The 72,089-nt window shown below is 43.7% G+C and overlaps 1 protein-coding gene and 1 pseudogene across 2 annotated transcripts; both read left to right on the top strand.

Moving 5' to 3' along the window:
* Positions 1–14,795: 14,795 nt before the first annotated feature.
* TECRL (trans-2,3-enoyl-CoA reductase like) lies at positions 14,796–49,592 on the top strand. Of its 2 annotated transcripts, XM_077917591.1 has the most exons (12): positions 14,797–15,138; positions 16,653–16,704; positions 22,087–22,131; positions 23,856–23,959; positions 30,213–30,328; positions 32,663–32,768; positions 38,844–38,916; positions 41,472–41,515; positions 42,781–42,838; positions 44,835–44,920; positions 46,715–46,760; positions 48,175–49,592. In XM_077917591.1, the coding sequence occupies exons 1-12, from the start codon at positions 14,911–14,913 to the stop codon at positions 48,300–48,302; spliced, it is 1,086 nt and encodes a 361-aa protein (XP_077773717.1). In that variant the 5' UTR covers positions 14,797–14,910; the 3' UTR covers positions 48,303–49,592. The 2 variants fall into 2 exon arrangements, with proteins under 2 accessions (XP_077773718.1, XP_077773717.1); XM_077917592.1 differs by lacking the exons at positions 46,715–46,760; positions 48,175–49,592 and adding an exon at positions 45,076–45,169 and having other exon boundaries at positions 14,796–15,138.
* A 6,380-nt stretch (positions 49,593–55,972) lies between these two features.
* Positions 55,973–56,758, top strand: LOC144324886 (proteasome maturation protein pseudogene; annotated as a pseudogene).
* The last annotated feature ends 15,331 nt before the right edge of the window (positions 56,759–72,089 follow it).

The raw sequence follows: 72,089 nt of genomic DNA, 5'->3' as shown, positions 1-72,089 counted from the left end.
TGTCTTATTGCGTTTAGGAGAACTTCTAATACCAATATAAACAGCAGTGGAGACAATGGGCATCCCTGTCTTGTTCCCTTCTCTATCCTTATTTCCTCTGATACCACCTTGTTTATAATCAATTTCGCCTTTTGTTCCGAGTATATTGCCTTAATTCCATTATAAAATTTAGCGCCGACCTCCATATGTTCTAGTTGTTTTAAAAGAAAGTCCCAGATTACATTGTCGAACGCCTTTTCTGCGTCTACAAACATCAGTATGGCTTGCTTATCATTCCTGGCAGATAGGTATTCTATAATATTTATTATATTTCGTATATTATCCTTCATTTGCCTGCCAGGTAGAAAGCCCACTTGGTCTTTATGAATGCTTTCTAGCAGTATGTTTTTCATTCTTTTTGCCAGAATTCCTGCAAAGATTTTATAGTCAATGTTTAGCAAGGAAATTGGCCTATAATTTTTAACTTGCAGCAAATCTGAGTCCTGCTTGGGGATCAATGTAATTAGTGCATCCTTCCAAGTTTCTGGTATTTCTTTCTCTTTGAGAATATCATTCATTACCGTATTTTTCCCTCTATAACACGCAGATTTTTTCTCCTAAAAAGGAAGGGGAAATGTCTGTGCGTGTTATGGAGCGAATGTGTGGTCCCTGGAGCCAAAAAATCAAGCAAAAGTCAAATCGCTCTTCACGGAGAAAGGAAACCTGAAAAGAGGAAGTGGCAGCTTTCCTGTATTCTGCCTCAGGGTCTTACTGCCCACCCTCCTCTGTTTCGTTGCTGTGATTGCTGAAACGGAACAAAGAGCAGGGAAAGCCCCTCCCCTCCAGGCAAGCAGAGGGGAAAGTGTCGTCTCTGTGCTCCGGTACTGCTGGGGGAGAGGGAGAGAGAGTGGGGGAGGGAGGGGGGAGGGAGAGGGAGAGAGAGAGGGAGAGGGAGAGGGAGAGGGAGAGGGAGAGGGAGAGGGAGAGAGAGAGAGAGAGAGAGAGAGAGAGAGAGAGAGAGATGGCTGGCTTGGGGGGGAACTTTTGCCTCCCACCCGTTAAATCCCTCTCCAGCATTCTTAGCCAGCTGCTTCTCTGCACACCCCTCTCATGTCCCTTCTTTGTTTTTCCTTCGCTCCCCACTTAAAATGTGGTTACAAAGCATAGATCAACATGGATCCTCAGGATCTTTGCATTGGGTCACCCCAAATTCACCATCAGATCACATAGCATGTCCATGGCTACAGCCTGCACCAAAAAAATCACGCACCCACTGTTGCCTGGGGCTGCAATGGTGCAAAAACGTGGTTAAAAAGCATGGATCCACATGGATCCTCAGGATCTTTGCATTGGGTCACCCCAAATTCACCATCAGATCACATAGCATGTCCATGGCTACAGCCTGCACCAAAAAAAGCACGCACCCACTGTTGCCTGGGGCTGCAATGGTGCAAAAACGTAGTTACAAAGCATGGATCCACAGGGATTCTCAGGATCTTTGCATTGGGTCACCCCAAATTCACCATCAGATCACATAGCATGTCCATGGCTACAGCCTGCACCCAAAAAATCACGCACCCACTGTTGCCTGGGGCTGCAATGGTGCAAAAATGTGGTTACAAAGCATGGATCCACAGGAATTATCAGGATTTTTGCATTGGGTCACCCCAAATTCACCATCAGATCACATGTCTGTGGCCACAGCATGAAGCACAAAAATGATACATCCACTGTTTCATTCAGAATGTTTTTTCCCTTGTTTTCCTCCTCTAAAAACGATGTGCGTGTTATGGTCAGGTGCGTGTTATAGAGCGAAAAATACGGTACTTCCTGTAGTGGCATCAGCAGAACGGGTGCCATTTCTTTATAGTAGTCCGATGTGAATCCATCTGGACCTGGAGCTTTCCCTCTTTTTAGTTCTTTTATTGCCTCTTTTATTTCTTCTATCTCGATTGGGGTGTTCATTTTCTCTTTTTTTTCTATCGGTTTTTTTTTTACATTTTTCCCTTTTAAGAATCTTTCTATTTTCCTCAGATTGTTTCTCTCACTATTTTTATACAGTCCTCTATAAAAATCCACAAAGGCTTTCCTTATTTCCTTGGGGTTGGAGGTCTCTTTTCCATCTACCACAATTTTATTTATTGTATTTTGTTCTTTCCTTTTCTTTATCTGCCATGCTAATAACTTACCTGATTTATTGGCAAATTCAAAGCTTCTTTGTCTTAGTTTCTTAATCTTCCATTCCACCTCTCTGTTTATTAGGGCTGCAAACTGAGCTTGTAAAACCTTGATATTTTCTTTTATTCTCTTATTATTGGGATTTTTAACTAATTTTTGTTCGTTATCCATTATCTGCTGTAGAATATCCTTCTTCCCCTTTTCTCTTCTTTTGTTCTTAATTACATTCTGCTGAATAAAGAAACCCCTCATCACCGCCTTGCCTGCGTCCCATACCACTTTTATTTTGGTATCTTTATTCAGATTGTCCTCAAAGTACTCCGTTAACCTTTTCTGGGCTTTATCTACGACTTCTTGGTCATCTAGCAAATAATCTTTCAATCTCCATCTGAACGATCTTTCTTCCAATCCCTTCAATTCCATTTTTATTGGATTATGGTCTGATATCGTTTTAGCTTGAATCTCAACACCTAGAATTCTTGGTATTAGTTCGTTCGAGATCCAGATCTGATCTATTCTTGAGAATGACTGATTTGGTTCTGAGTGGTAGGTGAACTGTTTGTCCAAGGGATGTTTAAGTCTCCAGCTATCTACTAAATTGCAGTTTTTAACCAAAGAAAAAAAGGTTTTGGGTAGCTTCCCTTCTTTACCACTTCCATCCCTTAGCCTATCCATATCTAGTGAGACCACGCCATTCATATCTCCCAGAAGTATTATTTTCTGGTCTGCGTATTCCAATAGTTTTTCCTCTAGAGTTCTGTAAAAATCTGATTTATTATCATTCGGGGCGTATACCCCCACTATTATTAAGTTTTCTCCCTTCCACTTAATTTGGACTGCCATTATCCTCCCTTCTTCATCCTTAAAAATTTGTTGTGTCTCGATTTGTTTTTTGATGTATAAAACTACTCCTCTTTTTTTACTTTTATCCGAGGATATGAATTCATTTCCCAGTCTTTTATTAATCAAAATTCTTTTGTGTTTCCTTGCGATATGAGTCTCTTGTAAACAGATAATGTCTAGACCTTCTCTTTTTAAGATTTGTTCAACTTTATTCCTTTTTTCCCTCTCATTCATCCCATTAATATTCCAATTCCAGATTTTTAACGCCATAGTAGTTTAGGTTTGTACAGATATTTCTCTCTCTTTTATAATCTATCTGCTTCTTCCTCTTCCTGTTCCTCCTCTTCTCCCCCTGTCCTCTCTGCCTCTTCTCCTGATTCTTTCCCTCCTCCTGCCTCTTCACTTTTGTCTTCTTCTTTTTGCCCTCTCAATTCTTTGTACTTTCTCAAAACTTTTCCGGTTTCCTCCGGATTTATCAATCTCTGCCTCTTGCTTCTATAGGTAAATGAGATACCTTCCGGATATTCCCACTTAAACTCTATATTATTTTTCTTCAGTGTCTGCACCAGTTCTTTATATGGGTCTCTACGTTTCAATAATCTGATAGGAATGTCTTTAAAAATTATTATGTAACTTCCATCGATATTCCATCTTTTCTCTCTGTTTTTTTGCAGGATCCTGTTTCTCATATCTCTTTCTTTAAATGTAATCAAACAGTCACCTGCAAATTTTTTACTTCTAGATGTTTTTGCTTTCAGTCTGAATGCAGATTGTACCTCCCTGGTCATTTCTTCTATCGGTATTTCCATCCATAGAGCTAGTTCCGCTATTAATTTCTCTTTAATATTTTCGCCTTGTGATTCTGGCACTGCTCTAAGTCTTAAATTAACTTCCCTCTGCCTTAATTCATTCATGGCTATTGTATCCTTCATCTCCTCTTGCGCTTTACTCAACTCTAACAACTCAGTTTTTATCCTATCTTCCTCACGTCTCACATCTTTCATTTCTAATCTCGTCTTTTTCAAACCTTCCTCCACCACTTGTGTCCTCCTAAATACTTCTTTTAGTTGACCTTTCAGTTCGTTGACTGTTTCGTCCATTTTTTTGTCCATTTTCCCAATCTTATTATCCACTTGTTCTAATTTTACTTCTAAATTTTTTTCACTTTGTTTTATCTCTGCAAACATTCTCAATATATCTGCTTTAAAATCTGTTTCTTGTTTGGATCCCTTTCTTTCTGATGGTGTCCCTCCTTCTACCCTTTTTCCAGTGTTCGACATTGTGTCTTATGTATTGAAAACCTCTTACTGCTCCTTGATATATAATAATTCAATAAATAATGGGTCTCAATCCAAAGTTTCTTTTAGTCCCTTAACCCAACAGTTGGTTATTGGTTACAATTGCGAGGTTTTCACCCAAGGCCCAAGTGGTCTCTTAGCCTCCACAGGAATCCCTTATAACCCCAGAGTGACTCAGCACTTACGCAGGTCAGCAAATGCTGCTTGCTGGTCTCAATATTATTCAATCCTTTTTCTCTCCTTCTAACATAAACTAACACATTAACCTTTGGGAAAATAAAAGATTCAGCATTGAGTCAACATTAAGTCCAACCTTAAGTCACTTTCATAGTCCAGTAGCAGTCCTATAGCTATCTTCAACAGTAGGTTGCAAACGCTCTCAGAGAAAAGGAGATAATTAGGATTATCAGGGTCCACAAAAGGTAGGAAGGCGGGAGTATAGTAGCTCCAGTCTATTTACTTCTCTCTTAGTTCCTTTAAATTTTTTGAGTTCCACTATAAAGCTTACATATCTTTACAATTCTGAAGGATGTCCTAAGATTAAATGGGGAGAGGTATGAAATAAGTTGTAGGCGACAGAGGGGAAAGCCAAATCGTAATGTTAAACTCCGTCCACAAGGTGTCCTCGTTCCTCCATTGCTATTATCCACCTCGTCGAACAAGAGGAGCAAGAGGAAAATATATCTATATGTCTGTAGAGGGGAAAGTCTTAATTCCAGCGATTAAATGTCCATTTGATATTACTGTAGCCCTTCAAAAATATCACATATCAGGTTGCCTTAATAGTTAGATTCTAGTCCAAATTAATCCATTCTCCCGTGGTACATCAAACTTTTTAATTTGCGGATCTTAGGCTGTAGTTTCCTTAATGGCGTCGGAGCTTCTCTTCCGTCTTAGCTTTTAGTATTCCCAGCTAAAACTGAGCGCTGCTCCTTCTCTTTTTCCCCCTCAGTTCATTGAGTGCTTCCAGTTTTCAAAACAGTACTTTCTGTTCCCTGTTTTAAACTTGTCTTGGGCTTGATATTAAGTATCCAAGACACTTTGTAACAACTGCCTTTCAGGGAAACAAACAAAGCCGCTAGGGTAACTTACTTTCTTTTCCGTGTTCTGAGGTTTCCCCTGCGTCTCTCTGATTCCTGGTGAGAGTTGAACTCTGTAAACAGATTATTTCTCCCTCCGGGTTTCTTTGTCTCTCGAGTTAATCTCCTCTCGCAGTAAATTTGGTTTGTCCCCCTTCGGGTTCTTTAGTTAGAGAGCAGAGCGCTCTTCCCTTGGCGGTCTCAGGGCTTATGCTACCTGGGAGAGTAGATATGGCTTCCCTCGACCAGCTGCTTAACTCCGCCGTTCTCTTCACTTCTTTTGGAAGCTACCTGACGGCGGGGTGAGCCGCTTGTGGTCCTGCCGGGTTCCCGCTCCTCTGAACACTCTCCAGAGGTCTTTTGGGGTGGCTCTTGCCCTTCTGCACCCCCTTTTTCTCCCTTAGTAGGTCGGGGTTTGAGCTCACGCTCAAATCCCTCTCCCGCTCGAGGACGCGCTCCACCGGAAGTCCGGGCAAGATGTAAAATTTAGTCTGCCCCCACCCTCCTATATTTAGGGTTGTTCACTTTGCCCTTGCTATGCCTGTCATGGGGTCATCTGCTCTTGGGCAGTGGCGTAGCGTGGGTTGTCAGCACGGCAAGTAATTTGCACCCCCTAACCCGTGGATTTGCGCCCCCTAACCCGTGGATTTGCGCCCCCTAACCCTAACCCCCAGATGTTGCGCCCGGTGCAGCCGGCCCCCCCTGCACCCCCACGCTACGCCACTGCTCTTGGGGCAGGGGCCCGGTAGGAATTTTGTCCATCTGGCTGATTGGCTGGGGCCATTTGGTTTTTGCCTACTGTGTAGCAAATCATCACAACTTGTAAGGTTGCGCTTAGGCATTGGTTTATGGTTTGGTTGGTTGAGGGGCATGGATTGGCTGTGCCTGCCCCTCTAATGCTGCTGCTGCAAGGGATTCTGTTAAAGGAATACAGGGGCTCACTTTTGCTTTTGTCCGAACCCCGTCAAGGGGCTAGGGCCACACAAGAGCCCCTGGTTGCATTTGGGGAAGGCTGAGGGCAGGTTCCCTGCTCCGCCGCTACCCCCAAGTGTATTCCCCTTTTCTGACTTTCGCAGGCGTGCGGAATGTCAGTCTGTCCCCCACAGCGGGGGCAGATAGTCGCAACCAATGCCTAAGCAACCACTCACATTTTTTGCATTTTAATAAAGTTGTGGCCAAAATTATGCCAAAAACCTTAAACAAAAATTCTCTGTGTTGTGTGAGTTACCGGTATTTGGGGTGGCCCTGGGGACCTCAACACGCAACTATGATCCCCACTGGCCAACTGCAGACTTTTGGCCTTTGCTGAATCTCTTTGCAGATTCAAAAGACATCATAAACAAATTCTTCCATGTTCAGTGGAGGGTTACTGCTGCCTTACTCTTGGCAGTGTATTTACGAAGAAACAGACAGCTCTGTGCTCCTAGTTTATCGATTCTGCTTGCATAAAATAGCAGCTTTTCTCGCAAAAGCCATCTTCTTTCAGAAATGCAAAGTTACTGGGTGGGTTTGAGCTCTATGAGAGCATAATCACACAGCCTTCCTTTTTCGAGCCCTATTTATTTGGGGAAATGGAACCAACCATCCAGCATTTGTGTTGCTTTGAGGCTGCTGAGATCATTCGTGCAAAGAAAAGAAGAAGAACCATCGGACTTCCAAAATAGTTCAATATTCAAACTGTCAGCACTGTACAGTAATTTTCTGCACGTGATAAAACACAAGTTAATGTGCACCATAAAATATTTTGATTCAACAATTATCACAAAAATGTTATAAAATGATGGGAGCAGGACATCCCTGTCATTTGAATGAAAAAACCAATGAATTCCCCCCCCCCCCATGGCAGTGCTATATTGCTGTGCATGGCTGTTCTATTGGCTTTGCTTGTTTAGTGGTTTTATTTTACGATTTTGATACATATTTTAATGCAAATTGTACTTGTTCAAATTGTGACATTCTTGTAACACATTTGGTGAAGGGTGGGCTAGAAGCACAAATAATAAAGGAAACAAATAAGTCGTGCTTAAAAGGTAAAGGTAAAGGTACCCCTGACTGTTAGGTCCAGTTGCGGACGACTCTGGGGTTGCGACGCTCATCTTGCTTTACTGGGTACAGCTTCCGGGTCATGTGGCCAGCATGACTAAGCCGCTTCTGGCGAACCAGAGCAGTGCACAGAAACGCCGTTTACCTTCCCGACGGAGCAGTACCTATTTATCTACTTGCACTTGATGTGCTTTCGAACTGCTAGATGGGCAAGAGCTGGGACCGAACAACGGGAGCTCACCCCGTCGTGGGGATTTGAACCGCCGACCTTCCGATTAGCAAGCCCTAGGCTCTGTGGTTTAACCCACAGTGCCACCCGCGTCCCAAGCCATGCAATGGAGCTGCCAGCCCTTGTAATCTAAAATCTGTTTTGCTTTCTCTCTTTCTTTTCTAGGGTTGTCATGCAGCGAGTTTGCGCAAATCACGTGGCCGTCTCAAATCCCTTTGAAAGTCATGTGCGTTGTGGGGAGTTATTCAGTTTCAGTTTTGAGCTCTGGAGGTGGTGAGTGAGTGATAGTCAGCCACCCAAATGTTTAGAGTGATGAGTAGTCTCTATTGGCAGCGTGAGATTGCATCCATTTCCTGCCAAGTTTTCAGTCTCTCCTGCAGCTGTGGTTTGCCTTGCCACGTGCTCACCCGAATCAACTAAGAGAGGCACGTCCAACTCCCAAGAGATTGCAATCTACTCCCAATATAAAAAATACTGGCAGTGATCTACCCATTGTCACTGGAGAGAGGAGGAGCATGCGTAGGTTGGGTGGATTGTCCAGAGTTGTTGAGCCCAGAGTTGTTGAGTTTTGGGGGGGTAGGATTGCCCAGAGTTCTTCAGCTTTTATTTGTTAACTTTCAATAAACTTTATTTAATCCCATGATCGATAAGGGTCCCGTGATATACCAGGATCAGCCAGGGATCTACCAGTAGATTGCAATCTACTGATTGGACATGCCTGAACGAGGAGACCCCCTTTTCCTTTATGTGAATGGCCTTCTTCTTTGCTAGATGCTTCCTCACTCTTTTTATAACACAAATTGTTTCCAGATCAAAGTTTTGTCTTATAATTGTTCTGCATCCTGTAAACTGATCAAGGAAGTGGGTGGTTGGCAGACAGACAGACATTTATAAAGGCCACATTTTATATTGTGCTGCCCTGGTTGTAGTTTAATTTCTATATCTTTTCAAACTGCAGTATACAGTGGTACCTTGGTTTTCGAACGTCTCAAAAGTTGAATGTTTCGGTTTTCGAGCGACAAAAACCTGGAAATTACTGCTTCAGTTTGCGAATGCTTTCCGGAAGTCGAACATGCCATACGGTTTCCATATTGAGTTTTCTGGAAGTAAATGCTTTGGTTTTCAAATGTTTCGGAAATCAAACGGTCTTCCAGAACAGATTATTTTTAAAAAACCGAGGTACCACTGTATAGAGCTTATGCTTAAATAGATATAACAGCAGTTTGACTAACTGAATAAAAGTTGTTGCTCAGGGACATATTTGCTACATATCTTCACCTATCTCTCTATATAATGTGGGTGAAATGATTACAAAGTCACCTGCTTGGGTTTTTGAAAGGTGAGCATGCCACTTCACAGCGATATTGCAACATTTGGCCTCAATTGCCCTCTCCTAGCCAAGCTGGATAGCTCAGTCTGTAAAGCACGAGACTGTTAGGGTCATGGCTTCAAGCCCCACATTGGGTAAAAGATCCCTGCATTGCCTAGATAACCCTTGCGATCCCTTCCAACTCTAGAATTCTATGATCCTGTGATTCGACACATGCTTCTCACAATGTTGTACTGAAGAAGTGATGCAAAGTGACACAACATCTCTCAATTAAGAAGGATTGAAGAGTGCAACACAAACTCTGTGCAACTTGTGTGACCCGCCAGACCAAAGGCAGCCCTACAGTCATAAAGAGGCTGTGGTCGCTGTTTGTAAGGAAAACTGCAAAAACAGGAATGTTGTCAAGGTATTGGCAACCCACACTACAACAGCTAATGGGATGCAGCAAAGTTGGTGGATCAAAAGGTTTCAGGCCTGGTGTAATATTATCATCAAATGTAACATAGACATTGCTGGAGGCTGACACTAACTTTTTGAATGTTCAGGAATAACTTAATGGCTTTCCCCTTCCCACATGTTTCTCAGTCATAAGATTACAGTGAGGGGGGAGGGGCATTCAAATTTCTGACTCTTTTGAAATTATGCAATTACATTGACCTGGATTATTCCCAAACATAGCCACAGAAAGTCTTGCCTCCAAACTCTGGGGGCAAAGGTTGCATCCCTACGCACACTTTCTTAGGCAATGAAATTTAACTTCAGAGTAGGGGTGCAAGAGAAATTCATTTAAGTTTGCATTTAAAAGCAAATCACCTAATTCATGCTTTCTGAAACAGAAAACCAAAGCACAGCCATCTTTTGAAATTCGTGCTTTTCCAATTTTTCCAATGCATCTAAGTCACGTGTAAGGGACTCGGGTGGCACTGTGGTCTAAACCACTGAGCCTAGGGTTTGCCGATTGGAAGGTCGGTGGTTCGAATCCCCATGACGGATGAGCTCCTGTACCACTTTGAATTGCAGGTGGGACCTCATGCAACTAAGTGCTCCATACAATAAATAAATATAAATATAAATATCTGCGCACAGAAAGTTTGATTTCATGGAGAAGGTTAGACTAGAACTCTTCTTCCATATACACTACTTTTCTGTCTCCAGGGAATTTTTCTTATATGGTAAAGGTAAAGGGACCCCTGACCATTATGTCACAGATGACTCTGGGGTTGTGGTGCTCATCTCGCTTTACTGGCTGAGGGAGCCAGCGTACAGCTTCCAGGTCATGTGGCCAGCATGACTAAGCTGCTTCTGGTGAACCAGAGCAGCGCACGGAAACACTGCTTACCTTCCCGCCGGAGTGGTACCTATTTATCTACTTGCACTTTGACGTGCTTTTGAACTGCTAGCTTGGCAAGGAGCAGGGAACGAGCAACGGGAGCTCACCCCGTCGCGGGGATTCGAACCACCGACTTTCTGATCGGCAAGCCCTAGGCTCTGTGGTTTAGACCACAGCCCCACCCGCATCCCATTTTTTTTCTTATATGGAGGAGCATTCAAATATGTTTGTTTGTTCCTGCAAGCAGAAGTGGTTGCAGCCCGGGCACAAGTTTATCACTTCAGCAAGAACTGGAGCTTCCAATCGACATCATCATGTCTTGTGATTAAGACATGCCAGAATTTATTGCTCTTAATAATCAATCAAGACATTCACTTTTAGCAATATCAGCACATTATTTAAGCTCAGTGGAAATGCTTCAGTAAGCTTACTCCTACTCATGCCAAAAAACAGATCTGAGGACAAGTGCATGACCCAGCTATTAAGTGCAAGAAGTAAATTAATTTCTCAAAATTATTAAACATTAGAGCTACCCTTGGGGGCTTGGGCATGCCTTGTGTGAATTTTGACTTTCCCCCTTCTAGTGAAAATCTTCCCGATGCTATACATATACTATGGAGAGCTATTGTTTGAGAAAAAAGCACAAATCCCCCTTGGGGCACATGGAACCAGTTGTGTTGTTCACTGAATCCTTCTCATGTCTTTCTTTTTCCATAGGCACAATTTGTATAGCAAACGATTCGTCCCAAATGCATGATCAACAGCAGCTGCTTGGACTCATCACCTCTGAAACTGGACATCTACTCAGGTGCCTAAATATGTCGCAAAAGTGTTTAACTGTGGACTGATCCACACTTAAACCCTGGATCAGTCATAATAGATTTCCCAGCATGAGAAGGCAGCATTCATTCAGTGATTTCCCCTATCAGAGCTTCTGCACAGTAGGAAGCAATCTGTTTCCCAGAAGGAGCTTGGAATGTGTGGGGTACATAGTGATGGGTGATGTGCCATTGACAGGAGCAGTGAATGACAAGGCATGTCCAAAGTGCCACGGATCAAAAGCAGAACACACATTTCTCCTAAAAAAGGAAAGAGAGAAAGGAATTTACGCTATGCTACGCTACACAGCAGTAGGCAAAAAGAGACAGTGCTGATTGCTATCCACCCTGAGATTGCTATACAAAGAGGTGTTCGGAACTCATTTTCACATGGCACTAAACTTTTTAATGTATTTTCTAGGGTGGAGTGAAAATGGCCTCTCAAAACTATCCATCTCTATTCCTGGTTAGCAAAATGGGAAGTGATGGAGTGGAGGGATTTTGCTGACTATTCTTGAGTGGGGGGTGTGGAAAAAAATTCTTAAGGGAAGGGGAGAAAAATTGCCATAAAATCAACATAACTCAGGTGGTCAGAAAGGCCCAACAGAGACTCCATTTCCTCAGGGTCTTGCGGCAAAATAATGTTAAACAACAACTGATGAACTCATTTTACTGGTCCAGAATAGAAATTGTCCTTTCATATTGTATCACAATGTGGTATGCTGGCCTGACATCCACGGACAGGAAGTCTTTACAGAGGGTGGTGGTATCATGGGCTGTCCCTTGAGTCTGCTAGATGACTCGCCTTAGGAGAGCGAGAAAAATTCTCAGGGATGACTCACACCCCAGCCATCACCTCTTTAATTTTCGACCCTCGGGCAGGAGATATAGAAGTATAATCAGCCGTACCAACAGGCCAAAAAATAGCTTCTATGCATGGGCTGTTAGGCTGTTGAACGAAAAATATCATAGCGAAAAATTGACTTGCGAGGTGGTGTGTTGTTTGATAAGAGATTGAGTGTTGGGGGGGGGGAGGCTCATTTAATTTCATTGCACACAGGTTGTACAATGACAATAAAGGTATCATCATCATCATCATTATCATTATTATCATTATGTACCAAGAACGTGGTACGTGGGTGGCGCTGTGGGTTAAACCACAGAGCCTAGGACTTGCTGATCAGAAGGTCGGCGGTTCGAATCCCCACGACGGGGTGAGCTCCCGTTGCTCGGTCCCTGCTCCTGCCAACCTAGCAGAGGTTCTGGTTTGCCAGAAGCGGCTTAGTCATGCTGGCCACATGACCCGGAAGCTGTACGCTGGCTCCCTCGGCCAGTAAAGCGAGATGAGCGCCGCAACTCCAGAGCTGGTCATGACTGGACCTAATGGTCAGGGGTCCCTTTACCTTTTTACCAAGAAAATTTGGGGTCAGTTAATAGTGAAATAAACTAATTCATTCCTATTTGCTGCAACTGCATTGATGTCAGAGTTGGAATCGGGCGTAGGTCAGCAACGAGACAATACATCACCCAAGGCAAGTGAAGTTAACTCTTTATTCAAGGAAACAATCCACAGCTTAGGCCTAGTGGTCTCAACAAATCTTTTTAGGAGGTCTTGACCCAATGAAGTGGTTGTGAGGACAGAAGGCTCCAGCCTTCCTGTGCTCATTAGGACTCCTCATCTCCAGGGTCTTTCCCACGCAGCCCCACGTATGTGTCTGTGTATAACCACGCTCTGCACTGCCTGTTCATGTCTCGTTGTGTTCTAGGAGACTGGAGGGAGGGGAGCTGGTCACAGGAGGAGGGGGAGACTCCCTGGATTCTTCAGCAGCCAGCCTCTCTGCCTCCTGGCTACACTCCTCTCCAGCCCCTTTTGCATGTTCAGACCCAGAGACCTCCCCCCTAAATAAAGATGCATTTGACTCAAATTTTAGTTTTGAATTTTGGAAGAATTTAGGCAACAACTTTAATGATTACAGAAAAGTGAGTGGTTGCATAGGTTCTGGTTTGACTAGCTCCCTACACCCTTGCAGGTAGGTCAGCCAAGGGTGAACACCTGAGGAAGATGAAAAGCCTGGGAGCAGACTCTGTTCACTCCCCAGATGTTCCCCATGGACTCAGGCACGGGCACAACCTCCTTTCGGGGGTTGACCAAACCAAGTTGAGTCCCTGGATTTTTTAATGGAATATCCTTCACATACGGATGGCGAGAGCGTTCTCCCATCCCTATCACCTGAACCAGAGCCTATCCGCAACCTTACAAGTTGTGATGAATTGCTACGCGGCAAGCGAAACCCAAATGGCAACAGCCAATCAGCCATGTGGGGAAAATTCCTGCCGTGCCCCTGTCCCAACGACAGACGACACACAACGGCAAGGTCAAGCGCAAAATGCCCTAAAATTAGGGAGAGGTGGGCAGGTGGGCACGAGCTGAAAGAGGAAACTCTGGGACACGTGCATAGGTATATATAGGTCGCTTGATCCATTTAGCCTGCGTCCCATTGGCCTGATTGAACGCAGCAACAAGGGACCTACCAATTGGGTGTTGTGGCTATTCAATAGACCCACCCACAACCAGGAGGTCAGTCTCCAGGTCTCACTGCAACATGCGCCCTCTTTTAGGGAGGACACGATTTCTGCCTCAGCGTCTGAACTGTGCTCTGCCGCAACCTCTTCCTGTTCACGAAACCCCTTTACCTCTTTGGCTTCCAATACCTCCTCCTTTCACTCTGCTCCTTCTTCTCCCTCTGACCACTCATTGTTGTCCCACCACCAATCCCCTGGCCCTGAGTCTTCTTCCGGGGTGGGGGTGGGGGAGGATTCCCTAGGGAATTCCCTGGCTGGTGTCTGGGAACCAGCCAGTCCAGCAACGGAGCTTTCATTTATTTGAATGTGTTCTTAATACTACTAAGGTGCTCAGGTTTGTACTGTGCTTTGGCTCGGGGAACTCTACTCTGAACCATGTGTCAGTTCAGGGCACTGATGCCAACAGCAAGAAGCAATAGCGCCACATTCTCTGGGTCACGACCAGGTCATTACCCAAGGCCAGGAATGTGACAGCCTCTAGCTTGATGTCTGAACTGGGGTGCTTAATCCTAGGTGAAATGTGTGAGAGCATGCAGGAGTCTGTGTGCATGTCTGTATCTCGATTCCTGCAAGGCTGGGAATCAGGAAGCCTTCGCTCCTTCGCTTTTGCTATCGGATGACAGCACGGTGCAATTAAAAATGGAAAGCCACCACCTACACAATCCCTCATGGAACGTTTGGCAGTCATTCGACAATATTTGACTGGTTAATTGATCGGCATGCCAAGCTTAGTATAGACGTGCTCTGCATTAAGAAACATCTCCCACGCGGATGACATTTGACTTGCATTTTCATAAATGGACCTGTTTACACACCCGGCTTCTATAGATAATGATGACATTCCATTGCATATCACTTCTGGTTCCTTTATAGCTCTGGCTTTTTTTTTTAAACGGACTGGCTTGTAATTATTAGCAAATGAAGATAAGGAACGGAGCAGGACATGTTGTTTCAAACATTGTATTTAAAATAAAAAAAAGGTAACACAGCACATTACAATAGCCCGCTAAATATAGTCACGGATTAGAGAGCCATTGTTTCCAATCCTGCTATATAAAACTAAGACTCTCCAAATGGAATGTCACTTGACCTTTCGTGTTCCACTGGCCTGTGCTTGTATTTAACTGATGCCGGGACAACAGATTTCTCCTCAGAGGTGTCCAGCGTTGACATGACAGGCCTTAGTGTTTTGTCCCCGCCATGTTCAGGAGACATAAGCCCAGCTCTTCGGAGCACAAGAGAGACCTTGCCATCCATGGACCTGCAGTGCCCCATAATGACATGAGAAGTTTCTTCAGCTTGTCTCAGCTTGTCCTCTCGGCCGGCCACCTGAAACCGCCTCCAGTCTTAAGGCACTCCAAAACAACTTACTTTGAAGTGGAGATCCTTGACGCCCACAGCAAAAAACAGATTTGTGTAGTGGACAAGGTGAGTCGATGTGGTTTGTATGTTTTTTATCACACACTACCTACTCCAGCACGCTGTGGGATGTGTGATCTTAAATGCATGACTTGCCCTGCAAGCCAAACTCCACTGACTTGGGAGTAAGCCCCACTGAATTCAATAGGACTTACTTCTGAGTAGACATGATTAGGAGTATTCTGAGTCTTGCTTTCCTGCCTATATATATGGCTACATGCAATAATTTTCAACCTCCTTTCTGGCCAAATTGTAAATGCATCTAACTCATTCTACAGCTTGATAGGAAGAATCAAATTGTGTTATTTTTCTGTGATGTTCATATTGCAGCTTATATTTAACTTTCCATAGGAAAGGACAGATTTGCCTTTTGTTTTTTTACCCTGTGGCACTGATGAAACCCTGTAACTTTCAAACAGGGCAGTGAATCAAACAGACCTAAGTGCAGAACTAGGCTTTGGAAGATGGGATGCATTTATCTGTAAATCTCAAATTCTGCTTTTCTGCCTATTCCTCCCACCCTCCACTATAAATGTTTTAATATTCTAGGCTAGATTTTTTCACAGTATTTGACTCCTATTTAGCAACGGCTATAGATTCTTCTGCAGGAAGACAGAACAAGTTTGCACTCGTAATGTCCTTTACTGCAGATTTCAACATTAAAATAATGCTGAATATTCAGAGTCTTGCTGTTCAGTGCCAGTGTTTGATATCTGATGATATTTAACATTGGATATTATGGTAGCAGATTATATTTGACATGTGATGGTATTTTAATGTTTGATTTTCAGGATGTGCAATCCTATGCATATTTACTCAGAAAGTAAATCAGTAGGACTTAGTCCCAGATAAGCCTGCATACATCTATATCTATCTATATTTGTTATATATCATCTAGATTTACTACTTTAATTTGATAGGAGGTATTCAGTTCCCATAATAGCCTGTGTTTTACATTCTCTTTTGAAACCAGTGTTTCTTGGGTGCACTCAGGCCATTTTTGTGGTAGAAGGGTAATAATAACATATTTGCATTGTACTTTAGAAGGTGCAAAAGTCCTTCACCAGTAATCCTTAGAACAACCCCATATTGTAGCTCGGTATGTTATAAAGGATTGACAGAATTGCTGGCCTAAAGGAATCTTGTCCCTGCATAATAGAGGTGAAATTTGAACTTACTGACTCATAGCTCAGTCATTCAGCCGCTCTGACACCAGCTCATGGGATCACAGGAACTGAACATCTATCTACATGCATGCCTTAATGTGCATGATGTTACATCATTTACATTAGCCTGCATTTGTGAGATGTAAAATGAGAACAATGGAACTTAAAGTGCTTGACTTTGGTTCAGTTGTGCCCAGGGAGTATGGCACAGTTCTGACTGAGAGGGAAATGTTTTAATCTTCTTAAATACTTCTTTGGGGTCTGTTAGAAGTGCAAAAGCAAAACAGAGTAAAAAAAACAAACAAACAGACAAGACAAAGCCAAATACAACATATTTTCTTCCCCTCCTATTTTCAGATACCACCATCATCAACGCTTCTCGATGTAAAACATAAGTTTCACAAAGTATGTAAGTACCTGGCGGGGCCTTTTGCATAGGGAAAAAGCTGTCATCTATCACCAAGAACTCAGAATAAACTGTATGTGTGTGTGAGAGAGAGACAGGCCCAGATCGAAGGGGTAGGGAAAAGGGGGCTTGACCAAGAGGCAGCAAACAACATACCATATTTTTCCGTGTATAAGACTAGGTTTGTTTCCCCCGAAAATAATGTCAAAAATTAGGGGCATCTTATACACGGGGTCATCTCCCCCCATTTTCTTAAATCTGAGTCCCCCCAAAAAGGGGGCGTCTTATACATGGGGGCGTCTTATAGACGGAAAATACGGTAATTTTTCATACTTGCCACAGCCTGAAGCAATGCAGGAGCAAGCCCTTTTCGACTGGGCTTCTTTACAGGGTTTGTTCTCCACTGGTGGGGATAGAAACAGCCATTTGGGAAATGAAGGCATGGGAGAAGAGATGGGTAGTGAGGGTGAAAATGGTAGGGGAGAACAGCGAAAGGAAGAGCAATCACCAGCAAGGTAACTGGGTTGGAACTGGTTGGAAAAGCCTGCCATTGTAAGCAGTAAAATGCTGCTCAGAAGTAAAATGTAAAGGTAAAGGGACCCCTGACCATTAGGTCCAGTCATGACTGACTCTGGGGTTGCGGCGCTCATCTCGCTTGGCACAGGGAGCCGGCGTACAGCTTCCGGGTCATGTGGCCAGCAGGACTGAGCCACTTCTGGCGAACCAGAGCAGCGCACGGAAACGCCGTTTACCTTCCCGCCGGAGCGCTACCTATTTATCTAATTGAACTTTGACGTGCTTTCGAACTGCTAGGTTGGCAGGAGCAGGGACCGAGCAACGGGAGCTCACCCCGCCGTGGGGATTTGAACCGCCGACCTTCTGATCGGAAAGCCCTAGGCTCTGTGATTTAACCCACAGCGCCACCCACGTCCCTTACTCAGAAGTACTCCCTATTAAACTCAATGGAGCTTACTGCTAGGTGGATGGAGTTAGTAACGGAGGCATTTGGTCTCCTCTTTTTGTGTGGGGGTGGGGAATGGTCTGTAATATGGTGCATAGTCTTGCTTTGCCGCATTGAGCGCAATCTCAACGCAAGTTATATGAACTGTTGAAATTTGCTGCAATTTATTATATGTATGTGTCAAGAAGGCACATACCTGTAGGAGATAAATGCTGCCTGATGAGCAACAAGTTTTCTACGAGCCATAGATATTTAGAGACAGCTGAGTGTCTTCTAGTGCTGGTGTTCATTCTATCTAGAGCTCATCCACATGGGAATTCAGAGACAAAAAAGCCCTCATGTGACTTATGAAGATGCAGAACTGCCCTGCAGTTTCTCTTTCATCCCACTGCAGGGCAATCAGTCACAAATACTGGCAAGTTTTTAGAGAAATCCCAGTTGTAAAAGTATTGCATTTAGGGACTTAGTGCTTAATGCAATTGCCTTAAAAATATCTCTTTTTTAATTTAAGTGTTTATAGCTGTCAGTTCTGAAACTGAAAGGAACAATTTTTAAAAGTTTTACATCCAGGGCCAAATGAGAAGTGGAACTGGAGATCTTACGTTTGCTTTTTTTAAAAAAAAGTTAATACAGTGGTACCTTCAGGTTACATACGCTTCAGGTTACAGACTCTGCTAACCCAGAAATAGTACCTTGGGTTAAGAACTTTGCTTCAAGATGAGAACAGAAATCGTGCTCCGGCGGCACAGCGGCAGCGGGAGGCCCCATTAGCTGGTGCTTCAGGTTAAGTGGTGCTTCAAGTTAAGAATAGTTTCAGGTTAAGAACGGACCTCCGGAATTAATTAAGTACTTAACCCGAGGTACCACTGTATCGTCAGCAGCAGACCTGAATCAGGTCAGGAGACCCACCCCACTTTCTGCTCCCTTAAATTAAAAAAAAAAAAGCCAAGCACATAAAACTGAATGTTAAATTCTTGTAAATTGCAGGTCTACTGTAGTTGCTAAACCTTAGCCAGCCTTTCTGCAAAGGAAGCTTGGGCTAGGTTTCCCTGCAAGCCTCTCGTCTATGTATTTGATGCAGACTTGTTTAATTTGATTAAAAGGGTGTAGGAAAATCCACCCTGATCATGGCTGTTCTTTAAAACTTGTTAAAGTGAATCCAAGCAATGAGTACTGTAAAAGCTTTCTGTAGGAATCTTTCCTTTGTTTACTTTAAGACTGCCAGCTTTCTGCTTAAAGTTCACCACTGGGGACAGGGGAGTAGCAGCAGTGCAGACTCCCTGCGATAGCAGCGCGGGAGAAACACGTTGGCATATTGCGTGAGCACTTTAGGCAGAATGTGCAAATATTGAAACATAAGGACATGTTGGTCCATTCTCCCCATCAGCGGTGATATACTTGCATCAGCATAATCCAGTGTCACACGTTTTATTAATCAGAGAAAATGTGGCTTAATCAGCTATATGCAATGTTGAAACAGAAATGTGTGCAGCTGCTATCCCAATATTATGGAGGCGGTGCAGATAAAATAGCTTTAATCACCACTCTTTCATACATAAAGCTCAGCCTTGATTGATTCCTGATTTGGTTGATAACTAAGAGGGAGCTAAAAATAAGCCACCACAATGCTGTGAAAAGGGGTCCTCTTCAATGTTACAGCCAACCTGCCAAGCCACCTTTCAGGAAGCGCCATTCCCCTGCCCAGGGGTGTAGGAAGGGGGGGTGCAGGGGGTGCAGTCCACCCCGGGTGTCATCCTGGAGGGGGGTGACAAAATGTCACACCACAGGGGGGCGGCACTTACCGTGGCGCCTGGCCTGCAGCGCACCCGAGCCACGCATCTCTCCTGGGAGTGACACGGAGACTCGGGACCCCATGCTGTCCGAAACGGCTGTGTGGGGCTTGCGTCCACCAGGCAGACTCTGTGCTCAGATCACCGCTGCGCCCCCGTGGGCAGATTGACACGGCACCCCCCTGAGCGGATCGCTGCCCTGCCCCTGCCTCTCTGGGTGCCGGAGCAGCTAGCTACGACCCTACCCTCCTGGTTTTCATTCTCCCATCCCCATAACAGACACCCACCATTATTCTGCACATACTGAGCATGCTTAGTCTGCATTAGTCTGGGGTGTGTGGTTTCGGGTTGCTTTTTTTGTTGTTCGCTTAGAAAATTTATTCCTTTACAGCATTACCTCTAGTTACGAACTAAATTCGTTCTGGAGGTCCATTCTTAACCTGAAACTGTTCTTAACTAGAGGCGTGCTTTTGCTAACGGGGCCTCTTGCTGCCGCTGTGCCTCTGGCACACGATTTCCATTCTCATCCTAGGGCAAAGTTCTCAACTCGAGGCAACTCTTCCAGGTTAGCGGAGTTTGTACCCTGAAGCGTTTGTAACCTGAGGCGTTTGTAACTTGAGGTACCACTGTATATATATTTATTAGAGAGAGAAAGAGAGAGAGAGAATTGAAATACTTTATTGTCACTTGTACAACTTGTATACAGTGATATTACACAAGCACTCCCGCTCAGCTCTCTTAGTCTTAATTCCCCTAGTTTAGTGACGCACACCCACCAAACCCAAAAGTCAGTTGCCCTCTTGTTATCTTCTCATTCAGCAGCCTAACAGCCCACGGATAGAAGCTGTTCTTTACCCTGTTGGTGCGACTAATCATGCTTCTATATCTTCTGCCCGAGGGCAGGAGATCAAGAAAGTGCCGGCCAGGGTGTGAATCATCCCTGAGAATTTTACTCACTCTCCTGAGGCAACGTTCTTCCGCTATTTCATCCAGCGGATTCATGGAATAGCCCATAATATCTTCTGCTGTATTCACCAGCCTCTGTAGGCACTTCCTATCAGTTGATGTCAAACCAGCGTACCACACCGTGATGCAGTATGAAAGGACACTTTCTATTGTGTAGAAGGAGATCATCAAATGTTGATTGACATCGTTCTTTCGCAATACTCTGAGGAGATGGAGTATATATTTGTACTTCTTTAAACATATGGGTTTCCTCAAGCCTGTTGACATCTCGTCTTGTGTTTTGGCTATGTAAGGATTAACACTCAGAGAACCGAAGCCACAATTAGGATTATACATGGGGCCTGCAACAAAATGTTACAGTAAGGAGCTTCTTCTGTTCAGGGATTCAGCTAGTCACTATATCCATCCACACAGCCCTATCCCAGATTCCCTGCCTGAATTCCTTCTTAAATGAGCATGCTTAGTTGGAAGGGGGACTTCCCCTTGGAGAGGTGTTTATTATTATTATTGCTAAAGCGCTAAAGCGCTAAAGCTCTCTCTCTCTCTCTCTCTCTCTCTCTCTCTCTCTGTATTTCTGCAAACCTGAGATTTTCCTCCAGCCTGCTGAGAACACAATGTCAGTTAGATCTTCTCTGTTTATATACTTGTTGACATTCTCAAAGAACTCTAAATCTTATGGGAGACAGTACTTACCCTTGCAGAAGCTATGCTGGTTCTGCTTCAGCAAGACTTGTTTTTCTATATGCTTGGTAATTACATATTTGACAAAGCTTTCCACCAGGTTCCATGGGACAGATGTTAAGCTAACCAGCCTGTAATTTTCAGCATCCTCCCACATAGCCAAACCAAAGTAGCCTCAGTATATAAATAGGTGTGTATTTCATCCTTACCCCGTCAGTTAAAATTGGTTGAGGTCAATCAACTAAATTTTTAGTTGGTTAATCTACCAATTTATAAGCTAGAACTCCTAGCTATTAAAATACTAAATGAATTTGTTGTATTCCTTTGCAGCGGGGCTGGATAATTTCTGGGGAGAAAACAAGTATGTTTTCCTTTTGCATTCACATCTAAACTCCCTGGTGTCTTGTTCATATTTTTTTCATATTTTATAAACTTTTAACAGTGACAGTACTTCAGTTCCTCTACCACAAGCAGCACAAATTTTAACAGCGCTGTCCAGCCAAAGTGAAGCAAGCTCCCAATATATATATTTATTTTCAGACAGAAGGTCTTCTAGGTGGTATAGCTCCTTTCCAGGAGCATTTTCCAGTCTGGGGGAGAATGAAACACAGGGTTGTCAAAATGATACTGTTATCTCTCTGCAGTTACACCGAAGTGTTCTTGAGAATTCTCAGACACTTGATTCCCATTCACCTTAAATGACATTTATGATGACCTTTGCTATTTAAGGCATGGGCAGCCTAGACACCAAAATTGATGCATTTCACGTTCACAGAAAATATGTGCCCTGGTTGATATGAAAGACACATAAAGTAGGGGATTTAAATATATTTCTATTAGGTTAGCTGAGGTCTTTAAATCTCTACTCTGTTTTTGCACTGTGCTCTCATTTGTTGCCAGACTGTTCTTTCTAAGAGCAACCTTCTTATTCTTTTTTTAAAAAATGTTTCGGAGTGAAAGGTACATTTTTCACTTATTCGAATGCAGGTCCCCAGTGGTCGCCATCTCGCATAGGCCTGCGACTTGAACGCAGTAAGTACTCGTTTTTCTGCCAAGGTACTCCCCAGGTGGGTTTTCCAAACTTGGGTCTCCAGCTGCTTTTGGACTACAACTCCCATCATCCATAGCTAGCAGGACCAGTGGTCATGGATGATGGGGACTGTAGTCCTCAAACAGCTATAGGCCCAAGTTTGAGAAGACCTGCTGTAGAGCTTGTTTTCTGAATGAATTTCCACGTGAGAATGAGCTTCCCAATGCTTATAATATGGATAGACAAACCAAGAAATAAATGTTTTGCTATACTGACTGTGCCAGTTTAGATTCCCCCCAATATTTTCACAGATTTGCAAATGTGAAGATTGTCTTATATTTTATGTATGCATTGCCATCTTCAGTTGCTAGTCTTGCCAGAAGATCCTTGGGAAGTGAAGAAAGGGTGGTAGCCCCAAAGGTCAACTTCCTCTCTGACCAGCATGAACATGGTGTGTGTTGCTAACACTGATCCATCTTTGTTGTTCTGTTCCTTTCATGCTGGCAAGAAAGGAGATTGCTTGCCTGTCCTCCTTACCGGCTAGAACAGGGGTCCCCAAACTAAGGCCCGCCGCCTGGATAAGGACTGAGGGACTCGTTTATCTGGCCCGCGGTGACACCCGCTGCCGACGCCCACTCTTACTGGTGCTGCGCTGTGCGGCTGCCACTTACAGGTCGGAAGAGACCAGAAATAGCTTGTGTGTATGTGCAAGCATTATCTGCGCATGTGCAAGCATTATTTCCAGTGCACATCCAGGTCGGAGGAGGCCCGTACACATGCGCACAAGCTATTTCCGGTGCTCCTCTAACCCAGAAGCATGCCGGAAATAACATGTGCGCACACGTATGGGCACGCGCTCACCCACCCTCTGGCCCGCCATGTGATCGGTGCTGGAGACACCGGCCCGAGATGTGGTAAGTTTGCTGACTCCTGGGCTAGAAGCGTGAATTTGAGCCATGAGGAACTCACCCTTTGCAAGTCCACCATTTGAGCACCATGAGCAAATAAATAAGACCTGGGACAATGTTCTCATGCTGCATTCTTAAATCAATGTCAAGTGATTTCTCTGCGAAGGTATGGCATCAAATGCTGACCACGTAATGTTTGGTCACTGTGGTATATACAGTGGTACCTCGCAAGACGAATGCCTCGCAAGACGGAAAACTCGCAAGACGAAAGGGTTTTTGGTTTTTTGAGTTGCTTCGCAAGACGACTTTCCCTATGGGCTTGCTTCGCAAGACGGAAACGTCTTGCAAGTTTGTTTCCTTTTTCTTAAAACCGTTAATACAGTTGCGACTTGACTTCGAGGAGCAACTCATAGCACGTGGTGTGGTAGCCTTTTTTGAGGTTTTTGAAGACTTTGGTGATTTTTGAAGCTTTTCCAAAACTTTTCCGAAACCGTGCTTCGCAAGACGAAAAAACCGCAAGACGAAAAAACTCGCGGAACGAATTAATTTCGTCTTGCGAGGCACCACTGTACTCCAGTGACTTGTCCTGTAGCTGTTGCAGACTTGGTGTAATATTGCGCTCCCATTCAAAAGTGATTTGTGGACTGGCAGGAAGCAAATGTGGTATGAGGCCATTTGAACGCTACCTAAACAGATTTGCCATTTCAGTGGCTATCTGTTAGTCGGACATCTCATGGAATTGGGCCAAGCAGGTAACACATAAGCAGTGTTTGAGTTCAGACCGCATGCCACCTCCTTCTGTTTCTTTGTTATCATAGATGGGTCTTACTTGAGAGACTCTGTCAACATAAAGGCCCTTGCAGCTTCTTCTATCATTACGCTGTATTTCACGGACATGGGTCAGCAAGTCACCTGGACAACAGTAAGTTTAACTTTTGGTAAAGTTCACACGGCAAAGTTGTGCATTAGCTTGAGAGGTGCTTCTTGCTTTGTTGGTTTTTATCATTTTCTTTTTTAATATAATTTTTATTTATTTTCCATTTAATGCTGTACATTCACATCATCATTGTCCACTATACGACCCTGGTTCTTTGGCGCCTATTGACTTCCTTCCCTCCCACCTCATGGCTTTCGAAATTAATCTTTATATCATTGCAATTTATGTGTTTTCCAATTGTAATTAGACTTATTACAGAATGTCTCAGACTTTAAATAAATATAGAAAGATAGAAAATTTATCATTACAAGTCATCGTACAACCCTGCCAGTGATGTTAATTGCCTATAACAGTCTTTCAAGTATGGTATAAATTTACTCCAATCCTTTTGGAGTACTTGATCATGCTGGTTTTGGATTTTTCCTGTTAGCTTCACCAGTTCTGCAAAGTCTATTATCTTCATCTGCCACTCTTCTTTCGTTGGTACTTCTTGCTGTTTCCATTTTTTGGGCTAAAAGAATTCTTGTAGAGGTTGTTACATACATAAACAGTCTTTTAACTTCCCTTGGTATCTCGTCACCCACTATACCCAGTAAAAAGGCTTCTGGTTTTTTAATAAAAGTATTTTTAAACATTTTCTTTAACTCATTATATATCATTTCCCAGAAATCCTTTACCTCTTTACATCTCCACTACATGTGGTAAAAGATACCTTCCCTTTCTTTACATTTCCAGCACTGATTAGTTCTTGTCTTGTACATTTTAGCCAATTTAGCTGGTGTTAAATACCATTTGTACATCATTTTCATAACATTTTCTTTAGGTGCACTGCATGCAGTAAAATTAATACCTTCCTTCCACAACCTGTCTTTATCATTTTCTAATGAAACTTCCACAAGTGCTTCCACCATGCTAGGCCATATTGTACATCCCTGGAGCTCATTTGGACAGAGCTTTTGGTAGATTGGAACTGGCTTATCAAAAGAACCCATAATAGCTAAAAGCCTGGCTACAAGTCAAGAAGCACCTGTTTCAAATTTCAACTCTGCAATGACCTTACTAGGCAACTCACTTTCCCTCCGCAATATGGGGAGAATTCTACTGCTCTTCCTTATAAGGTTGTGAGGATTACAGCAATACTCTCTTTCATGCTGCCTTTTGAATATACAAAAGTACAATATAAATACAACTTGTTCCACCTCATATTCAGTGCATGCAGCACAGTCCCTGGTCTGCTGCAGCTCAGCCGCTGCAAAAAGCTACATGATTCATTTCTGTCCACCATGGTGAAACATTATATAATTAATTGCATTATTCCACACCATTTCAGTGCAGAGGAAACATAATGCAAATTGGAAAAAGAACATCTTCAGTTATGTATCATTGCGCATCATTCTCAGACTGAAAGCAACAGCAAATGCCAATCGTATTTGCTGGATTAATTCCCATTCCAAACATGGGCATAGCTGTCAACTTTTCCCTTTTCTTGCGAGGAATCCTATTCAGAATAAGGGGATTTCCCTTTAAAAAAGGGAAATGTTGACAGCTATGAACATGGGACAAATAAGTGACCACCAGCAATTTTCTGCTGCCATTTTCATTGGAATTCTCTGACATCCTTGATGTGAGAAATGCAAATTTGGTCAGTTCATGGAAAAATACAGTACACCCTACAACTTATCTAGCTACCACCCAGGATGTAAAAATTGGTATATGACACACATGGTAAGAAGCTTTCAAACAGTACTCCTACCATGTTGAGCTGTACCATGCTGAAAAGGTATTTGTTGGTTTGAATGCAGAGCTTTCATGCTTAAACTGACAAATGGAAGAAGCCACATTAGCCTTGCTAATGTGCATAGATATTACTAGTCTGTGAAAAAAATTACTGGCCCATTTGTTTCGTGTATCTATGTGGCTCAATAGCCTGGAAGGAAATGGAAAAAAAATAACTGTTTACAAATGCTTCCTAGCCAGGTCACCCAGACCAGTTGATCAATTTTTTTATCACCAACAGTATCACCAAGTAGCATGTGCATCACCAAGTAGCAAGAGGAGAGATTCTATAAGAAAGGTGAAGAAAGAGCTATTCTCGATTAGTTAACCAGAACACAGGATGTGCCTTTAATATATGGTGGTGACTCAGAAATGCTGTGTCACCACCATCACTGTAAGGTGAGTTTCTCAAATTAATGATCTAGGAAGATGATGGTCTGAATTGAAAATTCTCTCTGGCATTCATGGAATCAGGCATTAACGGAAACATCCACCCCTTCTCTTCTTCTGCCACATATAAATAGATGGCACACAGAAGCATACTAAGCATTCAGTACATTTTGTATCAGTTGGTCTGGACTCTTTTGTGAATACGCATCCTGCTCCAATTTCAGCAGGCAAGAAACTAAAGCCAGCGCTTTAGATAATCTATAGTGCAGCTGCTTTTATCATTGTTGCTACTAATTTCTCCCCTCAATGTACTCTCCTCCCCCCCAAAGTCAATAAGCAACTTTAATAGTTTTCTGTTTTTGACATCACAGTGCCTCAACTGTGCCAGCTGACTGATGACAAAGATGCCCAGTGACACTGCCAAGTTCGACTAATTCATGCTTTCTTAGAAAAAGCTAAGGAATAAACCCCACACAAGTCCCTAAGAAGGTTGGATGGCATCTTGTATGTCTCCTTCTGGCAACTCCTGAGGCCAACCTGGTGCCAAATGTATGGCTCTGCTTTCCTTTGGACCACACCAGCAAGGCTGAGAAGAGGGTCTTGTTGTCTGGGTAGCCCAGGACCTCCACACACACTGTCCAGGCTTGTGCCCCAGAAAGGTCACTTTGGTACTTCTAATGCAGCAAAAACAACACAGGAGGCAGAAATTACAAGAGTTCGACTTCACCCCCCAAAGATGTACTCTTCCATTGTATTCCAAGATAGACAGATGCCAACTGCAACAGTATGTTCTTATTGAGTATAATAGAGGGAGAAATACCCAAGAAAGCACTCAGTGTCTTTCTCTACACAACGGCACTGGCCAGAATAATTTACACTAAAAGGTGGAAGGACCAGGGCCGTCTTTACCTGGGGTGCGAGGGGTGCGAGGCACCCGGACGCCGAATTCTGGGGGGCGCCCACCGCTGAAGCAACCTAAGCTCTTAACTATCTACCTGTTATGAAATAATAAATCATTTTGATCAAGCTAGAAAAACAAAATACATATATACCTAGGTATTACCTAAATGTATACCTACTGTTTCACTAAACAACTTTCAACTTTGTGTGCTCATTTACCTAAGACTTGTCATTCACAACGGCGGCGCTTGTCATTCTCAATGGCACCGTGCACGCAAAATTAACTCTTACATCAAAATATTATGTTACGTATTGTATTGAGGTGCTATGCGGCAGCTGGGTCAGCGGCACCTTTCACACAACTGATGTTTCTCTTAAGTAGGTGCCTAAACAATACTTAGAAGTTTAAGTGTGGTGGTGTTGTATACTTAAGTATACCATATTTTTCGCCCTATAGGATGCACTTTTTCCCCTCCAAAAATGAAGGGGAAATGTGTGTGCGTCCTATGGGGCGAATGCAGGCTTCCGCTGAAGCCTGGAGAGCAAGAGGGGTCGGTGCGCACCGACCCCTCTCGCTCTCCAGGCTCCAGGAAGCTCTCCGCAAGCCTTGGGAGCCCATGGGAGATCCCATCAGGCTCCCTAGACTTGCGGATAGCAGCCTGCATCTTGAAGCCAGGGGTGTGCACAGCACGCCCCTGGCTTCGGTTCCCCGACCTGGTTTGGAGGCTGGCAACGGGGAGAAGCGCTCGGGACAAGCTCGGGGGACAGTGGGGAGGCGGAACGCTGCCATCCCACTGTCCCCTGACCTGGTTTGGAGGCTGGTGGTGGGGAGAAGCGTGCTTCTCCCCACTGCCAGCCCCACAAGCTCAGGGGACAGCAGGGAGGCGGAGCGCCGCCATCCCGCTGTTCCCCGACCTGGTTTGGGCTTCAGGCAGATATCCGCAAGGCGTGGGAGCCTGACGGGAAGTCGCACCAGTCTCCCAAGGTTTGCGGAGAGCTGCCTGTTCTGGGGTCGGGGGAAGCTCATGCTTCCCCCGACCCAGCCCCGCACCTGGGGGGGGGGGAATAATTTTTTTTCTTTATCCCCCCCCCCAAAAAAAACCCTAGGTGTGTCCTACGGGCCGGTGCGCCCTATGGGGCGAAAAATACGGTAAGTGTAAATAAATGAGCAAAAAAAGAAAAATGTTTCTTTTCCCTCCCTTCTTTTGTAAACAAGAGATGAGGCATAAGCGTGGTGTCTGACATAAGCATAATAAAAGTTAATTTGGGGGCTAAACTAAATTTGGGGGTGCTGGGCAGATCTTTGCACCCCAGCGGCGCATATGCTAAAGACTGCTCTGAAAAGGACAAAAATAGCCCTATGAAAGTAGACTGGCAGAATAAGCTAATAGAATATGTGGAATGAACCATGTTGACTGCATAAATAAAGAAATCAGGATGAATCTGCTATAGAAGAGGAGTGGGAATACTTTGGAGACTACTTAAAGAAATAACCATATAAATTTCCTAGTAGGGCCAGATACGTGAGCAGTAGTGAAAATCAGCAAAGGGGGGAGTAATCAAGGAGATGCAGCTCAACAAAGATTAAATAAGATTCCATGGAGGGGTGTGTGGGGAAGCCAAAGAGTGTAGGATAAAGGATGATAACTGTATAATGGATGTATTGTTATGTAAACTGCATCAATAAACAAACATGTTCTTACTACAGTATTTATTTTTATTTATATATTTGACAAAATTCAATTACGACTTAATCAGCAAGACCCTGTAAGCGATTTATATATAACACTACTTTTAATATTAATTAAAATAGGGATAAAATAAACTGTTTCAAACTAATTGACATGAAAATAGAAATAAATGCAGTTTTAAAACAGATATACGTCAATCCGTGGGATAGCTCAGTCAGTAGAGCATGAGACTCTCAGGGTTGAGGGTTTGAGTCCCACATTAGGCAAAAAATTCCGGCATTGTAAGGGGTTGGACGAGATGACGCTCATTGTCCCTTCCAACTTTACACTCTTGTGATTCTATATAATTCTATGTTAAAATTCCATGTTAAGACTATGTATCTGGGTAGGCTTGGCTAAACAAAAAAGGTTGTTAGCAGGCCCTGGAAACTGGAGAATTTCAAAGAGTGAAAGCAGAGGGCTGACTCCTTGTAAATATGGAATGGAAGGGACACTATTCATTCTGAATAATGTCAACACAAACTGAAGAGATTGATTGGGTACATAAGGAGTAAGGCAATGAGTAAGGAGTAAGGCCCGCTCACAGCTGCTTATACTATCAGTGGAAACAGTTGGTAACCGCCTTTAATTTTAACCTGAAGACTGCCACTTGTCCAGTTTTAATTTTAATTCGTTTGAATTAATTGTCGGATGTATCTTAATTTATTACTTGTTTTTATGCATTGTCTTACTTGTATGATGTTTGTCGCTCTGAGCTCGGCTTTGGCCGGGGAGGCCAGGATATAAATAAATTATTATTATTATTATTATTATTATTATTATTATTATTATTAACTGGTTCAAGGGCTTTATCTACTAAGAGCAACATCTTGAATTTACCCAGCTACAGTGCTGCCCCGCAAGACGAATGCCTCGCAAGACGAAAAACCCGCTAGACGAAAGGGTTTTCCGTTTTTTAGTTGCTTCGCAAGACGATTTTCCCTATGGGCTTGCTTCGCAAGACGAAAACGTCTTGCGAGTCTTGCGATTTTTTCCGCTCCCCCCCCTTTTCTAAGCTGCTAAGCTGCTAATAGCCTTTTAGCCGCTAAGCCGCTAAGCCGCTAAGCCGCTAATAGCGCTAATCCGCTAAGCCGCTAATAGGGTTGCTTCGCAAGACGAAAAAAACCGCTAGACGAAGAGACTCGCGGAACGGATTATTTTCGTCTTGCGAGGCACCACTGTATTCCCTATGAAAACTAAAGGTGAACTTAAACAGGCTTGTTGACTTTGCATGCATGCATACCTTCCAATGAAAATAGGGAGATCCCATTTAATAATAATAATAATAATAATAATAATAATAATAATAATAATAATAATAATGTTATTATTTATACCCTAGCCATTTGGCATTTGCCAGATGATATTAAGGCTGCACAGGAAAATATCACTCTATGATCCCATTAGCTTCAGGTGCCCTTTTTTCTTTCTTCTTCTTCCAGGTTTTCCTAACCGAATATACTGGGCCTCTTCTAATCTATCTGCTCTTTTACCTTCGCCTCTCAAGTATTTACGATGCAAAGGAGAGCGCAAGAAGTCTACGCCATCCTGTAGTTCAGTGAGTAAGATTGGTCTGTGCTCAAGGATGATATGATGTGATGATGCCCTCTTAGAGCAAAGACAGACAAAAATGTGAGTGAATTAAGTTTAGTGGAGGAGGTCTACCATGGTTGCATCAATCTGATTCATTCAGTGCTTTTTTTCCTGGGGGTACGCAGGGGTACGCATACCCCTCAACATTTTGTGAATCTAATGGGTAAAGGTAAAGGGACCCCTGACCATTAGGTCCAGTCGTGATCGACTCTGGGGTTGTGGCGTTCATCTCGCTTTATTGGCCGAGGGAGCCGCCGTACAGCTTCCGGGTCATGTGGCCAGCATGACTAAGCCACTTCTGGCGAACCAGAGCAGCGCACGGAAAGGCCGTTTACCTTCCCGCTGGAGCGGTACCTATTTATCTACTTGCACTTTGACGTGCTTTTGAACTTCTAGGTTGGCAGGAGCAGGGACCAAGCAACGGGAGCTCACCCCGTCGCGGGGATTCGAACCGCCGACCTTCTGATCGGCAAGTCCTAGGCTCTGTGGCTTAACCCACAGTGCCACCTGCGCCCAGAATCTAACGGGAGAAGAAACTAAAAAAAATAAAATTTTAATTTCTTCTCTAGCACGGTGAATCATCAGTTGTGTTGAAGAGCACGGGGATTTGTCAGTTCCGTTGCTGCAACCCCCGATGGCAGCCTCATTTCCTGTCAGGTGTTTCCTGAGTCTCAGACGGAATGAGAGTACCCCTAAACATTTTTTTAAAGAAGAAAAAAAGCACTGGATTCATGAATGGGTTAGCCATGTCATTCACAAACACACACACCCTACAAATCTGAATTTATTTATGAATTTTATGCTGGGTAATGTTTGTAAAGGGAACACCTGAGCTCTTAGCTTATGCAGGCTTTTTAGACACCCCCCCCCCCCACTTTTTAAACATAGGCATATAATTACAAGCAAACATCAAGCTGAAAGTAATCACAAAAGCAGTCATAAAAGCAAGAAGAATAAATTTTACAAGATAATGAAAATATATTCCATGGTGGAAAACAAGGTTCACATTTATACCAAACGTATCAAATAATGTTGAATGTTGGCAAATGAACGCATATTTAGTGGGAATGTGCCAACCATGAGATTGTTGGGTCATATAAATCATAAATGTCCCCCAAGCAGAAGCAAAGTCTGAGGGGTCCCCATCACCCATGGCAACATGTATGAATCAGTTTTTTGGAAATGGCAATGAACATGGCTTTCTATGGATCTACAGAATAACATGATGCAGCCTTCTACCCTGGAAGGATCACATAAGCCAATATGTTCCTTGTACATGCCTTACAACCCTAACACCGTAAGGGCGAACCAGACTTTACGATATGAGGTTTCTAGTGCATACTCTTTCCCTTTTAGAAAGATTCAAGGAGGGTGAGGTCTTGATTAGTGGGCTTTTTAGATCTTGAGGAATATTTAACCTATACAGTGGTACCTCTGGTTGTGAACGGGATCCGTTCCAGAGGCCCGTTTGCAACCTGAAAGGAACACAACCCGTGTCTGCGCGTCTGCGCATGTGTGGGTCACGATTCGCTGCTTCTGCGCATGCACGTGATGTCATTTTGCATGTCTGCACATGCACGGGTGGGACGCAACCTGAAAAAACGTATCATGAAGCAAACGTAACAAGAGGTATGACTGTACCAGGCATGTCCAACAGGTCGATCACCAGATACCGGTCGATCGTGGGGTGTCAGTGGTAGAAGAAGAAGAGTTTGGATTTGATATCCCACTTTATCACTCCCCTAAGGAGTCTCAAAGTGGCTAACATTCTCCTTTCCCTTCCTCCCCCACAACAAACACTCTGTGAGGTGAGTGGGGCTGAGAGACTTCAGAGAAGTGTGAATGGCCCAAGGTCACCCAGCAGCTGCATGTGGAGGAGCGGGGAAGCGAACCTGGTTCACCAGATTATGAGTCCACCACTCTTAACCACTACACCACACTGGCACACTGGTAGATTATGGTCGATCGTGAGACCGTTTGCAAAAGTCCCGCCACCCTTGTTTTGCCTCCCCTTAAAAAAAAGCTCAACAACGTTTGCTGGCAATGACAATTGGTAGATCGCCGCCAGTATTTTAATACTTTGAGTAGATTGCTGTCTCTTGGGAGTTGGACGTGCCTGACCTATACAATGCAGATTGTGGATGGCTTCCCTAAGATAACCTATTGAGTTAATGGGAGAAGCAAGCCTCTTAACCAGTTCCGGGTAGCAGGTGAGATTTAAAGATTGCTACATCAAACATTGCAATGAATTTTTTGGTTGGATTCTTTTAACCTTTACTTCCTTTTCTAATTTCTACAGCCTGGCCTGCTTCTGTCATTGTTTACACTATACCAGACATCTACTGGAGACACTCTTTGTGCATAAGATTTCGGAAGGGCACACTCCCCTGAAAAATATGATCAAGGTAATTTCCATCTGTAAACATATTGTACCGTAGAACTGATTGAAAAAAGCCACTCTGAGAACTTTGTTGCAGAGCAGCCTATACAGTAAATATTGCAGACGAATGAATGAATAAGTGAATATGTGGTACGACGAATGTCAGTCACCTGGTGGTCAGGGCAGGGTAGGAATTTTTCCGCTTGGGAAATTGGCACCAGCCATTTGGTTTTCGACAACCTAGCAGCAATCGTCACAACTTTGTAAGATTAGGCATTGGGTAAGCCTTGTCATGGGTGGCGCTGTGGGTAAAATGTGCCGCCGCGGGGATTCGAACCACCGACCATGCGATCGGCAAGTCCTAGGCGCTGAGGTTTTACCCACAGCGCCACCTGCGTCCCATAACCGATAAAGTTGTGGCCTAATTTATCCCATTAACCCAACATAGTCGTGTCTGTGCGTTTGTTTCTGGGGAAACTGTGGGGCCCGGGGCCTTGCCACACAACTCACCTGCCTGGTGTTGATGCCCTCAGGCCTCTCTCTTCTTTCCCAGTCAGTCTGCTGCCACTCCACTGCTTTAGGAACATTATCTTGGTGATGGTTACAAGAACCCCAAAAGTCAGGCCACTACTCCTATTCCCATATTACGGTTGGGAGAGATGTGTCTGAAAAAGTTGCATTTCCTTCACCAGTAACTGCAACCAGTCTCCAGACACTTATAAGAGCAGGGATTCCAGGTTGGGAGATGTTTTTCCTTTTTGGGGGGTGGGGGATGAGAATCACTAGCTTTTTCCCTTTTTTTGGTAAATTCAATATCTTTTGTGCTGGGCTCCTTTAATTTAAAAAAAAAATAGTTTTTCAGGTTTTAAAATTTTACAATCAATTATCCAACAACCAACATAAAAACATGCTTCCAGAGAATCTCCTGAATTTCCCTCCTCCCCTTTGTGGGTCCTTATATTAACCCTTTACTCCTGCATCTTTTATATCAATCCAGATCTTCTACATCTCCATTATATCCAAAATTCAACATTAATCTACAAGTGTTATTCCAATCCTACCAATGATTTTAGTTATTTACAATGGTTTTTAAGGTAAATTATGTATTTTCCCCATTCCTTATTAAAATTTTGAACTTCCAGGTTTCTGATTCTTCCAGTCATTTTTGCCATTTTGGCATAATCCATCAACTCAATCTGCCATTCTTCTTTGGTAGGGACTTTATCTTCTTCCCATCTCTGGGCCAATAATATCCATGCAGCTGTGGTCGCATACATAAATAGTCTTTTCTGCTCCCTTGGGATTTCAGCACCTAGAATTCCAAAAAGAAAAGCTTTGGGCTTTTTTTAAAAAAAAAGGGGGGGGGGAGAAAAGGTTATTTTAAACATTTTTTTCAGTTCATTGTATATCATTTCCCAATTTTTTTTACTACCTTACATGTCCACCACATATGATAAAAGGTGCCTTCCTTTTCCTTACATTTCTAGCATGTATTTGACCCTGTTTTGTACATTTTTGCTAATTTACTAGAAATACCAACAATACAATATTTTTATATAAATTTCTTTCAACATACAGCATGCTGTAAATTTCAAATCTCGATCCCATAGCTTCTCCCTTGCTGTGAATTGTATATTATAGCCAAAATCTCTCGTTCATTGTATCATTACTGATTTAACCAGTTCCTCTTTTTTATGCCAATCTAATATTAATTTGTACATTTTTGAAAACAATTTTGTTTTGTTCTCTAACAGCTCTTTTTCAAATTTAGAGGTTTCATACAAAACAATTATTTTTGTCCATCTTAAATATATCATTTAAATGATGGTATTGTAACCAGTCCATTAATAATTCTCTTATATCCTTATACCTCTTCAATTTCACTTGGTGTTCTACTTCCATTAACAATTCTTTATACATTCCCCAGTCATTTCTCATATTGTGGGTTTTTTTTAAAGATATCAGTTCCAGTGGGGAGAGCCACCATGGTGTTTTTTGTTCTAATAGACTTTTATATTTTCCCCATACTTCATAAACCAATTTTCTTAGTACATGTTTTTAAAAAGCTCTATGTACTTTAACTTTCCCATACCACAAATATGCATGCTAACTACATCTATTATCATGACCTTCAAGGTCTAAAAAAAATCAGTATTTTTTAATAATATCCATTCCCTTAGCCAGCATAGATAGGATGCCTCATAATATAATCTTAAATCCGGTAGGGAGAATCTGGCTCTGTCTTTAGAGTCTATCAGCAATTTATATTTTATTTTTGGCTTCTTCCCCTGCCAGATAAATCTGGTAATATCTTTTTGCCATTCTCTGAAGTGACCTGCATTGCTGATCAAGGGTACAGATTGGAACAAAAACAACATTTTTGGCAATACATTAATTTTAATTACCGATATCCTTCCCAATAATGATAGTTCATCCTTCCCCACACCTCTAAATTTTTCTTTATTGTATAGTTATGCTTCAAAATATTTCACTAGCTAAATTGATGCAGTGCTTGAGGCTTGTATGGTACCTTCTTGGATCCCAGATGAAGTGCCCTCTGAGAGGATGTTTTCTCCCATTAGGGTTGAGCCAGCAAAGAAAAGGAGATTCAATGCATACTCTGAGGAGTACATAGATGCCTTCATGTCCTCCTCCCATATATCCTTGCCTTCCAGCCCAGGGAGTTTCCTCCTACAATATAGGATGCACTCTAGACTACGTACCTTCCAAGGCCTCTCTTTTCACTCAGATCTAGGGACCCCTCTCCTTGGATTCTGTGCTCTGCCTTCTGCTCTTCAGCACTTCATCCCCTTTTGAGCCAGCCTGGGAGATGGAGAAAGATGCTGTATCCATTCCCCACCCAAACGAGGACTGCAAGCTTCTCAGCCTCAAAAGGTCTGCTGTGCCAGCTGTCATAGCAAGGTTGTTATGGCTTGCAGAAAAGTGACAGGTGACTTGATAAGGAGTGATATAGTGAAAGCCCAGCTCAGTAACAGTGGTAGGAGAAACAGAGTCTTCATTTTCCTCTCATCTGTAAAAGGCATAATCTTGTTCACTTTAAGAGCCTGGCGGGGTTTTGTGGCACAACAGGTGACAGCAGCGTTATCAAAGAGATTGCACATCCAACTGAATAGCTGGGATCAGCAGAGACTGAGTTGGCTGCAAAGCATTATGACATCACAATGGGGACTGTTTCTCAGCCTCTGCTGTTGCTAGGCAAACTTTAAAAGTGCATTTTCTTGAAAAGGAGAATAGTTACGGCAATTCTTGCTCCTCTGTTGAGTATTTTATCTACTTAGCAAAATTTAAATACTACCAGATTATAATAAAACTCCTGAGTGGTTTATAAAAGCACAACATTAAAATTATCAGTATGACCATTAAAAACATGTAAAAACATTAAAAAGATAATTAAAACCAACAGTACATTATTATTGTTATTATACCCCACCTTTTCCCCTGACAGGGACTCAAGGCAGTTTAAAGATTAAAACAAAAACAGCTAAAAACTTAGGGGGGAAACCAATGACTAAAAAAACAATTAAACTTGGATACAATTAAAACTGTATATATGCACATAATATATATATATTAAAAAAGGTAAAGGGACCCCTGACCATTAGGTCCAGTCGTGGCCAACTCTGGGGTTACGGCGCTCATCTCGCTTTATTGGCTGAGGGAGCCAGCGTACAGCTTCCAGGTCATGTGGCCAGCATGACTAAGCCACTGCTGGTGAACCAGAGCAGCGCAAGGAAACGCTGTTTACCTTCCTGTCAGAGTGGTACCTATTTATCTACTTACACTTTGACGTGCTTTCAAACTGCTAGGTTGGCAGGAGCAGGGACCGAGGAACAGGAGCTCACCCCGTCGTGGGGATTCGAACCGCTGACCTTCTGATCGGCAAGTCCTAGGCTCTGTGGTTTAACCCACAGTGCCACCTGCGTCCCAATATATATATTAGGACCATACAAATAATTATAATAAAAACAGCATGGTGCCTGCCCCTTCATTAAAAGCAGTGAGTTCTCAAAATCCTGGTGGAACAAGGAAGTCTTCACCTTCCATCAGAAAGACAGCAGTCTAACTTCTCTAGTGACTGAGTTTCAAAGTCTGGGAGCATCCACAGAGAAGGCCCTCTTTCACCTAAACTAAAAAACCTAAAAAGATTAAAACACATGCTAACCTTCGACGTGCTTGGGCAGCCTGTTACTAAACCAAAAGTGTAGGTGCTGCCATACTAAAATATTGATTTCTTACAAGTGTGGAACAAGTATTATGTGGCACATGTAACAGGGAAAGTTCTGGGGATCAAAGTGGTCAAGTGAGCATATATGGGGTATGGAACTTAATGGAAATTATGGGACAGAGTCTGGAATCTGAGAGTTCAGAGAGCAGCCCATACTGGAGAAGACCCCAGGGGTTTATGTCTGATATTGCTTGAGGGAGCCAAAGAAGAACAGGAAAACCTGAGGGGAATCTCAGCAGCAACGTGATGGAGTAGAGGAAAAATTCAGGGAGACTTGGGTTGAGTAAGAATAAGGCAGGTTTCCCCAACCTGGTGCCCTCCAGGTGTTGCTGGGCTACAGCTCCCAATTGGCCATGCTCGGTGGTGCTGATGACATTTGCTGTCCAAAACGTTTGGAGCACTGTAGGTTAGGGAGGACTGAACTAGTGAATAGGCAGGTGCTAGGAGTGCTCACTGGAAGGACAGATCCTGAAGCTGAGGCTCCAATACTTTGGCCACCTCATGAGAAGAGAAGACTCTCTGGAGAAAACTCTGATGTTGGGAAAGATGGAGGGCACAAGGAGAAGGGGACGACAGAGGACAAGATGGCTGGACGGTGTTCTCGAAGCTACTAATATGAGTTTGACCAAACTGCGGGAGGCAGTGGAAGACAGGAGTGCCTGGCGTGCTCTGGTCCATGGGGTCATGAAGAGTCGGACACGACTAAATGATTAAACAACAACAACATCCCTTGCTTTTTCCTGTAGGACTAATTGCAGGCATTAACAGTCATCAGCAGGTTTATCATACCCATTGAGTCAATCACCCATCTCCTACTACCCTTCTGAGAAAAACCTTACCACACCCTCCCACTATATATAAGGATCTGGTGACTTATGTTTCAATGTATCTGAAGAAGTGTGCATGACCAAACTGCGGGAGGCAGTGGAAGACAGGAGTGCCTGGCATGCTCTGGTCCATGGGGTCACAAAGAGTCGGACATGACTAAATAACTAAACAACAACAAGGAGCCAGGAGAAGACCTCTCTACTGGAAAGGACTTGTCACAAAGTCAGGGCAGCAGAGTGAGGAGGGACTACCGTGTCAGGCTTCAGGGAATCTGCTCTCCCTCCCTCATGGCAGGCTGCCAGTAACGGAAAGACAAGAAGCTCTTACCAAGGTCTTTTATTCCATATTCACACAGAGAGACGTAGAAATTTCATCTCTTGGGTAATGGCATTACTCCGAGTAATCCCCTCCCCCCCTTCCCTTCTCAGTCGTCAACAGCCCCCATCCCCCTTACGGTGTCTGCTTAGGGACAATTGCCTCTGGGCTCTCTGCTCTGCTACTTTCATTGACCATCTGGTTCTGGGAGTAGGGAGGTCTGGAATGCTCTCTAGTGATAACGTGTCAGCCAGCTGTTCCTGCTCTCCTTTTCCCATTATTTCCCAGCTTTGCCCCTCTTCTATCTCTGAGCTGTGACCCTCAGCAAACCACCATTGTAAATCTATACCAGGCTTCCTCAACCTCGGCCCTCCAGATATTTTGAGACTACAATTCCCATCAACCATGACCACTGGTCCTGCTAGCTAGGGATCATGGGAGTTGTAGGCCAAAAACATATGGAGGGCCGAGGCTGAGTAAGCCTGATCTATACTGTTCTCTTTTCGGGAAGGTTCAGGAGAAAGGGGGTGTGTGGTCTCCACAATTCCTCCTCTGATGTCCAGTCCCTGACAACCAGTTGCCAGAGCATCAGCATCCAATAAACAGATGTGTGCATCTGGTCGGGATCTGTTGTCCCCATTGTGCCAACTACTGTAGAGACAGTAGTTCATTTTGGTATATCCTTTCATTATCTCTATGTTCTCATTACAGGGTTGCACTTTTTACTGGGGGTTCACGTCTTGGCTTGCTTACTACATCAATCACCCGCAGTACACTCCTCCATGTAAGTAATGCAAAGGGCACGTGTTGCACTAGAAACCTGTCTCGAGCTACAAGAATTGGCCTATAGAGTTTGAGGCCTAGGACCCTCGTACTTATGGGACCGCCTCTCCTGGTATGTCGTGCAGAGGACCCTAAGGTCCATGAATAATAATAGCTTAAAGGTCCTGGGCTCTAAGGAAGCCAGGCTATCCTCTACCAGGGCCAGGGCTTTTTCAGTGACGGCTCCAACCTGGTGGAATGCTCTGTCCCATGAGACTAGGGCCTTGCAGGATTTGATCTCCTTCGGCAGGGCCTGTAAGACAGAGCTATTCCACCTGGCCTTCAGTTTGAATTAGCCTGATCCTCTATTCCCTTTTCCCTTTCCTCTTCTATGAAGAATCCCTTTCTGGGACCCCACATATAAATTCTTCCCTTGTCTCCTTGCTGGCCCTAGTAGGACTTGGCCAGTTAGCCCTGGTGATCATTTGATGTCTACTGACTGGGTTCTCCCCCCCCCCCCCAAAAAAAAATGACCCCCTGAATTTTTGAATTTTATTGATATTGATGCTGCATTTTATGTTATATTTTATGCTGTTTTATGCTGTTTTTAAGTCGCATTTTAATCAATGTTTTATATTTGCTGTTAGCCACCCTGAGCCCAGTTTTTAAACCAGGAAGGGTGGGGTATAAATAAATTTTATTTTTATTTTTATTTTTATCAGGGGCTGTTTTTCCTTTTTTAAAGTCAGGATTTGAGAATTCCACACCAAAACAGGATGGAAATTTCTAGCATAATATCATTTCAGATATTAGATGGGAAAGGAGGGAAGGAATGCAGAGGTCTAGCTTTAGAATCCAACCCAGTGAAGGGTCAGTAAAAAATACTGTCCCCGTGCTGAGGAGAGAATCAGAGTGGATAAAATTCCCCACTCTAGAGAATTGACAGAGGATAATTTCAGACCATATTGTAGTTGGGGTGTAACTTTCCCTCATCCCAACAAGCCCCCAAGGGTAAAATTAGTTGTGAATTAGGAGACCTTATACATGGAAATCAATATATTTTCATAAGATGCTGACAGCGCTTTCTGTCCCTTGGAGCGAAACATGCAGGAGCCATGCAGAGACATGGAGAGAGATTGCACTGATGTCTCACAAATTCTGGATTGTACCACTTTATTATAAAAGCGGGAGGCTGTTCATATGCCTTGCATATTATAGTAAACAAATACACGGGGGGGGGGGGGAGGAGGTTAAACTAGCCCCCTCTCTGACATTCTAGTTTTAAAACTAATCAGATTCTCAGTCAGATCCAGAGTGGATCCTCCTAAGATGTACTAAAGACAGTATTCCACCACAGCTTCTGAGGAAACTAGAAATGAAGAGAACTCAGCTCTGCTAAAAACTGCATTGAGTGTATACCATTGCATTCAGAGCTTTGTTGTAGCATCTCAGACTTCAGTCTCTGTCGTGGAATTGCTTGGACCCCTCTCCATTTCTTCAGTTGCATGATTGAGGAAGGAAAGTTTTGGTGAGGGTTCAAAGGCACCAAAGGTACCAAAGGCACCCCCAGGCCCTGGCATGTTAATAATAATAATAATAATAATTATTATTATTATTATTATTATTATTATTATTATTATTATTATTTATTATTATTTATACCCCACCCATCTGGGCGGCTTCCAACAAAACACTAAAATACAACAACTTATTAAACATTAAAAGCTTCCCTAAACAGGGCTGCCTTCAGATGTCTTCTAAAAGCTGGGTAGTTATTTTTCTCTTTGACATCTGGTGGGAGGGCGTTCCACAGGGCGGGGGCCACTACCAAGAAGGCCCTCTGCCTGGTTCCCTGTAACTTGGCTTCTTGCAGCGAGGGAACCGCCAGAAGGCCCTCGGCCCTGGACCTCGGTGTCCGGCCAGAACGATGGAGGTGGAGTCACTCCTTCAGGTATACTGGACCGATGCTATCACTATGGGATGCTATAGGGATGCCATCACTATGATTCAGGGTCTGAGGGACTCGATCCAATCTGGAGTCTAATTTAAATTCTGGGGTGACTGTCAGATTTCTAACAAATTAATATTTTTGCTCCAAAATAGTTTTTCTGAAATATGCAATCTGCTTTTGGAAACCTGTGGCAGTATAATAGTCTTCTCTATAAGGTGATGTAGCAATAGAAGTCTCCTAGTTAGGCAACATGTAAAATGAAGTTGGTGCCTGCCTGAGTTTGCGAGGCATTGATTCATAAGGAGAGGCACACATAAAAAAACTCCAGAGATGTCTAAAGATGAGGCTTCTAAGGAGAACAAGGCCTATTCAATATATAACAACAACAAAAAAGACTTAAGTAGACTTCACATTATATGTAAGTCTAAAGTGGAATCTAGACACATGTAAAAAAAACGTTGTGAGAATGCTTTTTTAGAAAACGTTTTGAAAAAGATATTGAATTTGCCATAGGTCACCATCGCCAGCTAGTGCCACATTTGTATAATGCACCTTACAACACACTTGAAATGTTTAATTGCAGCTGTATAGCTGAGTCCTAATTATGTTTTCATTCTGTTTTCTAGCATTTGGGAACAAGCAAGTTACTATTTCTGCCCTTGTGTTTCTGGTATGTATGGGCAGGAAGTGAGGGAGGGTAAAAAAATTGAATGTGGCGCACACACACACACACACACACACACACTTTTGCATATACTCTCCCAAGACAGGCGAACTAAGAAGGGAGACACTTTCATTAATGTCATTACAGATTTAACTTCACACATGCACATACATTATATATATATATATATATATATATATATATATATATATATATATGTGTGTGTGTGTGTGTGTGTGTGTGTGTGTATAATATATTCTTAAATTAGTTTAACTTAGAATGTAAATTTGACCTAATTCCACTTAGATTTCAGCTAAGCTAAAATCATATAACGGTACATAAAATAAAACAAAACAACAACAAACTGAAGTAAAATAAATATAGACTTCCCATCATTTCCCGATATAGTTGACATTTGTGATTTTGAATGTACTTATAATTATTACCTTACATTTAATATACTTTCTAATACTTTCTTACAACCTAGCGTACCAATTTTCCTTTATTTCTTAATATTTTATGTACACAAGGGTACATTCCAAATGAGACAATTGTGAACCTGGGCAGCAAGTCTGCCTGCAAAAAGATGACAAAGCTCTCCGTACCTTCACTATTAAAATACATCTTCCATGATTCCTCTCTGGATCAGGCCTGCACAATGTATGGCCATCAAAGCCAAATATAGTCCGCTAGTGATGGATAGCAGTGTATCCAAGACTTCGTATATCTCTTGGCTCTGCTGCCTGCCTAGGACTGTAAAAATTGTGTATGTGTGTGAAGCATCTGGCAGGGAACAAATATTGGCTGGTGGCTTGTACGTAGGCTGGGTAGTCACATATTCTTGAAAGTAAATGCCGCTGATATCTAAGGGTTATACTTCAAAGTAAATTCTCTGAGGACTGGAACATCGATTCAAGAAATGGATGAGGTCATTTGCGCAAGTCACCTTGTTGTTGATGTTACCAGGGCTCTGCGATGTGTGAGCAGTAAATTTTCCTTTCTTGATGCCCATGTTCTTTCAAATCGTGAAAGCTCTGTGTGGGTCCCCCTATCTCTCCCAGTGGGTGTGAATGGAAAATTTGTTGCGATTCTCCCTGGCTGATCTTATTTTATATTTAGCCATTCCCCTAGACTTTCTTCTCGAGGGATCTCAGAGTGGTGCATAAAGCACCTTCATCTTCCCCATCATTGTGGGGACAAGTTAAATTTATGATTCTACAGTTAAAGCCTGAAAATCTAATGCTTTTTTATTTTTGCATTTTTTTTTCCAGTTGTGTGAAGCTGGGAATCATTTTATCAATGTTGCATTAGTCCATCAAAACCAATCAGGTCTGTAGTTTGATTATAATTGCTTACCTATGATAATCCTCCTAACGTTCCGTCTGTCTGGGTTAGAAATTCAAGTGACCATATTGATGGGTGAACTTAGGTAATTTGGTATTCCGAGCAAGGACAAAATTTGGCGCCCCCTAAATATTTCCTAAAAGGGACGCGGGTGGCGCTGTGGGTTAAACCACAGAGCCTGGGACTTGCCGATCAGAAGGTCGGTAGTTCGAATCCCCGCGACGGGGTGAGCTCCCATTGCTCGGTCCCTGCTCCTGCCAACCTAGCAGTTCGGAAGCACATCAAAGTGCAAGTAAATAAATAGGTACCGTTCCAGCGGGAAGGTAAACGGCGTTTCCGTGCGCTGCTCTGGTTCGCCAGAAGTGGCTTAGTCATGCTGGCCACATGACCCGGAAGCTGTACGCCCGCTCCCTCGGCCAATAAAGCGAGATGAGCGCCGCAACCCCAGAGTCGGTCACGACTGGACCCAATGGTCAGGGGTCCCTTTACCCTTTACCTTTAAATATTTCCTATTTTTCACAATAATTCATTTGGGGGCGAGTCTGTGAACACTCATCATGTGTCCTTATCTACATATGTATACGATTACATAAGAACACTCAAAGTATGTGTGTTCCAATACAATGGCATTTAACCCTGTCATAGTTTGGCCCAGTAGAAACTTAAATTTCCAGGAAAGGGAATAGACAGCAAGCGGACAAGCCAGAGTGTAGGATACAGTGGTGCCTCGCAAGACAAAAATAATCTGTTCCGCCAGTCTCTTCGTCTAGCGGTTTTTTCGTCTTGCGAAGCAACCCTATTAGCGGCTTAGCGGATTAGCGCTATTAGCGGCTTAGCGGCTATTAAAGGCTTAGCGGCTTAGTGGCTAAAAGGCTATTAGCGGCTTAGCGGCTTAGAAAAAAGGGGGGAAGCGAAAAAAATCGCAAGACTTGCAAGACGTTTCCGTCTTGCGAAGCAAGCCCATAGGGAAAATCGTCTTGCGAAGCAACTCAAAAACGGAAAACCCTTTCGTCTAGCGGGTTTTTTGTCCTGCGAGGCATTCGTCTTGCGGGGCACCACTGTACTTGGAAACATAATTTATTACAGATGAATTGAGGAGAAATGTGATTCACTACTCATTTAAAACATAATCAGTCAAATTCATACTTTCCAAAATGGTATGTGAACCAAAACACATCTATTCTTTGAAATTTGCACCTGTCTGAATTTTGTTTTGAAGTTCTTTAACCACGCAATGTTTACAAAAAAACATTATATTAGGGGAAATTGCTTGCAAAAAAAGTAACAGCATATTAAAATGTGTTTATTCAGAGAAATTCATGCAAAAATGTTGATTGATTCTTTTTTTAATTGCAAATTGCTGCAAAATATTGACAACAGAATTTAACATTGGGACACTGAGAAACTGTGAGAGATTTGACAGGTCCCTCGATCCCTATATTCAACCAAGTTCAGCTCAAAGCAGACCCATTGAAATCAATGGATCTAAGTTAATAGTGTCTATTAATTTCAGTGGGTCTACTCTGATTTAGTATGTCTAAACCCAGAATTCCCGCGTCAGATTTGTCAAACTCTTACAGCAGCAATACAGTGTGCTGCTCTTTAGTAGGAAATACGGTATGCTAGAATTATTTTGTGGCCAGTTCCCTATGGTGGTAGTACCGCCGCACTGTTGTACATTCTGCATCTACACCATACGATTTAAAACACTTTGCAATTTGTTTTAAATAGTCCTTCCCCCCACCCACTCAAATCCTGGTAACTAAGATTGTGAATGTGAGAAGAATCTTTTTGTTAGTCCTTTCCATATCACTTGTTCTCAGGAATCCTTGGTTCAGAAGCGGTCACAGTTAAAATGTGTTTGAAGCTGATTTCTATCTGTAGTGTGGTCCGTAGACGATAGAAATTCATAGGTTGGAATTGACTTCTCATTCCTCAAACTGTTATCATGAAATATTGGTCTTTTTTCTTTTCCTTATAGGCAATAAAGGCTCTTTCCCAAGCCCATCAATCAACCCTTTCACATGGTTGTTTCTGTTTGTTTCTTGCCCAAACTATACATATGAGGTATTATTATTATTATTATTATTATTATTATTATTATTATTATTATTATTATTTTCCCCTTCTTGCCTTGCATCTGTGCCAGCTAGCTAAGCAAGTACTGTAAGTACTTTTAATTCACTTGCAGATATCTCACAGTGAGTTCTGTTTTGATCCAGGTCACTCACAGTTTCCAGAGGAGCTGTCTTCGAAAAAGGTGTTGGCTTATAAAATGAGCTTGTTTTACAAAAAATAGAAAAGGTTTATAAGCTTTGTCCTGAATCTGTTGGATGATTCAGGACAGATATAGGGAAGTACTTCTTCACACAGCATATAGGTAAACTATGGAACTCACTTCCCCCAGGGGGCCAAGGATGGCCGCCAACTTTGATGGCTTTTAATGAGAGTTAGACAAATTCATGAAGGAGAAGGCTATCAATGGCTACTAGCCAGGATGGTGTCGGGATTCACAGAATGCTGTGTGAGATGGTAAGTCTGCAGGCTTGAGTTTGCTAGCTGATGCAACTGGCTGGTGCAATCAGCCTGCAATACTTTCTATGGAAGTGCTGGGTCAGAAGGACTCAGCAGTAATGTGCTGGCAGTTGATTGGCTGTCATCGGTTTAAAAGGGAAATCTGTCCAGCAGTGAAGGTGTGGTGTAGAGGAGTGTGGTCAGAGAGAGTTAGAGGTCTTCCTATTTGCCTTAAGGTGCAGCCAGGTACTCTGTTTTTGACTGTATGAACTGCTCGTGTATTATAGCCTGTAGATATGTGTATATATAGCTCACAATAAATATACTGTACTGAAGAACCTGGAACTCTGAGCATTTCTGCTAAAGCACCGCAGAAAATTCTATACTCTGCTTCCACAGATGGAGGCAGCAAAGCTTCTGAATTCCACTTGCTTTAAACCACAGGAGAGGAAAGTGATATTGTGCTCAGGTCCTGTGTTTTGGTTTCCCACAAGCATTTGGTTGGCTACTGTAAAAACACAATGCTGTGTTAGATGGGTCATTGGCCTGGTCTAGCAAGCTCTGTTGAAGCTCTTTGGTAACATGCATGGTTTGCCTTCATAAGGCCACAGTTAATTTGTGGTCCCAGCAAGGATGCTAAGGAGAAGCGCAACATGGTTTCTTGAGTAAAGCTTTGAACTCCATTTTCACTCCTTCACCTTCCTGGGTCTGCCTTTGTAACACTAGTTCTTGTAGAATCCACTTCAGCTCCTCTCCAAGTCTCCTCCCATCTGTGGTGCGTATTTTGTTGCTCTTTGTACCAGTGCTTTGCTACTTGGGACGCGGGTGGCACAGTGGTCTAAACCACTGAGCCTCTTGGGCTTGCCGATCAGAAGGTTGGCAATTCAAATCCCCATGACAAGGTGAGCCCCCGTTGCTCTGGCCCAGCTCCTGCCAACCTAGCAATTCGAAAGCACACCAGTGCAAGTAGATAAATAGGTACCGCTGCGGCGGGAAGGCAAACGGCATTTCCGTGTGCCTTGGTTTCCATCACGGTGTTCCATTGTGCCAGAAGTGGTTTAGTCATGCTGGCCACATGACCTGGAAAGCTGTCTGTGGACAAACGCTGGCTCCCTCGGCCTGAAAGCGAGATGAACACCGCAACCTCATAGTTGCCTTTGACTGGACTTAACCATCCAGGGGTCATTTACCTTTTTACCTTTTTATTTTTTTTACTTGTGGAAATTAACGAAGTATTCAAAATGGAAGGACTGGCACTGCTGGAATCAAGGGTTGACAAGACCTTGTATAAGACAGACAGCTGTTTATCTTTAAGTGAACTGTGATTTTTTTCCCCATTTGCAACAGATTGGCTCTTGGATAAGCTTTACGGTGATGACACAAACACTTCCAGGTAAGAGCAGAAATAGTCTCCAGCTGGGATCTTTGAATAAACTTGTTCACCATCACCCAGAAAACATTCTAGATGAGAAAAACGATCAGCATGGCTTAGAATTAACTTCTGCAATTGAAGTAGAAATTATAAGTATTACACATCCTAACTGAGTCAACTATTTGTGGTTGATCATCTTTTCAATAATGAATTTAAATATACCTGTATATTATCAATATACATTTAAGTGTGATGGAAGTGCACTGCATTTAAGGACATTTGCTAACAGGCTTGGTGTGCGTCCACCTCACTTCCACCATGCTATAAAAAGCATGTCTCTGTTTAACCTTTGAGACATTGGAAGGAAGATCAGGCAGCATAATTTGAACTGTAATGGACAGATGTTTTCAAATGTTGTATGAAGGAATGGAAATGTGTAATATATATTTTTTTATTCCCTACCATGATTGTGAACCAGAAAGCAAAAGAAACAAACTTTCAGCCCTGCTGATTAAAATTGACACTACTAACCAATCAGCTAAACCATGGGTAGGCAAACTAAGGCCTGGGGGACGGATCTGGCCCAATCGCCTTCTAAATCCAGCCCACGGATGGTCCAGGAATCATTGTGTTTTTACATAAGTAGAATGTGTTCTTTTATTTAAAATGTATCTCTGGGTTATTTGTGGTCTGAGGGAGAGTGGACTGGCCTCCTGCTGAAAAAAATTGCTGACCCCTGAGCTAAATCTTTGTTGATTAACCTATCAAATTCATTAAAAAAGCCCACGCCCCTTTTATGAAATACATTTTTTCGCTGTGTATTTCTACTTTCCCCTGCTAACACTGGAATTCAGCTTCAGGATCTGTCCTTCCAGTGAGCACTCAGGGCTGATTTCCTTCAGAATGGATAGGTTGGATCTTCTTGCAGTCCATGGGACTCTCAAGAGTCTCCTCCAGCACCACAATTCAAAAGCATAATAAAACATTAAACATTTTTAAAAATCCCTATGCCTTCAGATGTCTTCTTCACCCAAGCTGTTCCTTCACATGCCCAGGTTCAGCATTTCCCATAATGTCTCAACCAGGAAGTTGTGGTTAAGGACTCCCCTCAAACTAGTATATGACCTTAATTGAATCCCAAACAGAACAAGGGAGATCATGTCTGGCAGCAGGAGTCTTCCTCCCATCTCTAAGCCTCACTTATGAGGAAGAAAAGCTGCAGCTGCTGGACTCAATTTTAAAAAAAGAAGTTTTACACCCCCTCCAGAAGCTATTCCTGCACAGATAGAGAAGGGCAAGACTTGGTCATATGCTTAAAACAAGTATGTTATGTTTTGTGTCTTCTTCATTATGTGGTTAGGTAGGAAATGATTCTTCTGACACGCCACTGTCAATACCTGGAGATCAGTAGTCTTTTTCTTCCCTCTCTCTTCAGTTGGAGTTTTTGCGTTACTAATGGCTATCCAGATGGCTCAATGGGCCCGAAAGAAGCACCAACTTTACCTGAAGAAGTGCGCTACGTACAGGTGGAGAAAAAGAGCCATGATTCCATTTATACTGTAAATGCAAGCAGAAACGGCCTGTGAGGATCCAGCATGAAAAGTAAAACAACAACAACAGAAATTTGATTTGTTTAGTTATGGAATAGGATGCTTTCAGACACACCTACATCTAAGTTTTTTGTTTAAGTGAAATCCAAATATCGGGCCCAGGATCCAAAGCACTATTTTAAGTTAACAGAGAGCATGTGCTAGACATACAAAATGTCACGTGTCAAAACAAAACAAAATTCTTTCCAGTAGCACCTTAAAGACCAACTAAGTTAGTTCTTGGTATGAGCTTTCGTGTGCATGCACACTTCTTCAGGTATCTGAAGAAGTGTGCATGCACACGAAAGCTCATACCAAGAACTAACTTAGTTGGTCTTTAAGGTGCTACTGGAAGGAATTTTTTTTTGTTTTGACTATGGCAGACCAACACAGCTACCTATCTGAAAATGTCACGTGGTTCGACTTGGCCATCTTCAGCTCCAAAGCGTTGTCGGGAGCAGGTTAGACGGTTTCTGCCCCTGGAGCCACTGCTGGTAGGAATTTATAACACTGGACAAAATGTACCAATGGGCTGGCACTGTGGGCTTCTTTGTGTGTCACATTAATTGTAAAAAAAGGACCCTGGTCCCCCGGTGGATCCCTCCCCCATCTGCAGGTGCCACGTTGGACTAATAATAATAATAATAATAATAATAATAATAATAATATACCTTCCCATCTGGCTGGGTTTCTCCAGCCACTCTGGGTGGCTCCCAACAGATTAAAACAGAATAAAACACCAAACATTAAAAACTTCCTTAAACAGGGCTGCCTTCAGATGTCTTCTAAAAGTCAGATAGTTGTTTATTTCCTTGACATCTGATGGGAGGGCATTCCACAGAGTGGGCACCACTACCAAGAAGGCCCTCTCCCTGGTTCCCTCTAGCTTCACTTCTCGCAGGGAGGGAACCGCCAGAAGGCCCTCAGAGCTGGACCTCAGTGACCTCAGGTTGAACGATGGGGGTGGAGATGCTCCTTCAGGTATACTGGGCCGAGGCCGTTTAGGGCTTTAAAGGTCAGCACCAACACTTTGAATTGTTCTTGGAAACGCACTGGAAGCCAATGTAGGTCTTTCAAGTCTGGTGTTAATGTGGTTAGAATTTCACATGCAGACCAGGTTCTAGTTTTCTGTTTCAAATAAACCATAGGCACGGATCTAGAAATAAACCAAGAACACAGGCAGATTTGTATGACACACACAAAATCAGGTTTTAGTTCGCTTGTGTAGTGCATGGCACTAGGCCTGCACAGGGCTTTTTGATACCCAGTGTAATAACTCTTCAGCTTAAATCAACAAAGCTAAGGCTAGAATTTGATATCGTCCTGCTTAGGAGATAAATCCCATTGCACTCTCTTGAACTTACTTGTAACATGCTTTAGGTCAGGATACATGTTGCTCAAGGGGACGCGGGTGGCGCTGTGGGTAAAAGCCTCAGTGCCTAGGGCTTGCTGATCGAAAGGTCAGCGGTTCGAATCCCCGTGGCGGGGTGCGCTCCCGTTGCTCGGTCCCAGCGCCTGCCAACCTAGCAGTTCGAAAGCACCCCCGGGTGCAAGTAGATAAATAGGGACCGCTTACTGGCGGGAAGGTAAACGGCGTTTCCGTGTGCTGCGCTGGCTCGCCAGATGCAGCTTGTCACGCTGGCCACGTGACCCGGAAGTGTCTGCGGACAGCGCTGGCCCCCGGCCTCTTAAGTGAGATGGGCGCACAACCCTAGAGTCTGTCAAGACTGGCCCGTACGGGCAGGGGTACCTTTACCTTTACCTTTTACATGTTGCTTTAAAACATAGTCACTGAGTTTAACAGCTGCAAATACATATTTTTTCCATGTTCTAATCACGGCAATGCGTCCATGCAATTATTTTGTTTACTGTCCACCAGAAACAAGCTAAGGTTCATATAAGAATCTTGCTTGAATGGATTACAGACTTCTTATTCTTTCGGGGTTTGGAATTAATTTGCCTCTTCTGATTAGGTAACTCTTGAATGAATGAGCAGATACAAAAGCCATTGTCTGAATTAGTAATTAAATGGTAATTGTGATTAAATATGCTTCTGTTCCTAGCTTATTACGGAATTAGATGACAGGAAATGGATGGATTAAATTAGTTTAAACTTAGCAGACTAAGTAAAACTTTTTATTTTCAAATGTATCGAGACTCGATCTAATATAGTTCAATTGTATCAATAACATATTCATTATTTTCTTTATTACAGTACTTATTCTTTAAATTGTATGGGAGTTTTAAATAAAAAATGCTATTTTTTGAGAGCTGTGTGCAGCATCATATTTTGACATGCATGGAAGACATCCATCAGTATCTGCGTTCCTCTCCCAAAACTGTTACGCATGACCAGTTGTCAAAATGACTTCAACTGGATACAAGTCAATGTGCTTGCTTATGGAAAATGTTATTTCTAGAGTAATAATAATAATAATAATAATAATAATAATAATAATAATTTATTTATACCCTGCCCATCTGGCTGAGTTTCCCCAGCCACTCTGGGCGGCTCCCAATCAAGTGTTAAAAACAATACAGCATTAAATATTAAAAACTTCCCTAAACAGTGACCTCCTAGACTGAATAGCTGAGAAAACAATTGTAGTTATGGAGAGATGTCATACGAGTCAAGAGGTTTGGCTTTCAGCACCCGAAAGCAGCGGCAAACGGTTCTCTATGAAGAGAACAACAGACTGCAAGCCTCTTATATCATCCTGTTGGAGGGCAGGAGAGATCATGCAGTTCCCAGACGAAAGAAAGAAAGAAAGAAAGAAAGAAAGAAAGAAAGAAAGAAAGAAAGAAAAGCAAGGTAACAACAGTTTAAAAACACAAATAACTAACTGCCATTTCAACTGAAAGACAAGTAAGTTAACAGCACCCTCTAGTGGCTAAAATTTATACACTACACACACAGAAAGAGAGAGAGAGAGAGACAAACACATTTATTACAATAGATAGGATGAACAAAATCTGTTTACAAAAACTAATTCCTTCCCAACCTTGTGCACAATGTGATTCCACACAGATCTGTATTACATTGCACACCGCCCTAATACAGTAGTACTGATATGCTTTTATAAATAATAAACGAACAGATAACACTGCAACTGATCCACCTGCCTGTCTGTCCACCTGCCTCACACCTGACACTACATTGTGACACCAGGTGTGTGTGGGTGTGGGGGCAGCTAAGCATGGTTTGTGGAAAATGGCCTTGTGGGCCCAGTTGAAACCAGTGCCAAAGGCCCTGTATATTTCCAGTATAAAATGGCATACAATCTGACATAACATAAGTCTGTTAGTGGTGGATTTGTACTGGATCAGCAGCACACACTTTATTAATTAATTAAATCCATCTATTTCATAAAATAAACACACTGCTCGAATGTAAAACAACACCACCACAAAGCAGTTTACATAAGATGCACCTGACTTTCCCCTGCCTACCTTTGTGATAAACCATGTTTACTGAAATATTACAGACATTGGCCTGTTGTCCCCATATTCCTTTCCCTCTTCTGTTATCATCCATACTGTCAGTGACTCTAAGGGAGTCATCCAGACTTGCCAGTGCCCCCGAGGAAACCCGATCTTTACCGTTGAATCGGAGCAAACGTCAGACAGTTTTTCTCTGGATTGACATTTGCTCTGATTTATCACCGAAGAGCGGATTTTCCCAGGGAAAGCAGAGGGGCAAGGACCAGACTGCTTGGACCCATGCCTAGAAATTGAGAGACAACCAGGAAACCACTCACACCTGTGAAGCGCAAGTCTGGGTGAGCTCTTAGTTTAAAGATCCCAACCCAACTCCCTCCTTCTAGTGATATGCACATATAGACCAGGGGCAGAGGAAGGTGGGTGTGGTGGGGGCGGGCTGCCCCAGGTGTCACCACTGAGGGGAGAGTGGTGTAGTGGTTCAGAGCGGTGGACTCGTAATCTGGTGAACTGGGTTTGCTTCCCCATTCCTCCACATGCAGCTGCTGGGTGACCTTGGGCTAGTCACACTTCTCTGAAGTCTCTCAGCCTCACTCATCTCACAGAGTGTTTGTTGGGGGGGGAGGAGGGGAAAGGAGAATGTTAGGTGCTTTGAGACTACTTAAAGGTAAAGGGACCCCTGACCATTAGGTCCAGTCATGGCCGACTCTGGGGTTGCGGCGCTCATCTCGCTTTATTGGCCGAGGGAGCCGACGTACAGCTTCCGGGTCATGTGGCCATCATGACTAATCCGCTTCTGGGGAACCAGAGCAGCGTACGGAAATGCCGTTTACCTTCCTGCCGGAGTGGTACCTCTTTATCTACTTGCGCTTTGACGTGCTTTTGTACTGCTAGGTTGGCAGGAGCAGGGACCAAGCAACGGGAGCTCACCCTGTGGCGGGGATTCGAACCGCCAACCTTCTGATCGGCAAGTCCTAGGCTCTGTGGTTTAACCCACAGCGCCGCCCATGTCCCTTTTTGAGACTCCTTAGGGTAGTGATAAAGTGGCGTATCAAATCCAAACTCTTCTTCTTCTTCTGAGCCACACGTCTCTCCTGGGATTGACACGGTGGCTTGGGAACCCACAGGCTCCACGCAGCCCCAAACGATCTGCCTGCTGCCTCCTCCTCCCCCCCCCCCCAGCTGTAGAGCGGCTGAGTGGGAGGAGGCAGGCAGACTCCTCGGAAGCCCTGTGGAGCATCCTGCTCTGGCTTGCCCCACCCCACCAGCGACTGCCCCTGCCCCTGTGGGCAGCTGGCCCTGCCCCTGGGCACAGATGCTGCCCCAGGCGCCCAATCAGCTTGCTCCACTGCTGATATAGCTTTTTGCATATAGCAGGAGTGATTATAGACTCAAGATGTTCCTATTTTTGCTTTGGTAACATTTACTTGGGCTATGTTGCATATTGGGTAACCTTTGGACACTGTTCGAAAACTATATTAACAATTTTGTTTTAAAAAAACAGAAGACTTTCTATTAGGAATTACAGGTACTGAGATACCAAAGGACCAGAAAAGATTGTTTATGTATGTGACAACAGCCGCACGGATGCTATTAGCCCAGAGACAGAAGGAAGAAATAACCCCAGCCAAAGAAGAATGGCAAATCAGGTTGATGGACTGTGCTGAAATGGCAAAATTAACATGGAAGCTCAGAAATCAAGAAGACAAGAACTTTAAAAAAAGAATGGGCAAAGTTTGTAATTTATTTATGAGACCATTGTAAACATTGAGACCATTATGAGACCATTGTAAGATTAAAACAACAGCAGGATTTTAATCACGCTTGTAAAGTAATGGAAAGTGTGGATAATTTGGAAGGATAAAATTTTGATAAACATTGATACAGTGATACCTTGGGTTAAGAACTTAATTCATTCTGGAGGTCTGTTCTTAAACTGAAACCGTTTTTAACCTAAGGTACCACTTTAGCTAATGGGGCCTTCCGCTGCTGCCGCTCCACAATTGCTGTTCTCATCCTGAAGCAAAGTTCTTAACCCAAGGTACTATTTCTGGGTTAGTGGAGGCTGTAACATGAAGCACCTGTAACCTGAAGCGTCTGTAACCCGAGGTACCACTGTATGCAGTTGTAAATATTATCAGTAGGACCCATGGAAGGGATGGGGGAAAGTCAGGAGATTCAGAGTAATCTTGCTATTTGAATCTTTAATTGTTTTTTGTTGTATGTTTATATATATATATATATTAAAAAAACAAATAAAAAAGGACAAAAACTACATTTAGCTCAAACTACAGCTAGCAGGCTGTTAACTGGGACCAGTCACCAGGAACATCTGCTACCTGTATGGCTGGGCACCTGGGCACCTGAAGGAATGCCTCATTCCATTCCAATGTCAGTTCAGGTGAGTTTTGGCATGCCTTCTCCAGGTGCCCTCATCATCTGTGGTGAAGCAGGTAACAACTGCAGGGTGTAGTTTCTTGCCTGTCATGCTGGTTTATGAATGCCCTGCTCAGGGAAACTTACCTGGTGCAGCAGTAAAAATGGCTAACACATTTGCAAAGCTAAGCAGGGTCCAGTATGGTTTCAAACTGGAGGGGGACCCATTTATTGAGATTCCTGCATTGCAGGGGGTTGGACTAGATGACACTCAGAGTCCCTTCTACAATTCTATGATTCTATGAGGTCGTGCTTGCTCAAGCACCAGATGAAGAACTTTCTTCCTCCTATTTTTAAAACAATTTTAACTCCTATTGTGTTTTTATGCTGCTATCTGCTGTTTTATTCTCTGTTTAGTCTAGTTATTATTTTGCTGTTTGGTTTTATTGCTTTATTCCAACGATCTGGGATATAGATGGCTTGACAGGTAAGATATAAAAGTGTAAAACACTAAATAATAGCTAAATGACAGAATGGAGGTACTATTCCCCCTGGCAAGTCCTATATGTTGCAATTACATGCGATATTAATGATGACAAACATTTAGCTAGGTTGCCTTGAGAGGAAAATGGATGCATTAAGATGGAACTCAATAAATTAGATCTATGTTTAAGTGTCATAGAAGCTGGCAGCCACTGGATGTCACTCTCTGAACATAGTTGTGGTAGAGGAAAACCTTGCAAGATTTTAAAAGGGGAGGGAGTAACTGATGACATTCCTGCATAAGTTCTCTCCTGGAAATACTGATGTACAGATCAATGAAGGTACTTATTTATTATGCTAATGTCAAGTAGGCAAAAAAGAAAAAAGAAAAAAGTTGGGGTCAGGAGGACAAACTGAAAGAATATATTTTATTGCAATCGTATAACATCTTCGGGAGTGCATTTAATTTGCTGGTATGTTTTAAGATGGGACGTGGGTGGCGCTGTGGGTTAAACCACAGAGCCTAGGATTTGCCGATCAGAAGGTCAGCGATTCGAATCCCCGCAATGGGGTGAGCTTCCGTTGCTCTGTCCCAGCTCCTGCCAACCTAGCAGTTCGAAAGCATGTCAAAGTGCAAGTAGATAAACAGGTACCACTCCAGCAGGAAGGTAAATGGCATTTCCGTGCGCTGCTCTGGTTTTGCCAGAAGTGGCTTAGTCATGCTGGCCACATGACCCGGAAAAACGGTCTGCGGACAAACGTCAGCTCCCTTAGCCAGTAAAGCGAGATGAGCACCACAACCCCAGATTCGTTCCGACTGGACTTAACTGTCAGGGGACCCTTTACCTTTACCTATGTTTTAAGATAAACAGTATAAATATTTGGCAGAACCAAGTATCCCCTAAAAGCACTTGTAAGCTTCATGTCATGAAGCCATCAGAGGGTTAAACTTGATCTTGTTCAGAACATCGTGGCTGTTGGCATCTGTCTGTCTCAGGAGACAATAGAGGACAGCACCTTCTGGGGCAAACTGTTAGAAGCTTGCAGTGCTGGCTGTGACTGTAGAGACTGATACAGGTGAGAAGTGTTTGGGGGCAGGTGAAGGTGTCCAGTTGTGCTGCTGCAGATGCACCATGGGATTTCTTCTCTCTGAGTTCCTCCCAGCAGTGATTCCTCCTCTGGTCACGGCTATGGCTGCACGACCTGTCTGTGTCTGTCTCCAGGCATTGCAGTCATCTGCAAGGGATTCCAACACAGCAGGGTTAATGTAATGCAGAGTTGGTCTGCCAAAGGGCCTGGTGCCTGAAGCTAACTTCTTATAGAGCACGTCTGTGAGGATCTTGCCATCTTCCATTCTTTGGACATGACCAAACCAGTGTAGACATTGCATAGAATGTCTTGGCACTGCTCTAGCAAAAGCCCTGTCCACTTCAGAAGACCCTTAGATGAACTTCCAGCTGGGGGGGTTGGGGTCCTTCCTACAGGGGTTGCTTCACTACAGCTCCCATTGTCTTTGACCGCTGTCCTCCCCCCCCCCTTTTTATTAAAAAAAACACAGCTTGAGGACTGTGTCAAGTCCAGAGCGGATGGATCTCAGCTGAAGGACTGTATTCCGGTTTCTGATTTGTCAGCTGCTGAAGCATTTGAAAGCTGTGATGTGATAAATAGAGGCTTTACAAATGTGAAGAGCGAACTTTTCCCTGTTCATCCTTTGGACACACTGGATACTTTTGTTGTTGTTGTTGCTAAATCAAGATAAGAGGAATTTTTCTACTCTGAGAAATATTCCGGGGCTGCATGCACCGCTGAAGCTGCAGAAGGAATTCCAAGCAGTGAAGCTGCTCCAGCGTCTTCCTTTCCCTCCTAGTTCTAACTTGTCCCTGGATATCTGGAAAGGCAAGTGTGACTGCATTGGTTTTGAGGATATTCTGAACGACCCGGCACAGAGGGAAGGAATGGAAGATCCTCACATTTTGGTTGAACACAAACTTGGTTTCTTATCATGCGCACATCCTCCATCCTTCTGTTCATGAAAATGTTTCTTACCTGTGTCCCTGTGGGTTCAAGTAAACCATCTAAACAGTAGTTGTACAGCAGTTGTTTTGATACACACAATCTCTCACCTATTTTGATAAAAACAAGGCACATTAAGTGCTTAAATATATTACTTTTGTTCTGTGTTTACTGTCAGTACAAATGTCTTCTAAGTGGGTATTTTTTAAATTAAATTAACCACAAGGGTTGCTGTTATGGGGGAGCAATGAGCCACATATAGAATGCAACTCCAGACTGGATTATGCAAGGAATCACATACTAAACTGGAGTAATCTAGAACACAATGCCCTGCACAGTAACTGTCCACGGAGATGAGTGTCCTAGTTTTGCCACCTTGTCAATTTTCTCATCATCACCCTACGTGGATTGGAGGATATCTCAGAAGGGAGAGGGCCCCTGGACTCCTGGAAGGGGGGGGGGGGCGTCATTTGTCACAAAGGGCAAATGAAGCCTGTGAAGATCAAGAAAAGGCAACAATATTTGCCCTCCCTTCCCCACAGGTGGGCGGGGTTTGTGGCACTGAGCAGGGCTCACCTGGGCAGGTGCCACCCACCTGCTTGAGCCGGCCTTTGACCCGCCCTTGGCCAGGGAGGACAATGGCCGGCTGGCTGGGGGTGGGCCTAAGGCCAAAAGCAAAAAGGATGACTCCGTTGCTCAAGCCTCTTTTGCTCTTCTTCCTTCCAGGATCACCCACCCACCCTCCCTCAAATTAATAATTTCTTGCCCCCATAATTTCATTCTAGGTCAGCAATCTTCAATTTAATGATTCTTTCCTCACAGGCTAATATTTTGCATTCCAGGTCAGTGGGCGCTGCTGAGATCTTAAGATGGTTGCTGTATTCAGAACTGGGAAGGAATTTTCCCTGCATTGGCAGGTCTCGCCTTCCCCATAGCATTTTGTCACAACTTTGGCAGTTTTTAGGCCCTGACAAGGTATCCTTGGAGCTGAGGCTCCAATACTTTGGCCACCTCATGAGAAGAGAAGACTCCCTGGAAAAGACCCTGATGTTGGGAAAGATGGAGGGCGCAAGGAGAAGGGGACGACAGAAGATGAGATGGTTGGATAGTGTTCTTGAAGCTACCAGCATGAGTTTGACCAAACTGTGGGAGGCAGTGGAGGACAGGAGTGCCTGGCATGCTCTGGTCCATGGGGTCACGAAGAATCGGACACGACTAAATGACTAATCAACAACAAACGTATCCTTTAGTTTAACATCAAGTTGGGGGGGTGCATTCATGTTCCCTCCCCATGCGGCGGCGCTTGCAGGGCCCGTTTAAAGGGCAAAACCGGGAGTCCCTGGCCCTAGAGCAGCGACATGTAGGTCAAACTCCTGGACGAGGTCAGTGGAAGGGCATGCTGTGTAAGTTTGCGCTTTCCAGTCCCCTCTCACTGGGCCTCATCTGCCTGCATATCCTCAGCCAGGTGGGCTGAGAGGGTTACCTGCCAAGGCCTGTGCCAAGTTTCCCACTTCTGAAGTTCAATAAAGTTGTGGCCAATTTGAACCCACACTCTGGTCTCTTGTCTCATCATTTGAGGTAAAGGGGTAGGCACCACAGACAGGGTTTAGCACGTGTGCCCGCGATGAATATTCAGGCATTGCCAAAGAATCACTGAAAGGGAGAGAACTTTCAGCTCATCTTTAGTTCCTTTTCTTTGACTTTATAAGAAGTTTGTTGGCACAGCACTCACCTTCACCCCACAACCCTCCCATGTCTCATCTTCCTTTTAAATCTGCTTGTTGATTGCCAAAGCTGTAACCCCAGACTTTGCTCCTGAAGAGTAGAAGTGTGAATCTGTATCCTTTTTGTTACCTGCTGCGCTTAGCACATCTCCAGACTTAATGATTGCTATTTTTGCTCAATTGCTTTTTGCTTGTGTACTTTGTGGAAATAGTTGCAAAGTGATTTTAAATATTTAAAGAAGCAGAATAGCAGCATGTTGCTCTCAACAAAATTACTATGTCTGCTGGAACAGCTGCAATTTCATTACACCGGAAACTGCAAACACTGGAGAATCCCATGTTCAGGGGTGGTTGTTTTTTTCAAAGCAATTGGAAAGCTTACATTTACATTATAATTAATGATTTTTTTTCTTTTCCTTTTTAAAACCCCCAGAAGATTAAAAGCAGTATATAATTGGAAAGTGCTGTAGGCTCTGGAAAAAAAAACAAAACCCTTTAGGTTAAAGATTAAAAGTCAGTTTACAGAAAAGAAGGTAATGAAAGAGAAATTGAAACAACATTAATAAATCAGGGGAAGGCTTCGTAATGAAACAATGAACTATCCCCAGAGAGAAAGCAGAGATCAGAAAGTAAAAGAAAACCAGTAGGTCGAAGACAGAAGCCACAATTCACTTTAAGAAAACAACAACCCAACACAACAAAATAGCATCTTTGGGAGTGCATTAAAGTAACTTAGAATGGAAGAATCATAGTGTTTTAGAATTAGAATTCCAAAGCCATGTAATGGGGACATCTACACTAGCCAGGAAAGAAAACCAATTGCAAATGGATTGATTTGGAATCCTCAGTTCATGGTCCTCTCTGAACTCTTGGATTTTGATCAAAAGATGAAGAAGAAGACCCAGAGGGTGCTTCTTCTCAACCTGTGGAAGATGAGGAAGGGGTTTGGGTTGCAGCCTGCTGTGACAGAGCAAAGGATTTCTGAGAAGGAGGCAGGCCTTGCAAACTTCTCCAGGGAGTGGCGGTGCTACCAGGGAAGGGAGAAGACTTGTACTCTTTGAAGCAGTGCCAGCCTCTGGGCCACAAATCCTCACGAGAACAGGAAGTTTCATGACTAGTTGAGCCTTGTCTGGACCCAGCCCCAGAACAAACTGAAAATGGGGCAAGACTTGGCTTTTCCTAGAAATGGCCACATTTCAAGATGAAACTGGAGAAAAACATTATTGGCTGCAGCTGCCACATATGTATCCAGGAAGAAACCTGGGTCCAGGTACAATTCCAAATTCTTCAAGGAGAATACAGTGGAACCTTGGTTCTCAAACTTAATCCATTCTGGAAGTCCGTTCGACTCCTGAAACCATTCGAAAACCAAGGTGCAGCTTCCGATTGGCTACAGAAGCTTCCTGCACTCAACCAGAAACCACGTTGGATGTTCGGCTACCAAAAAAAAAACGTTCGAAAACCGGAACAATTACTTCTGGGTTTTTGGCGTTCAGGAGCCAATTTGTTTGTCAACTAAGCCATTTGAGAACCAAGCTTTGACTGTACAATCCACTGAGAACACGTTGAACACCGCTATTCAGATCTGCCTTCTCTCTTTTCCTCACTACTTCTGTCTTGTCGGGATGATTCTTCATTTTGTCTTTGCCAACACATTCATCCTCCCGAGTCACTTGACTATGTAAGTTTACCCACGAAAGCAGTCCTCACAGCAGCTTTTTGTCATTTGAGTTTATAACAAAAAGCACACCCAGGGGGTTAATTCTGTAGTGTTATTGTATCGCAAATTCTCCCAGCAGAATGAACAGATGGTTGCAGAGTTAGGCTTGTCCTTTTATTGTGTCTTTCTAATGTCTCACAATTGATTTGAGTTGGCATTCGATAATGACAACAATGCGTGTGGGAAGGACTTCTTGTGTCTTATCTGTCATGAGACAGAGAAAGCTTGCCAGCCTTTAGTGCCAAAGAAATTTGTGCCAAGATGAATAAGATAAATATGGTGTCCTTCACATCTGTCAGTCTTTACATACATGTAATCATCAAGGGTAGCATTGAATTCCACCCGGCTGAAATCCATACTGCAGTTCTGGTGCTGTTCATGGAGAAGGTGTTTCAAAAAATAACCACCCAGAGTAATGTAAGATGCGTGCTTTCATCTTTGTTGTAGCAAAGGCATTCAAGATGAGGTCCTTGAATAGCCTGGAAATGTTCCTCAGTCACCAAGGACACGGTCCCACCTTATGAATTAACATTTCTATACTGCTTGGTTGGGAGGGGGGGAAACACTCTCAAAGTGTTGTTCAAATGGAATAAGACAATGAAACTATCAGCAAAAACCAGTGGCGTAGCGTGGGGGGTGCAGGGGGGGGCCGGCCACACCGGGTGCAACATCTGGGGGTTAGGATTAGGGGGCACAAATCCACGGGTTAGGGGGCGCAAATCCACGGGTTAGGGGGTGCAAATTACTTGCCTTGCCCCGGGTGCTGACAACCCACGCTACGCCACTGGCAAAAACTGTTAAAAAGATCTATTTAAAAGTTTAAAATAACTGAAATCAAGCATAAGCAGAAAAAACAACAACACCCAGATTAAAACACATGACAACATTCCACACATCTGAATAGGCTTGCCCGAACAAAATTGTCTTTGCAGGCACTGAAAAGAGTACAGGGAACACACTTGTCAGATGTCAACAGATAGGGAGTTCCAAAGTTGTAGGAGCTACCACACGAAAAGACTGATTTCCTGCAAATGCGGAAGAAGAATTATGTGCCACCTGTAACAGCAACAGTTCCACAGATCGACGTGGCCAAGTGGGCACATACAGGTCAAGGCGATCTCTCAGGTAACCTGCTCCCATGTTGTTAGAAGCTTTGTATACTGATAAAAACAGACCATATAACACTGGTCGTAAAAGACCTACATTGGCTCCCAGTGCATTTCCGAGCACAGTTCAAAGTGTTGGTGCTGATCTTTAAAGCCCTAAACGGCCTCAGTCCTGTATACCTGAAGGAGCTTCTCCACCCCCATCATTCAGCCTGGACACTGAGGTCCAGCTGCAAGGGCCTTCTGGTGGTTCCCTCACTGTGAGAAGTGAAGCTACAGGGAACCAGGGAGAGGGCCTTCTCGGTAGTGGCACCCACCCTGTGGAATGTCCTCCTATCAGGGAAATAAGGAAATAAACAACTATCTGACTTTTAGAAGACATCTGAAGGCAGCCCTGTTTAGTGAAGTTTTTAATGTTTGATGTTTTATTGTGTTTTTAATATTCTGTTGGGAGCCGCCCAGAGTGGCCTGGGAAACCCAGCCAGATGGGTGTGGTATAAATAATGAAATTATTATTTATTATTATTAATAGTGCACCACCATCTTGGCCTGGTTGCAAATATACAACCAGTGCAGGCCTCTGAGCAAAGGTGTTATATCATACTCTCCAACATCCCAGTGGTGCAAATCTGGACACGATTCGGACCCCCAACACACTTAAAATCACCCTCCCGCCAACACTTCCCCACCCCCTGTGCATTCTACTATGTTGCCTCTTGATCACCTCTTCTCCAGGCTGAGTTGGCAGTGGCAGCAACAACAGCTTTGTCCCCAGGCTTCCTTCGGCGCCACCCGCAGAGTGCAGTCAGCGGAAGCTTGCCCCATGTGCCTCCAGTTGCAATTGACCAATTTCTCAGCTATGGAAACCAATTCACCCACAGTGCCTCCATCTTGCCAGGAATCAAGTTCAGCTTATTCCCCCTGCCCCATTCATCTCATCACTGCCTCCAAGCAGTGGTTTGTGGACTGCATGGTCTCTCCCAGTTCAGATGTTATGGAGAAATAGAACTGAGTGCCATCTGTGTACTGATGACAGCTTGCCCCCAAACTCCTAATGACTGCTCTCAGTGGCTTCATATAAATCAGGGATCAGCAACCTTTTTCAGCTGTGGGCCAGTCCACCGTCCCTCAGACCATGTGATCGGCCAGACTATATTTCGAAATAAAAAATGAACGCATTCCTATGCCTCACACGTAACCCAGAGATACATTTTAAATAAAAGCACACATTCTACTCATGTAAAAACACCAGGCAGTAACCCACCACAAGTAACCCAGAGATGCATTTTGAAAAAAAGGACACAGTCTACTCATGTAAAAACATGCTGATTCCCAGACCATCCATGGGCCGGATTGAGAAGACGATTGGGCCGCATCTGGCCCCCGGGCCTTGGGTTGCCTACCCCTGATATAGATATTAAATGGCATGGGAGATAAGATAGCACCCTGTATCCCAAAATGTAGCTGCCAGGGGCCCCCAAAGCACTCTGCTAATGCTACTTTGTGGACTTGGTCCTAGATTTAGGACTGAATTTAGTACTGGACAGTGCTCCTGATAAGCATTCTCCGGGGCTGGTCCAGGAGGACAGCATCCTCTCTTTTTTTATTGATACAGAAAGAAAAGAAAAAAGAGAAAACACAAATACCAAATTACACACAGGAATAACAATAGATACTGAATTTTCTTAACAAACAATAAGACATAAATTGGTCTTAACACTAAAGACCCAAAGTCTATTCCATATTTCGATTTCATATAACTTATTGCCATTACACACTTTTATCATTATTAAACTTTTTCTTAATATATCTTAATTCTTATATCTGCCTTGCAACTATTACTGAAGTAATAGTAGCAAGGCAGATATAAGTAACACCATTGTCAATGGTATCAAAAGCAATAAACTTTTCTTTCTTTCTTTCTTTCTTTCTTTCTTTCTTTCTTTCTTTCTTTCTTTCTTTCTTTCACCAGGCACTCTTCTGCAACAGCCGTTGCTTCAGAAAAAAGAAAATGTGGAATGAAAAGTAGAGCAGAGAATACCTGATCAAAATGTGGACAAATCACTCGCTCTCAAGAATCACAGCACCAGAAGAAAGATATATCAAAAGCTGACAAGCAGTGCTGTGCAAAAGACACGGCCAATAAAAAGCGAGTCAGCTAAGGCTGAAGACTTGACGTGCAGTCTATTTTTAAATAAATTAATAAATATACCCGGATTGGATTATTTTTGAGCCTGTAAAGAATGGTGCGTATTGGACAGGGCAGGGCAGGGGTTGTCACATGTTGCCTGTGAACTATGTTGAGAATATATAGAAGCAGCAAAAATGGCATTCAAAGAACGGGACGCTTCCAGCTGCTAACGGCATAAAAGCTGCTGAGGAGGGTCATTTTAAAAACACGTTCAAGTCACCTTAAATGTGAACTCCAAAGAACTGCATTCAGTAGAGAACGGAGGTGCCATGGGAGAAAGGAAGTTTGTTGTACTTGCGAAATCTCTTTAAATCACATTTTACATTAGAATGCATTGATCCATAATTTTTCTTTGTTGTTTGTCTTTGTCCCTGCATCTCTGTTTCTCATCTGAAACCTAGAGAGCTCATGTGAGAGGCTGATCCAATGGGCAAAGCAATCCTAGCTGGGGCCAGGGAGGTTGAGAGCTGGAGGCGGGTTGTATATTGAGGGGATTTTGTGTCCTGCAGATCTGAAGCCTCCAGCGCTCTGCCCCCAAATGCGAGCTTCCTGCCCACCACATGGAGCTCTATCCCCCCCCACCTCAACAAAGGCATTCCTTTCTGCTAGTGGAGACTGGCGAAAAATTGAACATGCCATCCTAACAACCTGTAGGATTCGGGTCGGACATAATCTTAGCATGTTTGAATCTAATTAGTGCATGAAGGGGTTAAACCATAGAGTTAGGCTGTCCTGACAGGTGTAGTCTATGTCATCACTTCCCACTTTGGGAGGAAATGAGTCGCCAAGCCTTTTCTATCTCTTACTCGCCATGTGGATTTCAGTATGTAAGGAGCTCTGAGCACATGGCTTCAACCAGTCTCTTGTTACAGACCAAAATGGAGTCTGAAGCTAGCATATTTCCCCCCTATACCAATGGTTTAGAACCTTTTACCCTCTGTAACTAAACAACATTTTGACTGCCTGTGCAATCTTTTCTGACTGCTGTATGGAAAAGCACATGAATCTGACCTCTGAAGAGTTTTGTAAGTAAACCATAAGATGACTTACTAAATGTGTGGTCTGTTTCTGTGCTAAGGAAGTGGAATAGCTGAGAAAGAGCTTTTTAGAAGGGGACATTTTGGGACATATTTTATAGGTATTACGACCTATATTTCCATGCTTTTCTTTGCTGCATGTTTTGCAATGTTAAATCTGCAGGGGTGCTCTCACTAAATAACAACAACAACAACAACCACCACCACCACAACAACAACAACTTATTTATACCCTGCTCATCTGGCTGGGTCTCCCCAGCCACTCTGATGGGAGGGTGACATCTGATGGGAGGGTGTTCCACAGGGAGAGTGCCACTACTGAGAAGGCCCTCTACCTGGCTCCCTGTAACCTCACTTCTCGCAGTGAGGGAACTGCCAGAAGTCCCTCGGCGCTGGACCTCAGTGTCTGGGCAGAACGATGGGGGTAGAGACGCTCCTTCAGGTATACAGGACCAATACTAAAGAGTATCTGCCCCAAATATTCCAACACAACCAACTCCCAAATCATTGTGGGTTAGGTTTGCAATTTAAATCTGCTGTCTCTTCCAACACTCCATCTTCATGCTGGCACCAATGCAATATGGCATGAACACCAAGCACCCAAACCCCAAATCCCACGTCATTTACTTAACATCTAGCCTGATGAAGAATTCTGGAGAACTCAGAAGCCTGCATGGTGTTTTGTGACAATTTGGCTGGTCTTAAAAAGGTCTTGCCCTACTGTGGATTTTGGCATTTTGTTTTAGTGTGTAATTGTTATTTTTTATTTTTTTATGAATGGTTGAAAAAGTGTCCCTTTGCCTGGTTTCAAGTGCCCTTTTGAGTTCATCTCTTCCCCTGCTAGAAATTCCTATTCACACTGGTGCCTTAAAGCTGTTCATAAATGACCAAGAGTTAGAGGTGAGCAGTAAGAGGGCCACATTTATGGATAACACAACATCATTCAGAGCGGTAAAAACTGCAGCATGCGTACTCTTTGGGGGAAAGCGACAATATTAGAGGATCCCGTAATTTGGAGAGTAGAAAGCACAATATTAAACCTTAAGTGGTGCAGCTAGAAAGCATGAGTGGAGGGGCGGAGACTGTGCTAGAGCATGAGGACTGTTTTGCCAAGACGCTCACCACTACCTGGTTATCAGACCAAAAGCAGATCCAATGGTCACTGAACTCTTCGGGCCACATGTGAATTGCTACAATGGGGAAAACTCAAGAAAAGTTATGTCACATGATTGCCTCACCACACCAGGCTTGAGGCCATAGCTTTGCACACCAGCAGCCCTTGAAATAAAAACCAAAGGGCAAAGATCCAGCAGCACCAGCATGAACCTGAAAATCCCTGTGCGGGTTCAAGGTATCCTGCCATGGCGAACTACTATTGCATACATTCAGGAATTGCTACCATTGCCTAATATCTGCCTTCACCACACTTGGTAGGCATACACAAAGGTAAGGGGACCTCGGGCCGCAGGCAGCCTGGCCTAGTGGGAAGATTAATTAAGTGACCCAGCAAGATCGGATCTGATGAAGCATCACTTGCTACAGAGGAAGTATTACAAAATAACTTCCTTCAAGGCAGACAGCTTCTCCATAGGCAAGTGGTATGTTTTAGCAACGATATCCAACTGGATCCCTAAATAAAATGGGAATATGGGCAAAAGGTATTGAGCTATTGCTTGCCAGCTTCCAGCCCCCGCTTGGGCAGGGGGCATCTTGTGCTGCCATCATGATAAGTAAACTTACAGGGCCGACGCTGGCCAGAACCCCTAAAGAAGTCCCGACAAAGCTGCCGCCGAGCCAGCTTCCTTTTCAGACACACACTCTGTGCAATGCAAAAAACAAACTCCGTGCAGTGCACACACTCTCCCTGCAATGCAACTACACACTCAGTGCAATGCAACTACACACTCCGTGCAATGCAAAACACACTCCCTGGAATGCACACACCCTCCATGCAATGCAACTAAACTCCATGCAATGCAACTACACTCCATGCAATGCAACTACACACTCCGTGCACTGCACACACCCTCCGTTCAATGCAATTACATACTCTGTGCAATGCACACACACACTGTGCAATGCAAAAACACACTCTGTGCAATGCCACTACGCCCTCCATGCAATGCACACACCCTCCGTGCAATGCACACACACACACACACACACTCCGTGCAATGCAACCACACCTTCCGTACAATGCAACAAGCCACTTTGTGCAATGCAACAAGCCACTACGTACAATGCAACAACACACTTCGTGCAATACAACAACACACTTTGTGCAATGCAACAACACACTCCGTGCAATGCAACTACACATTCCGTGCAATGCACACACACCCTCCATGCAATGCACACACCCTCCGTGCAATGCAACTGCAAATCTCTCACGCAATGCAATGCAATTGCAGCCTGTGCAGCACCATGCTCTGCAACGCACAGAGCAAACTGCAATGCAGGCACGCAAAGGTGCTTTCTCCCACTTGCATATTGCAATTTGGCGCCCGTTACATCCCTCACAGTGAGGTAACCACCAAAAGGACCTAAGTGTCCAGGTAGAGCAATGGGGGAGCATGCAGCTGTCCCATACAGGGACCAATCCTGCAACCTAAGCATTACCGGCACTATGCGCTGACCCAGTGAAACCAATGCTTCATGGACCACATGGGGACACTATTCAGGCCGGAAACGCTTCCAGGCCATCGAATTCTAGGGCAAAGCCCTATGATCACCTGCTAGGCCAGGCATAAATGTTTTCAGTGAAATAGCAGAGTTGAGCTAGCCCACAGCTTGTCCAGGTACCCCTGCTTGCCCTTTTAGAGGGAAGCACCCCTTCAAGAAACCCAAAGTTCTTTTATCACAAATGGGTCGAACTACCCAGCAACAGAATAGCCCAAAAGGAGCAGTTTATTTTGTTTTGTTATAACAATGGCTAAGAGGGGGATATGAACCCTGTCTCCCAGGTCCTAGTCCTACACTCTAGCCACTAAGCCACAATGGCTCATTTCTAAAATGGCAGTCGCCACTATCAGGGCAAAACAAACTTAAAGAAAATAAACTTGTTTATTATAGTCCTTGGAGGCACAGGGAGCCTCTGGGGCCCTCTGTCTGCCTCAGATAAACATTAGCAGCACTGGGCCTGCAAGCAGATACCTTCCTATAGCGAGAATGTCATAGCAATATTAAAAGAACTCAAATTAGTGCTCCCACCCAAGGCTAGCTTAAAATTTGGCCAACAGCGCTGCACACACTCAAAATAAGCCAACCTTTGGGGATACTATAAACGAAAGTGATTCCAGCTAAGCTGGGAACAGCCCTGACTAGCCCAAGAGAAATGGGGAAAACCTTTTTGCGAAAGAAAGCCCCTAACAGGGGCTCTCTCCCTATTGGGAAAGGCAAGCCACAGATACAGGGAGAATCTTCCCACTGGGCAGGGTAAGGGGTGGGGTGGGAAATCGAACAGGAAAAGGGGGAAATGAAATTATTTAAGGGACTAGAGAGGATTAAAAAGAAAGGGGAAATAAAGAAATAAGGAAATGTAACCAGACAATGAGAAGATTGTCCAAGCGCTCCATGTGATCCGATGCAAAACGGCCAAGAGGACGTCCCCTAGTCCTACTCCTCAATTTATAGACTCTGACTCCTTCTCCAAAATAGCAACACCGAAAAATCCCCAGCAACCCAATTTAACCCCCTACCAGCTTGGGTTCTCCAAATTTGCCTAATCATGATGGTGGCCTGCTCCCCAACCGCAACACGTGCTCTCTGCTAGTGAGAACACACTTTGGGGGAAAGGACGCTGAATTTATGATTGCCTGAGTGTCAGCTACCCACTTGCTTTTGTATATTTGTAATTAAATAAACTCCACCAAAAAGACACTGGTCTCATTCCCCACAGTTGTAGCTTAGACAGCAGCTGCCCTGGGGCTTCTTAAAGCTTTAGGAAGTAAAGAGCTGTAAAATGCAAAAGGTATACAATCTTTTGTTTTCTCCAACAGCTATGTCAGCATTCCCACACGCTAGAGAGCAACATTCAGTTTGATAGCTGTTGCACCCATGCCCAGCTTGCTGGCTTCTCAGAAACATCTGGTTGGCCACTGGAAGAACAGGATGATGGAATCGATGGGCCTTTGGTCTAATCCCTGGGTTCTCCATACATACTTCCTCCTTCAAACTAAAATTAGAGGCTGAAAAGTTGGCTTTTATAGTGCCCAATTTACCATATTTTCCCATGTATAACACGCTCTGGGTCGCAGCAGCAATCAATCCCTTGTCCTGCCACCCCCATGCACTATCCGTGTATAAGACGACCCCAAAATTTTGACATAATTTTATAATAAAAAATACTCATCTTATACACGGCAAAGACACACGGCGCGGCAGCAGCAGGAGGCCCCATTAGCTAAAGTGGTGCTTCAGGTTAAGAACAGTTTCAGGTTAAGAATGGACCTCCAGAACGAATTAAGTTCTTAACCCGAGGTGCCATTGTACTTTAATTGGGTGGTTGTTTTTCTTCTGCCCTTCCTTGCTGTTTACTTTTCCTATTTTATTGTTAATTCACAAAGATTTTCCCTTTAGTAAAACAGCACTAATGGTGATTAGAGTAATCATTTTGGACTAAAGGACTTGTCGTTTTAATAGACAATCTATTGGCAGTCAGTGCAGTTGGGCTAAGATGAGTGTAATATGATCAAACTGTCTTGCCTCAGTGAGCAACTGGATCCTTGACCAATTGTTCTCAAGTGAATGTAGTCCTCAATAAAGAAACATTTCATTGGGCCTGCGCTAGACTGGGCACATTAATGCATCTTTCTGATGCAAAGAATTTCTCTATTTCCCTTGCAACTTCTCTGATCTCTATTTTCCCCTTACCTCTCTCAAAGCCAACTACACTCAGACTTTCAGTCAATGGCTTGATTTCAATATAGCCCTTTCCTTATTTTTTAATTCAATTGTACTTTAAAAAAACGAAAAAAACCACACTCCCTTTCAGGAGACAATGCAAGAATATTGTAAAATGGCAGCTGGATCGATCAAGAGGCATCCAAGAGGCCTCCAAGATTATTATTATAGCAAAAGTTTTGCTGTAATTAATACAGATATTGTTAACTTGGAGAAATAATAACTTTGTCCAACTGGAAAAACAATGTAGATGATGAATGTTCTCTTTTCCCTACTTTCTATGGATAACAAGGTTAAGGAGTTCTTTTATTAGAAAATTAAACTTCGGGTGACTAATATAGTCAGAAAGATAAATAATCTGACTGAGTGCAAAATATGGATTTAATAAATTGTACTTAAATAGTTGTACATCATTGTCAAGCACAGGAGGCCTTTGGTGATTAACTGAATGGTGTTTTGCCATGTAGCATCAGCATAATGATTGGTTCTTCATGTCTTCCATTGAATTATTAGTTTTTAAATAAGATTTTTTTCTGTCCAATAGACAGAGCCAGTGGTGCAGAGATCAGAGCACAGATTCTCACCTTTTCTACCACTTTTTGACATCTTAGCTGGAAGATCACTGAACAATCCCAGCTCAAAGGAGAAGTCCAGTAGCTGTTGTATGTTGAGAATGATGAATTGTTTGTAACCTGCACTGAGACCTTCTCTCAAGGCAAGGCCAGGGATGCAGGCAGCCATACCTGAATCCAGAACTGGTGAAATTCTCCAGTTCATGCTCCCAGAAGTCAGTGGCTCAAGCTTGAAAATCAGAAGAACAGCTGACAAAAGGCATTATTCTGTTTTGCGTATTCAGACTTCGCCTTAAATAAAGACACATTTGACTCAAATTTTAGGTTTGGTTTTTGGCAGAATTTAGGCCACAACTTTATTGATTACAGAAAGTGACTGGTTGCATAGGCTCTGGTTCAACTAACTCCCTGCACTGTTGCAGTTGGCGCTGGCCCAGGGTTTCAGCATAGGTCAGCCTAGGGTGAACACCTGGATAAGTGGAAAGCCGGGAACAGGCTATCTCTGCCACCCAAATGCCCCCCTGGACTCAGGCACGGGCACAACCCCATCTCAGGGGTTGACCAAACCATCGAGTCCCTGGATTCCTTTAATCGAATACCCTTCACATAGGGATGGCGAGAGTGTTCTCCCATCCCTATCACCTGAACCAGAGCCTATCCGCAACCTTACAAGTTGTGACGATTTGCTACGCAGCAGGCGAAACCCAAATGGCACCAGCCAATCAGCCAAGTGGGGAAAATTCCTGCTGTGCCCCTGTCCCAACTACAGACGACACATGATGGCATAGCAAGGTCAAGTGCACAGCCCTAAATATAGGTAGACGTGGGTGGGTGTTGCGATGCACGCGCCGAAAGAGGAAGCTCTGGGTCATGTGCATGGGCATAAATAGGTCCCTCAAACCGTTTGGACTGCGCCCCATTGGCTAGATTGTACCCAGCTTCGAGGGACCTACCAATCGGGTGTTGTGGCTTACCTATTGAACCTACCCACAACACAGGATGTCGGTTGTCCAGGTCTCACTGCAACACGTGCCCTCTTTAAGGGAGGACCCGATAAAGAGGCAAGAGCAGAAGGTTAGGCACTAATATTTCTATTAAGCCTGCCCAATATAGAGGCCTTTATTTTGCAGGGGGTTGATGTTGCGCATCCCTATTCCAACATTTTAGCACTAGCCTGGTAGCCATGGTCAACCCGGAATTGCTCACAGGCAAATGAGTGGGTGGGCAGAAGGTGGGGCAGCAGTGTGTGCTGTTCTTTCCTTGCTGGAAAACAAGCTGGCTGCTAAATAAGAGAACCCTCCTCCTCTGCACCCACCATAGGAATGTGGCTCTCCATCCCTCCTCTCTGAGTCCCCAGCTAATGTGTGTTTTTTCCTTACACTTTTCGTTATTAGGAGAAAATTGTTGTTCCGACCTAATCTCTGCTGGATTGTTAAATAGTTAACTGTAGGAAGGCAGGGCCAGATTAAGGTGACTGCAGTTCTTTAGGGATTCCTATAGCCTGGAGTTGAAACAACTCATTCAGCAATTGCAGTTCTGACTCCACTTGTTGGCTTAAAACACTGAAAGGTAGGAGCAGTCAGGCTGGCATCCCTCATTGAAATCACTTAGAATAATGCCTGCACCTTTTGCTTCATAACTTTCCTTCTGGTAGGGCTAGAGGCTTGCAATTTTTTAAATGAAAGGTCAGAGTCTGGGCCGCTTTGAAGGCCTTATTTGCACGATTATGAACTGAAGGGGAAACAACTGATCCTTTAGTCCTAACTGAAGCTAAAGAGATTAGGGTCTTTAGAAAACTCCTTGAAGTGAACGCAATCTGCATTCATTGACAATTGTATCATCTAAATGGGGTTATAGAGTTGTACAAGGAGGGATGTTTGGAGAAGGTAGGGGAGGTGCTGCCAAGGGTACAAAGGCTCACTGCATGGGGAGGAAGTGTCTGTGCCCAGTGATGGGAGCACTTCCAGGTCCTGCCCTCCCCTTCTGACTCTGGTTCCTCCACCATAGCAGTGAGCCATTGCTTCTCTTCTCTTCCCAGGAGGGGAGATGGGAGTCCTGCCTCCCCAGCAAGAGTAGCTGGATCCTGGAGTGCCCACCTCCTCCAGCCTCCATTCCTGGTCTCAGACCCTCCCTGTAACCCCTCCCTGCATCATCTTTCCATCCCCCCTCCTCGGTCTCTGTCTACTAACCCAGTCCTGA

This window comes from Podarcis muralis, chromosome 13, assembly GCF_964188315.1.
Source record: "Podarcis muralis chromosome 13, rPodMur119.hap1.1, whole genome shotgun sequence".
Lineage (NCBI taxonomy): Eukaryota > Metazoa > Chordata > Lepidosauria > Squamata > Lacertidae > Podarcis > Podarcis muralis.
The sequence above is the reverse complement of the archived record's forward strand: the minus strand, read 5'-3'. Positions and strand labels throughout refer to the sequence as shown.

Excerpts from the sequence above, each read along its gene's own strand:
- TECRL (XM_077917591.1), top strand. The coding sequence starts at position 14,911 with ATGTTCAGGAGACATAAGCCCAGCTCTTCGGAGCACAAGAGAGACCTT. Across the intron at positions 23,960-30,212 it reads AGCAAGTCACCTGGACAACA|GTTTTCCTAACCGAATATAC; the intron begins GTAAGTTTAACT and ends TTCTTCTTCCAG. Across the intron at positions 30,329-32,662 it reads CTACGCCATCCTGTAGTTCA|CCTGGCCTGCTTCTGTCATT; the intron begins GTGAGTAAGATT and ends TAATTTCTACAG.